The sequence below is a fragment of the Solanum dulcamara genome, chromosome 10 (genome assembly GCF_947179165.1).
Source record: "Solanum dulcamara chromosome 10, daSolDulc1.2, whole genome shotgun sequence".
Classification (NCBI taxonomy): Eukaryota; Viridiplantae; Streptophyta; class Magnoliopsida; order Solanales; family Solanaceae; genus Solanum; species Solanum dulcamara.
This window is the reverse complement of record NC_077246.1, coordinates 34,528,919-34,601,007: the sequence shown is the minus strand read 5'-3', so window position 1 is coordinate 34,601,007 and position 72,089 is coordinate 34,528,919. Positions and strand designations below refer to the sequence as shown.

Here is a 72,089-nt window from a genome sequence, read left to right as displayed (position 1 = left end):
CTATCGCACACCTCTAAGGAAGGGGGAACATGTTACCCCATGGTAGGAAAGGTTGGAAATAGGTCATAAGAATTCGAGGGGAGTTGGAGGCTAAGAAATAAGTCATAGGACTCGACTAACATACGAAAGCTACCAACTTAAAAATCTTACATTCTTAAGCTACTTGAGCTCATACCAAGCTTACGTAGTAAGGAGTACACGGGGTCTTAAAGTAAGACGAGATTATAAACCCACGAGGAAGAGGAGAAAATGCCACATGGAAGCAAGAGGAGGCACCACATGGCAACCTAGAGAAGTGACAAGTGGAATAAGGTGGCCCATCTACTTGGGTTCAAGTAGGTTACCAACCTGCATGGGGGGTGGAACCCCAATGCCACATGGCAGCCCCAAATTGGCTGAATGAATGTGTTGGCCTAATGGGAGATGGACACGTGTCACCCTTAGGAGATGATACGTGTCAACTCTTGGGGAGACATATATATACATGTGTTATGACTCTTAAGTCATTAATTATCACATTCTTAGGCTGAAACGTAGAGAAAACAAAGGAAAGGAAGCTTAGAGCCTAAGAGAGAGTACCTACAGTAACAAGGAAACAAAAGGGTAAGTCTTCAATTTTTCTCCATGAATTAATTATATAAGGTTTTTATCAATCACGTGAGATGTATATATGTATATTATGATGAATAAGGAGTCATTTATTCATCCCTACACTTAGAAACTTGAAGAGAAAAACCTAGAGAGCCAAAGAGAGAGGGTTGCGGGTTTGTCCTTGGAAGGTGAGTCCTCTGATTTTGTTCTGTGAATTAATTATTTAGGGTATATAAATATTATATGAAGGTATTTATAGTATAAATTTATGGTTTGGAGAAGCACCAAAGGGATACAAACAGTTTGCTAAAGTTTCAGCACGCCAAAGAACTTCTGAGGTGAGTTTTTGCAAGCTTTGGCCAATTTTGGGTAAGGTAAGGGTTTTCCTTTCAAATTTGAGCTTATGGTGTTATTATGAAGTGTATTACATGTCTTTTGTTTGTCTTTAATTATGAAAATCTCATAAATATGCTTGATGTTGGAAACAATCTAAATTAGAGTCGTTATAGTTAGATTGTAGCCGAGTAAGGTGTTGCGCATGTGGTGTATGGCTGCAGGTGGTATGGTAATGTATTGCATGGATGGAACATGGTCTAAATAGGGAGTGGGTGCTTCTGGTTTCATCCATACGACCCCCCGTTTCGTATAGTTAAAGGTTTTATGAAATAAAGATTAAAGACCCTATTTTGGTATCATAATTTTAAACAAGTTATTTGGAGCTTATGTTGTGTAATGTTGCCATGTTTTATGTGTATATGAGCTACAGGTTGTTGTTGTTGGTTGGATTTTGTGATTAGGGATATAATTGGAAATTTGGATAGGGCATTTTATAGGGGAGGTGATTCCCGATTTTCGGTAATGCCTTCACTAACTAAAAAACTAGCCGAGAAGACGAGCAAAAAAATGAGTTCTATGAATACTTGGGGGAAACCTAAGATGCTGAAAAGTCAAGGTTTTTTGATATTCGTATTGCTTCTGTGTTGAATAAGTTCAAAGGATGACGAGGCGAACGTGACAAAGAGTAACCCGTAAGAGGTATGTAAAGCTTTCTCTTGGCATGTTTTTGGCATAAGTGTGTAAAGCTATCTTTCTTTCCTTTTGGTATGTCTTAGCCTTAAGTGAGTTATATATGAAATATGGGGATAATTCCATTCCCAGGACTCCAAGTACGCCTCATAATCACTATCCATTGCTTGATATTGGAACCCCTGCAAGAACTGAGTATTGCCTTTCAAAGCTGCTCGGTGCTAAAAAATGGTGTATGGAAAGCTACCTTTCCTTTACCCTATGATGTATTTAGCATAAAAATGAGGTTATGATGTCATAGTTGTTCACCGATCCCCAAGATGGGCCGGGTACGAAGTATGTATATGATAACCACATGAAGGGAAGTACAGACTATATAGAGCTTATTCTCTTTCTTCTTTTGGCATATCCTAGTTGTAAGGTAAATATGACATGAGCTCCAAGGTAATTACCTTCTTAAGTATCTCCTATTTACTTCTGAATATCAATCTCCCATAGTAGTTGAACTATTTCCCTGGAAACTTCGATATGTTAAAGAGGTAACAAATGTATAGGATCTAGGTCGTAAAGACTATATGACCATAAGAGTTTCTGGTCCCATAAGAGATTCTTCCTTACTTTAGTACATGTATAGGTTCCCCGAGATTACAATTGGCATAGCCCCTAATGGAATTTACAAGGAACTCGAGATGACCACACTACTACTCGGGTCCTTCGGCGAAAGTTTAATCTTCTTATACGGTCAAGTCTCTGATAATGTTTTAAATTGCATATAGTTACTCACTACTCTACTCGTGCATACTGTAACCTTTCTATCACTGAGTCTAGGTCCAGGTACGTAGACGAGTGTAGTTCACTGCATTATCCATCGAGTCCTACAATAAAGGGTCAGGTACGCTACACGAGGAAATGATAATGCAATGACATGAAAAACTCACCAAGTCCCTCACTAGAGGATCGGGTTCATATGTATATATATGATGATGTATTGTAATAATGTGGTGATGGCGCCAGGCCTATGATGGTCCTACAGAAATATTCATCGGATCCCTAATAGCGCGGCTATATTATATAATTTGAGCATGCATACTTTTATGATTCACAGGGTACAGGTACAGGTTTCTGATTTGATATTTTATCCCTTGCTTTTCTATTTCAGATATGCTTTTAGTTGTATTATGTTATGTTTTACATACTCAATACATATGTCGTACTGACCCCCTTTCTTCGGGAGGCTGCGTTTCATGCCCGCAGGTACAGATACAGGTTTTAGGAGTCCATCATCTTAGGATTCTGCTCAGCTCAACTGGAAGAGGCTCCCTTGTATCAAATCCTAGTTTGAGTACTGACCACGGATGCATATGACTGTTTTTTGTTATTCAGGGGTATAGCGGGGGGCCTATCCCACCATATATTATCATTAACATTTTTAGAGGTCTGCAGACATGTATATGTGGGTTGTATATGTCAGTTTGGTTCAGTTGGGTCTATATGATATGTGGTATATGTTATTATACTATGGCAGCCTTGTCGTCTTACGTGCCCTTCCATAATGTAATACAAATGAAAGAGGCAACAGATTTATGAAAATATTATCACCTAATAGGGTTCTAATTCATAGTATTATGTCGTTTATAGTTCGACTTGACTATAGCTAATAGATATATATATATGGGAGTCCAGGTCGGACCCCAGTTGTGGCCTACGGGGTTGGATCATGATAGAAGTGGTATTAGAGCAGTTCGTCCTTGGAGTGTCTACAGACTGTGTCTAGTAGAGTCTTGATTATCAATGTGTTATGCGCCACATCTATAAACAGGAAGCTACAGGACATTTAGGATGTTACCTTTCTTTTATATCTAAGATCGTGTTGTAGATCCGAGTCATAGGGCAATTCCTTACATTAACCTTAAATCTTAATAGAAGGACGACATCAATGGAAGGAAGTGATTGATAATATAGGAAGTCACAAAGTATGCAGGTAAGCGAAGGCACGAAAGATATCTGTTGGGTAAGGTATTGAAGTAAAAAATTAAAATGTAAAGTCGAAAATTAAAGGAAAGAGTAGATAGGGAAGTGCAACAGATGCAGTTCGAAGTTGGACATATAAGGTAAGTCCAATATTTTGATATTATTATTGATATTGAAAGCCCTGTGTGGCTGCGATATGAGATGATATTGAAAGCCCTATATGGCCGTGAGATGATATGAATATATATATATATATATATATATTGGACTTGTGAGGCATTGTTGGTATTCTTTGCGTGCAGGTTTTGGGATTGTAAGGAGTATAGAGGAAATTCTGTCAAAATTTTCTCAGAACAAGAAAAAAGGAATGAAACATAGCTTCATAATATGTCCTAGAAGTTGATACCGAGTACCCATATGATGTTAAACTAAAGATGTAAGAGGTAATCTCCATGTCGTCGATAAGGGGCACCCTTTTTACTCGGGGAATTTTTATTTCGGAGATACAAAATCCTATCTGAGCAGAAAGGTTCAGACCACGGTATCTCCAGCCGTACTTGTGTCGTAGGAAAAAAGAAGCTCAAGTTGAAGGGTAAGATGTCTAGGAATTGAGCTTTGATTTTCTTGAAAAGTACCAAGACCCCAACTCCTAGTTGTAAATTAGATAAGTTGTTCATGATTCGAGGATAAACTCGGGGGGGCATGTTGGTCAAGTGTTAAGAAGTACTGTAAGGTTTAAGGGACTCTAGTTTTCTTCTGACAATGGTTGGGAAGTGCTCTATGATAACAGTTTATTAATTCTCCACCCTCTAAGTGGAGAAAGAAATTCTAACCAAACCACCCCTGAGAAAGGTCTTGAACTGACAATAAGTATGAACTAAAAGGAGGATATCCAAGTATGAATTTAAAGGTGTGGTACAACAATACGGGGATAAAGTAAGACTGCTAGTACGGCATACTTGGTATGTGTTTACTACGTTAAAGGCCTGTGTTGGGTACACAATACGGGAAGGGGGCATAAGGTATAAAGGAATGATGCGTGTACACAACATCGCCCCGAAAATAATGGAACCCTTAAGAGATAAAGATGACAAACTTAAGGAATAAATAGTGCAACTTTCACTCACCCCAAGAAACAAAGGATATAGGTTAGGGTAAAGCTACTACTCCGAAAGAACCTTGGATAATCATCGTCGGAATACAAGTGTTTTCTAGTTAAAATTGGAATGGCTACAGGTGTGTATTAACTTTTCATAAAGATAAGTAGAATGTGGCCCTGGATGATTTATTTCCTGGGTCACATTAGTCAAGTACAGATTAGTAGATGAGATATCACATTAGGTATGGAAAGGTTCTTATCGCTTCATAATTTAGCCAAGGTTCTGTACGTGGATAATCAGGTTATAAAATATAGAGAGAGACGGAGACATGATACAGTACCAAGTAGATTAGGGAAGGAGATTGGATGAAATTGAGACTAGACATAGAGACATAGAACAAGATATAAGCAGATAAAAGTATAAGTACCCTAAAGGGGGAAGCTAATAAGAAAATTGCAAGGGTAGGGTGGAGGCAATTGATATGACAACATATTTAAGATGGATGTTTAAACTTCAAGAAGATCACATGCTGAAGCAAGTTAGTAGGGCTGAAATCAACAATAATTGGGTAGAAGGCAAAATAGTAGTTAAGGCGGTGTTAAGAAGTTTTGGCAAGGCCCTGCACAACATAACGTTAGAAGATGGGTATACAAAAAGGAAACGGTACGACTAGGGAATGGTATCAAATGACTTAAGAGATCGTGTGAAGGATAATGATACCATGCTAAGTTAAAAGCCAAGATGTTGGCTATGGAGTTAGTTGCAAATGATGTTGCGATAGATAAACAACAAAGGAAAAGAAATAGAAAACCTCTTATGGTAGGAGAGAAAAAAGCAAAGAGGGAATAAGGGAAAAGAAAAAAGTATAACAAGATGGGACAAACAAGTTTCAATATGAGTGTGATGTGTACAGTAGAATGAACCAGGAGATGGACAGACTATGTCTACCTCCTACGAATTGTATCAGAATGGTGGTGCAACCTACGGGTATGTATATATAAGCATCAGGCTAAGGGAGTATGTACATGATAAAAGGAATAGGGGTTCAATAAAGGCAATGCAGTTATGATATTTTGAATATCCTACCAAGAGATGTGAATATAGGTTAAGCCAAACTACCGAGATAGAATTAGCACTACGATCAAAGTAAAACATGGCCACAGTTGGACAAAAGATCTACTCTGACATCGAATGTAGGATAAGGGAGGAAATAGCAAGGTAACACATGAGACCTAGTGAGATGATGCTAAGATATTTCTCAGGTTAAGTTGACCACCTTCTCATATTCTCGTAAATGTAAAGGACGACACGAGATAACGTATCTAAAGTGTTACAAGCTGGGATAAGCTGGGATAAGGAGATTGTGAAATAGTTTAACCAAGAGGAGCAGAACTAATGGGTTACTGAAAGATGACGGATTTATATGCCAAATTCCTTCAGAATTATATCGGGTAATGATAGACGGAGCACAGAATGACTATGAAAGCCAACTCTAAGGATTGAAAAACAAAACCCAAAAGGTAGAGGGCCAGATAAAGTGTTGAAAGGAGTCGAGAAGGACTATACGAGGCTAAGGATAACCAAATTATCAATGTCATTATGAACCTATTTTATACTCTGCGAGAGTAGGGCGCTATATGGGTTATTGTGAGTAGGATAATGAATCATCCCATTTGCTTTCAATCAAGACCACCTATGCAGCTGAAACTAGGTGAATTTATAGGTCAAGGGGGTAGTAAGACTCCATGAGGTTCCCCGAGCTATTATCTCAGATAAATGGACTTTAATTATAATTAACATCTAGAGATCTGTCCAAGAAGAGATCAGGAACACAAGTAGCTCTTAGTACCGCATTTTTTCCTCGAGCTGCTGGATAGACTGAGCATACTACCAAAATGCTACAAGATATACTGCAACCCTGTGTCATTGGCTTCAAGAGTAAGTGGGATGATCGTCTACCACTTATTGAGTTTGCCTACAAGAATAGCTACCATTCCATTATCTAGATGGCCCCGTACAAGATGTTGTATGGTAGAGTGTGTAAGTCCCCTTGTTGGGGCAAAGTCTAAAAGACCCCGACATGATTGAGCAAGTTGTTGACTAGCAGCCTAGAGTCGGCAGAAGTCATATGCAAATAATCGACATAGATAGTCAGAGTTAAAATTGATGATTAGGTATTCATAACAAGGTCACCTAGGAAGGGAGTAATAAGACTCGGCAAGAAAAGAAAACTTAGCCCAAAATACATTAAACCTTATCAAGTTTCTTGTAATATGGACAAAGTTGCCTGTAAATTGAACTTACCACCTGATTATGAAACTATACACCCAGTACATCTGATACGGATACTTCACAAATATGCTAGTGATCCACCTATAGTATGTCCCATAGATAATGTCCAAAAAATGGAATCCTATGAGGAACAACCTATCTCTATCTTGGATTGGCACATTACGACGTTGCAAACTAAGGACATGACTTTCATCAAGATATTATGGCAAAACCAAAACCAGAAAAGGGATGACCTGGGAAGTCAAAAAGGAGATAGAGGGAAGATATCTGCACATGTTTCCTATATAAAAAGGTAACATAAACCCCTAAATGGATTGGGAGACGACGTATATACAGAACCCCCAATATCCTTGTGAAACCCTACGAGGCAAGTTAACATTCGAGGATGAATGTTCTAAAGGGGGAAAGGATGTTACACCCCACTCTTGAGCATAGAATTTCTCTTAAGCTTCTTAAAAGTTATCAAGTGAGTCGTATAATCTACTATACTATCGCACAACTCTAAGTAAGGGGGAATATGTTACCCCATAGTAGGGAAGGTTGGAAATAGGTTATAAGAATTCAAGGGGAGTTGGAGGCTAAGAAATGAGTCGTAGGACTCGACTTACATACAAAAGCTACCAACTTGAAAATCTTATATTCTTAAGCTACTTGAGTTCACACCAAGCTTACGTAGCAAGGATTACATGGGTTCTTAAAGTAAGACGAGATTATGAACCCACGAGAAAGAGGAGAGAATGCGACATAGCAGCAAGAGGAGGCGCCATGAGGCAGCAGAGGGAAGTGACACGTGGAATAAAGTGACCCACCTTCTTAGGGTCAAGTATGTGACCCACCTTCTTGGAGGGGTAGACCCCACTGCCACATGGTATCCCCTAATTGGCTACATAAATGTGTTGGCCCAATAGGGGCTAGACACGTGTCACCCTTAGGGGACGACATGTGTCACCTCTTGGGGAGACATATATATACATATGTGATGACTCTTAATTTATTACTTATCATATTCTTAGGCTGAAACTTAGATAAAACAAAGGAAAGAAAGCTTAGAGCCTAAGAGAGTACATACGGCAACAAGGAAAAAAAAAGGGTAAGTCTCTAATTTTTCTCCGTGAATATTAATTATCTAAGATGTTTATCAATAATGTGGAGATGTATATATGTATATTATGATGAATAAGGAGTCATTTATTCATTCCTACACTTAAAAACCTTATGAGAAAAACCTACAGATCCAAAGAGAGAGGGCTACGGGTTTCGCCTTAGAAGGTGAGTCTTTCGATTTTGTTCCTTGAATTAATTATCTAGCGTATATCAAGATGATATGAAGCTATTTATAGTATAAATTTATGGTTTGGATAATCACCAAAGGGAGACAAACAGTCAGCTAAAGTTTCAGCACGCCAAAGAACTTCCGAGGCGAGTTTTGGAAAGTTTTGGCACATTTCGGGTAAGGTAAGGGTTTTCCTTTCAAATTGGAGGTTATGGTATTATTATGAAGTGTATTAAATGTCTTTTTTATTTCTGGAATTATGAAAATCTCATAAAGATGCTTGACGTCGGAAATAATCTAAATTGGAGTCGTTATAGTTAGATTGTAGTCGTGTAAGGTGTTGCGCTTGTGGTGTGCGGCTGTAGGTGGTGTGGTAGTGTGTTGTAGGGATGTAACATGGTCTAAATATGGATTGGGTTCTACTTGTTTCAGCCACACGACCCCCCGTTTCGTATAGTTAATGGTTTTATAAAATAAAGATTAAAGACGTTATTTTGGTATCATAATTTTAAGCAAGTTATTTGGAGCTTGTGTTGTATAATGTTGCCATGTTTTATGTGTATATGAGCTGCAGTTTGTTGTTATTGGTTGGATGTAGTTATTAGGGATATAATTGGAAATTCGGATAGGGCATTTTATAGGGGAGGTGCTGCCTGATTTTTGGTAACGCCTTAACTAACTAAAGAACTAGCCGAGAAGACGAGCGACAAAAAGAGTTTTATGAATACTTGGGTGCAACTTAAGATTCTTAAAAGTAAAGTGTTGTTGATATTCTTATTTCTTCCATTTTGAATACTTTCAAAGGAAGACGAGGCAAACATGACAAAGAGTAACCCATAAGAGGTACGTGAAGCTTTGTCTTGGAATGTTTTTGGTATAAGTATGTAAAGATATCTTTCTTTACTTTTGGCATGTCTTAGACTTAAGTGAGTTGTATATGAAATATGGGGATAATTCCATTCCAGTACTCTAGGTACGCCTCATAATCCCTATCCATTGCTTGATATTGGAACCCTTGCAAGAACTGAGTATTGCCTTGCAAAGCTGCTCGGTGCTAAAAAGTAGTGTATAGAAAGCTACCTTTCCTTTTCCCTGAGATGTATTTAGCATAAAAATGAGGTTATGATGTCATGTCTATTCACTGAGTCCCATGATAGTCCAGGTACGAAGTATGTATATGATGACCACATGAAGAGAAGTACAAACTATATAGGGCTTATTCTCTTTCTTGTTTTTGGCATGTCCTAGTTGTAAGGTAAATATGACACGATCTCCGAGGTAATTCCATTCTTAAGAATCTCCTGTTTACTTCTGAATAATGATCTCCCATAGTAGTTGAACTATTTCCCTAGAAACTTCGATATGTTAAAGAGGTAACAAATGTATAGGATCCAAGTCGTAAAGACTATATGACCATAAGAGTTTATGGTCCCATAAGTGATTTGGACTTACTTTAGTACATATATAGGGTCCCTGAGATTACAATTGGTATAGCCCCTAATGACATTTACAGGGCACTCGAGATGACTACACTACTACTCGAGTCCTCTGACAAAAGTTTAATCTTATTATACGGTTAAGTCTCTAATAATATTTTAAATTACATATTGTTACTCACTACTCTACTCGTGCATACTGTAACCCTTCTATCACCGAGTCTCGGTCTTGGTACGTAGACATGCGTAGTTTACTGCATTATCCACTGAGTCCCTCACTAAAGGGACGGGTACGCTATATAAGGACATGATAATGCAATAACATGAAAAGCTCACCGAGTCCCTCACTATAGGGCCAGGTACGTATGTATATATGTGATGATGTGTTGTAATAAGGTGGTGATGGAGACGGACCTATGATGGTCCTATAGATATATTCACCGGATCCCTAATAGGGCCAGCTATATTGTATAATTTGAGCATGCATACTTTTATGATTCATAGGGTATAAGTACAGGTTTCTGATTTGATATTTTATCCCTTGCTTCTCTATTTCAGATATTCTTCGAGTTGTATTATGTTATGTTTTACATACTCAGTACATATGTCGTACTGACCCTCTTTCTTCGAGGGGCTGTGCTTCATGCCCGCAGGTACAGATACAGGTTTCGGGAGTCCGTTAGCTTAGCATTCCACTCAGCTCAGCTAGAAGAGGCTCTTTTGTATCAGATCTTAGTTTTAGTATAGACCACGGATGTATATGACTACTTTTGGTTATTCAGGGGTACGGCAGGGCCCCTGTTCCGCCATATATTATCGTTAATATTTTTAGAAGTCTGCAGACCTTTATATGTAGGTTGTATATATCAGTTTGGCTCAGTTGGGTCTGTATAATATGTGGTACATGTTATTGTGTTATGGCAGCCTTGTCGTCTTGCGTGCCCTTCCATGATGTAATACAAATTAAAGAGGCTATAGATTTATGAAAACATTATCACCCAATAGGATTCTAATGCATAGTATTATGTTATTTATAGTTCAACTTGACCACAGCTGATAGATATATATACAGGAGTCAGGTCGAACCCCAATCACGGCCTACGGGGTTGGGTCGTGACATCCCTAGCTCTAGTTCTAAGAACCTTCAGTTGGTACAGGGATAAGAAACTTTTTGAGGATGAATCCACCCATCTTTACATGGTCTAAAATTTAAGAGGATCCCAAGAAATTCATCAATGAAATATGGAAGATCCTAATGTTTATGGATGTGATTGAGATTGATGGAGTTGGGATTATTTCATTTAAGCGCAAAGATTTGATGATTTTTTGGTAAAACTAGTGGGAGGAGAATCGTGGTAAGGATATTGAGCCTTCTATTTTTTTTAGAGGTTGAAAATGCTTTGCTAGACAACTTCTATCATTGAGAGTTGAAAGAAACAAAAGTTTACGAGTTTGTGAATCTAAATTAAGAGGGGTTAATGGTTAAATATTAAAACCTTAAGTTTATCTAGTTGTACAAGTATGGATGGAGATGGTTGCTTATAAGAGATCCAAAAAGATAAAGATTTTCTCTAGCCTGGGCAAACATTTGAAGATGGAGTGCAAGGTTGTGTTATTGATCTCCAAAAAGGATACGTCAAGACTTATGGTGTATGCACAATGGGTTGTAAAGGACAAAAGGAGAGATAGGGAGGAGCACCAACATAAGACAGAAGGGTGTGAAGGTAGTAAGTCTAACCAAAAGAAGAGTGGTAATGGCAACCAAATTTTCTTTTAGAGCAGGTTTTCTGGCTATGCACTATCATTAGCAAATGCATCAACCTTGAACAACATGAATGTCCAGAGATCTCAAAGTAACCATAACTTACGAGCTTAAGGTTCCTAATCTCAAGGAAGTTTGGCTTATGGTTCTTCACATAAGGTTCCTTATCGTATGTGTGGTAGACTATATTTTAGAGAGTGTTGTGATAGCACTAGTGGCTGTTATAGTTGTTTTTAGATAGGTCACTACCTGAGAGACTGCCCATTAGAGAGATAAGTCAATGGGGGCAAGGAGACCCAATCTTAAGTAGCAACATCATATGGTAGAGTTGGACAAAAGGGCACTATATGCTATGGCTAGTTGCCAAGATCAGGATCCAAGTATAACTCTATCCTTTGTGACTCCTTACATAGCTATAAAATTTTTGATCTGGCACAAATATATTTTAAAGCCTTTAAGTGTTTCTAATCCTATTGGCGAGTCTATTTCAACTAAAAGAGTCTATCAAGATTATACAGTTTCCATATATCATAAATATACTTCAGCTGACTTAGTTGAGTTAGACATGGTAGATTTTGATATAATTCTTGTCATGAACTAGCTTTAAACTTGTTATTCCTCATTCTATTGTACAACTCAAGTTGTCAAATTTAAATTTCCAAATGAGCTACTTATTGAGTGGAAGGGTATTCCAGCTTTATCTAATGGTCGATTCATTTCATAGCTTAAGGCCAGAAAGTTTGTTTCGAAAGTGTGTATCTACCACATTATTTGACTTAGAGATCATAGTGGTGAGACACCGTCCCTTAACCAGTACTAGTCATAAATGAGTAACTTGAAATCTTTGTATGTGATTTACCTTGAGTTCCTCTTAATACAGAGATAAACTTTAGAATAGATATTCCTCTCGATATTTAGCTTATCTCTATTCCACCAAATAGAATGGCTCCGGCTAAGTTAAAAATTTAAAAGAGTAGTTAAAAGATCTTTTTCATAAGGGATTTATTAGGCCGAGCATCTCAGCATGGGGAACTCCATTTTTATTTCTGTGAAACAAAGGTGGTTCCCTCAGAATGTGCATTGACTACCATTAGTTGAACAAGGTCAACATAAAAAATAAGTACCCTCTCCTAAGAATTGATGACATGTTAGACCAACTTCAAGGTTCTACTTGTTTCTCTAAGATAGACCTCAAATTAAGCTATTATCAGCTGAAAGTGAGAGAATGTGACATTCCAAAGACACTTTTCAGAACCCATTATGATCATTATGAGTTCTTTGTTATGACTGTTAGTTTGATAACATTCCTATATCATTCAAGGACCTCATGAACAAAGTGTTTATACAGTACCAAGATATGTTTGTTATCATGTTCATCGACAATATTTTGATCTATTTGAGAAAGGATAAGGAGCATGCTAGCCATATACAAATTGTTCACCAAAATCTCAAGGATAGAGAGTTGTATGCTAAATTTTCTAAGTATGAGTTTTGACTTGTATCTATAGAGTTCTAGCCACATTATATTTGGTAAAGGTACCCGAGTTGATTCGAAAAAGATAGAGGCTGCAATGAATTGGCCTAGACTGACATCTTTGACTAAAATAAGGAGTTCCTTGGGTTTGGCCGGTTAATATAGATGGTTTGTAGAGGGTCATCCATATCATCTCCATTGACTAAGTTGACTCAAAAGAAGACTACGCTCTAATGGTTTGATGCTTGTGAGCAAAGTTTTCAATACTTAATATCACGCCAAAATTGTCCCTACATATGAAGCATATGTTTTTGTTATTTATTGTGGTGCATCCACAGTTGGAATGGGTTTTGTATTGATGTAGGGATGTAAATTCATAGTTTATACATCCAGACAACTTAAGATCCACGAGAGGAGCTTATGTTACAAGAAAACTTATGATCCAAGAGAGGAACTCTCATTCATATGATCTCGAGTTAGTAGATGTAGTATTTACTTTGAGGATATGGTGTCATTATCTATGTTGTGTATATGTGAATGTGTTTACTGATCACAAGAGCCTTCAATATATTTTTAGTTAGAAAGAGCTTAACCTAAGGAATGGAAGATGTTTTGAGTTTCTTAAGGAATATGACATGAGCATTCGATACCACCCAAGTAAAGCTAATGTTGTTGCAGATCCTCTTAGGATTTATCCATCGAGAGCAATGCTCATGTAAAGGAAGAAAGGAAGGATTTTTCTAAAGAAGTGCATAGACTTGTACATTCAGGAGTTTGCCTTGTGAATTCAGATAAGGGTGGTGTCATTGTTCAGAATTGGGCTAAATTATCACTAGTGGTAGAAATAAAGGAAAAACAAAACAAAGACTCCATCATACTTCAATTAAAGAAAGATGTTCACAAATAGAAATTGATGGTTTTTTCTATAAGGGGAGATGGTGTGTATCAATGTCAACATAGATTGTTTATTTCGAGTATTGGTGATCACCGAGGTAAAATCCTAGAAAAGGCCCATAGCTTTAGATATTCGATTTATCAAGGCTCCATAAAGATATACCATGACTTTGAGAGAAATCTATTTATAGAATGGCATGAAAGGCCTTGTGGTGTGGCTCTAAATATAGAGCTTCTAGATTGGAAATAGGAGATGATCAATACATACTTCATTATAGGTTTGCCACGATCTCGTAGGCAGTATGATTCTAAAATATTTGGGTTATTATTCATAGGATGACCGAATTAACCCACTTCTTGCCGATTAAGACTACAAATTAAGCTGAAGATTATGCGAGATTGTACATTCATGATATACTTTGACTTCATATAGTTCTGTTGTCTATCATCTCAGACATAGGTGCTCAATTCAATGTTTAACTCTCTAATTCATTTTCAAAAGTTTTAGGTTCATAGGTAAATCTTAGTAGTGCTTTCCATCCTATCAAGAATAGAGTATGATTCAGACTCTAGAGGACATGTTGAGAGCTCAATGACTTTAAAGGTAGTTCGGATGATTAATTTCCTCTTATAGATTTTGCATACAATGACAGTTTTCACACAAGTATTCAGATGGATCCTTATGAAGCTCTATTTGGGAGGATATGTAGATCACAATTTAGTTGGTTTGAAGTTTGTAAACCTGAGTTGATAGGACCAGACTTGGTTTATCAGGATACAAAAAAGGTCAAAATCATTCAAAAGAAGTTGAAAATCATGCAAAGTCATCAAAAGTCCTACACTGATGCTAGGAGGAGAGATTTGCAGCTTAAGAGGAAGGATTAGGTATATCTAAAAGTTTCACCTATGAAGGGTGTAATGAGATTTGGGTAGAAAGGGAATCTTAGTCTTTGTTACATCAAACACTACTAGATTATTAAGAAAATTTGTAATGTGTTTTTCTTGTTAGATCTACCATTTGTTCCTATATAAAGCATTGGTGTGAAGGAGAGTATGTCTTTTTATGAGATTGTGGTTCAAATTCTTGATTGTCAAGTTCACAAGTTAAGGACCAAAGAGGTTGCTTTAGTCAAATCTTTATGGAGGAATCAATTTGTTGAAGAGACTACCTCGGAAGTCAAATAATATAAGAAATCTAGATACTAGCACCCATTTGTTCCTCATAGTGATGATGTTGAAGTTAATATTCTTTTTCCTGTCTCAAATTTAGTTCCTTTTTGAGTGTTTTGCGTATTTCAATCTTACCATTGCATTCGTACCTTGTGTAAATTCTTGCCTTTGACATCATTAGAAGATGAATAATCCCAATGTGGAAATATTGTAACACCCAAAAATATTCTAACTTAGAATCAATGCAAAGACCCGCGAGAAAGAATAGAGTTTTGCGTCATATGGCTTGTAATAGTTTAATCTATGGCCGGTAGAAGTTTCTATGGACCGTAGGAGGGCATCGTAGAACCCTATCATACTTTGTTAAACTTTTAAGTTACTAAGACTCTTATACGAATGACTTCTACGGCATATAGAAATTTGTAGGATAGTAGGAAGTACCCGTAGAAGGGATCATAAGGCCATGTCCCAGACCCATTCCATGAACTCATCCCTACAACCCTTACAAGGGTCTACGACCTATACAAGATACTCATAGACCCAAACTTTCTATTCAAGTAGCTACTAGAATATGCACCAAGTTCCACGATCAGGTTCTACGACCCATGTGAGTGTCTATGATTTGTAGAAGGGTTTGTAGACCCAAACCCAAAGTTTCTCAATTCGATCCTATGAGTGACTTTCATGACTCATTGAAGGGTATATGAACCGTAGGAGGGGTCCGTAGACCCAACTTCACAAATTCAAGTAATTAAAAAATTCTAACAAATATTTTTATGAGGGGTATTTTATGACCCGTAGAATGCTCTAGGATCCGTAGGACATCTCGTAGAATGTTCTATAGTCCATAGAACATCTCATAGAAAGTTCTACGGTCTGTAGGACGACCCGTAGATGACCTTGAGATAATTTTAATAAAGTGTACTATTATCTTTTACCTACCCTTTCTAAATCAAAACCTTGATATTATTGGACTAATTTAGGTCCCTTATAAGTAGCTTATGTATTTTTTCCCTCATTGAAATTTAGAATAGTCAGAGCAAGGATTAGAGAGGAGAGAAAGCTAGGGTTTGAGCATTTTAATCATGTTCTTCAATGTTTTGCCAACACAAACATTCCTTTTGATATGTAAGGCTAATTGTAGTGTTAAACTAAGTTCTTCCTCTTGACCTACGTCTAAATTTTATCCTTATGAGTCCATATTTGATTTTTCAACCATTACATAGAGGTTACAAGTGATTTATGATGTCTTTCATTGAGTTCTCTGTATAATTATTCTATTTTGATTATCCCCATAGATTCAAATTGTTGATATTTGATGTCCATGCTTACACTAATATTAACCCTAGTTGATAATCTACAATTGATTTTACTATACATTGTTTTGAGTAAAGAACATGTATTTTCATGTCTTAATTGCGAAAGGAGTTTGAGCACATTTTATATCATTTGAGAATGAAACTATACATTAGAGTTTACGCATTAGTCTTATCAACTCTAAATGAGTTTGAGTAATTATGCCTTTATTTATCTTAAGAATGAGGTGAGAAAGAAAAATTATATTTTAGGCATATACTGAGATTGAGAATTATAACTATTTTAACCGGAGGGTAGTGAGTTTCAGAAAAGTTAAGTTAAATAGAGTAAATTCCAATAAGACTAAATGAGATATTATTTTAAATATTTTTACTCACCTGAGTATATAATAATTATTGCATAATTTTTAGATTAGTATTAAGCACCAATTTAGCTAAGAGTTTAGATAACTCAAATCACATAAACTACGAAGCCAGTGTATGATAGTATCACGGTGTTGGTTTGGGCGACTCCATAATTCAGTCCCTGATAAGAACCTTTATAGGGATACATGAGATGAGTTATGTCCCTTACCCTGACAAGTTATTTTACGGCTCTGCCAATGAGGGAAGTTCATTGTATCATCACGAGGCTCATGGTGAGGGTTATTAGTTAGAAAATCTCCCTAAAGAGCTAACATTACTTTTATATCCAGATGTATCCACTTACGTATATTTTGTAAGGCATTGAGTTATTTCATAATTGCATGCTTTATTTGAGTTGAGTCACTTTAGTATTCATTCTAGTTGGATATTTTTTAGTATGTTTCCTTTCAGCTAGTTTATATATCGTGCATTCCATGTACTGACGTATTTCAATGATAAATCATTTCAAGATGCATATACAAGTAGTAAAGATCCTCAACAGACGCATCATTAAGGATCATATCCATCCATCATGTTTGTGAGACCTTCTTGCTTTCGAAGGAACTCTTCTTAGTTTAGTTATTCTTTATCTTAGTAGTTCTTTTGGGGTATCTGTGGGTCTATCACGGTACCTATCTTATGAGTTGTAGAGTCTTCATAGATAGAGATAGAGTTAAGTTTGTTAAATCTTTCTAGAGTTTGAAATTCACTGAAGCTTCAGTTTTGTCCCTACCCGAGGGAATAAATGGGCGTCACAACCCAATTTCTTAGGTCATGATGTCACCTACTACAATCCACCAATAGTTAAGTCAACTCATTAACTCGGAACTTCAAGTAATGGGTTTGAGGGTAGAAACTAAATAAGAGTGGCGAATTATAAAGATAGGCAGAAAGAATAAGCGAAAGTAAACCAAAACATGATATAAACAACTAAAGATCCTTCCCAAAAACTGAAAGTCACAAGTACAGATCTGCTACAAAATAAAAAATGATACAAGTCCCGAAAGTGGACGAAAAATATATACAGTAACTGGCTAGTCTCAAAAGGCAAAAGATGGGCCATCCATACTAAAGGAGACAGGAATGATCCAAAAATGCCAAATGCTCACCCTAGTCTCTAAAGCTGACTGCAACAGGATCGATCTATCCATGGTGGTAGTTGGTGCTCAGTCCTTCATCACGAAAGTAGATGCAACATGTAGTATGAGTACCAAGACAACAGGTACCCAGTAGGCATCATAGGCCGAATGAGCAGAAAAGGAAACAACAATATGAAAAAGAGGAATAGCTTAAATAAGAGTCAACATAAGGGGAAAAAAGTATAACTTATCAGAACTACAGCTAATTATACCCAACTGGGGCCCCATAAGCCCAGCCGGGACACTCATGCGCAAGTTACATAAAACCCGAATGAACCCCCATAAGCCCGCCAAGTACACAGAATCTGTGAGGTCAGGAGCCGAAGTACTGCATCATTTCCAAACACAGACTATCCAAAAGTCAATCGATCTAGGGGTGACTTAGGGGTCGAGGCTGGGACTGGGACCCAAATGCTCACCCGAATGTTTAAAGTGGCCAAGGCTGGGACTAGGTATCAGGATACTTTCCACAATACATAAGTGTGGTTGAGGCCGGGACTAGGTACCCAAATGCTCATTATAATACATCAATATGATCAAGGCCAAGACTAGGTACTCGGATGCTCGTCATCCTAACAAGCCGGTAGAGCTGGGGCTGAGTACTCGGATGCTCATAGATAATTTATCCCATGATGCCAAACATTCTACTTCCCAACTAGAATACAACAGTACCAAAAATCTTTTCCCAAATGAGTCAATCGATATGCTGCCAAAATTAGAACCGGAGCCAAAGTCAATAATCACAAAATCTAATGTTTCTGACGCATCGAGAAAGTCACTATTATACTAATTTATGGATGAGGATATTTTTAAGAACAAGGATAACGCCTAACTAAGGCCAAACTACCAGTCACTAGCCCATTATACCATTCTACAAGGATCTAAGTCCACCAGAGTGACGTTAGGGCATCTAACGTAAGTTTACACCCCATACTAAGGCCAACATACTCCACAGTATCAACAACATGCTCATTAAACTCTCCTTATAATACTAACAAATAACAACAAGATACATATGCTTCTAAATATTCAAAAAACCCGATAACAAGCCTAAAGCATGATTTATAACACCTAAAATATACAATCAACTACCCAACCCAAATTTTAGCTATTTCAACAAGCTTTCACACATTTCATCTCAATCTAAAGAAAGGTAAACCATAGCCTACCTGTAGGCTAAATATGCGAGCTTCCAATCACTGTGGTGGAGCTTTTCCCTTTCGAACGGCCTCAAAGTGCTACCACGCTATAAAAAAATAGAACCAAGATGTAGATACGGTCGTTTAGACACTAATTTCATAAGTTTTAGAGACGGACGAGTTTTGGGGTCTAAAACGAGAATTGTGGGACCCGCATACAGAATTTCAGATTTGACTCCCCAAATCAGGTTCCAAACATCACTTCGAGCTCACAAATCAAATTTATAACATAATTTGGAGTGGAAAAATAACGCAAGATGATCAAACAATCAATTCCCACATTTTCAAACTAAAAGACCAAAAATGGCAGCATCAAAATTAGCTAATTTTGAAAAAACAAGACCCTTTTAACCCAAAAAACTTATACTATGACGATCTTTATAAAAAAAACCACAATCTAGCCTCAAGAATCACTCAAAATGGAGTTATATTGACCAAGATACACTCTTCCAAAATTCAATAAAATTTCATTCCGAAAAAGACTAAATCAGTACGTAAAAATGTATTTTTACCTCAAACAAAGCTTCCCGTCGTGTTTCTGAATCACCACAAGATTCCTCACGAAATTATCTTGAATTTAGACCCTTGAATCACCAAAATTGGATTTATATAGGTCAAGATATAACCTCTCAAAGTTCTTCAAAAAATTATTCCGAAAATGAACACTGCTGCAAATAAGATCATGATTTTTACCTGAATCAAATGCTCCAAATCAGTTTTGAAGCTCTCCAATGCGTTTTCCATAAAAAATCTCACAAGTTTGCCATTTGAATCACACAATTAGGAGCTATATAGCCAAAGATAAAGGGTTATAAAATTGAGATAAAACCCAAGAAAAGGAGCATTCAGAATTCTCATATAAGATCATTTTAATAAAAAGTGGGTCCCACATACAAGTGTCATTTTAAGACACATTCCACAACGAACCTCAAGATTAGACCGGAAGCCTCAAAAAGCGAATGAAGGGTCATTCTAGACTAAATCGACATTTTGTAACTAACCGTACTGTTAGAATTTTTATCCGAGTGGGTTTTAGAAGAATGTTGACCAAAGTCAACCATAAGCTAACTTTCAAAGTCAAAAGCACCAAATGGCCCCAAACTTGTATTGATTGCCTCGATAGTCATTCCAACAATACTACTAGAATAATTTATCCATTTTGAAGCTGATAGAACCATCAAAATTCAAATTTGAAGTCTCCTTGACCCGAAATTTGAAAAGTCGCAACTAAACCAACTTAGGCCTTAAGAATACCAAAATGGGCTCGGGACCTCTAAAAATTCAACCAATATTTCTTCTAGACCAAAAATCATCTCCCGAACCCAACAAAGTCGTCAGAATTCTATTCCGAGTAACGGAACTCCAAAAGTTGACCAAAGTCAAACCTTGGCTTAAAATTCCTCAAATCCTCAACTCAAGGCCTCAAATCTTCGTTACAAGTCCAAAATTGATTCTTTAAAGTCTCTTAAGCCAATTTTGACATTTTGGAGCTGTTGGAATCAACAGAATTCCGTTTCGAGACCTGTAGCTCTGAATGACCCCAAATACCACTTTTTAATACTAAAAACTTATGAAAACTCAAAATTTCCAAAGACTTAACTTTTCATAGGATTTTCTAAAAATCAACACCCAGTATCAATCAAAAATGATTCAAGATAACTAAAGGGAGGGGTAAGATGGTCATTTTATAAAAATTCCAAAAAAATGACCTTTAGGGTCATTATAATGGGTTTGTGATTTATTTGATGCATCTAGTGTTGGATTGGATTGTGTTTTAATGCTGAAAGGCAATGTTATAACTTACGCTTCCAGATAGATTAAGATCCACGGGAGGAATTATCCGACTCATGATCTAGAGTTGGCAACAGTAGTATTTGCACTCAAGATTTGGTGTCATTACCTTGATGGCGTGTATGTAGTTCTATTCATTGATCACAAGAGCTTGCAATACGTGTTTAGTCAGAAAGAGATGAACTTAAGGCAGAAGAGGTGGCTAGAGTTGCTTAAGGACTATGACATGAGTATTCTCTACCATCCAGGTAAAGCTAATATGGTTGTTGATGCTCTTAGCAGGTTGCCTATGGGAAGTACCACTCGAGTTGAGGAGGAGGAGAAAGGCATAGACAAATAAATTCATAGACTTGCACGATTAGGAGTTCATCTTGTGGACTCTGAGGAGGGAGGAGTTATTGTTTAGAATGGGGGAATTTTCATTTGGTTGTTGAAGTAAAGGAAAACAAAGATCAAGATCCTACTCTCCTTCAATTGAAAGAAGATGTTCATAAGAATAAAGTGGTGGATTTTTTCAAAGGGGTGTCACGGCCCTACCTAGGACCTAGTCATAACACGGCGATCAGAGATAAAGTCATGCATCCCTTCAAGATAGGTTTAGAGCCACCTCAATTTGAGATGTAAGAAAACCCTAATATCACTGTCTTCAGAGAAAGGAGATGCGAGGGACCCCAACCATAAGGCATCTTAGCATACATCGCATACATAAGGTAAAGAACAATATAAATATGAGCGGAAGTAATCATTAAATAAGGAATGGGACTAAGGAAAATCAAATCTATAACTACCCAATCCGGACTACACCAATGAATATCGTCTAAACATGCCTCTAGTCTAATATTTGACGGGGGCTTAGGACAAACTCCTACCTCACCCTAACAAAATAAGAAAGTGAAAACAATAGTAACATAAATAAAAGTCTTATCCTCGGTAGAATGAGGACTCAACAACTTTTTTGAAATCTAAAGAAATTTCTAGCCATGAGTAAGATGATTGTGAGTGTTGTCCATTCTTACATTATGAGACAATATAGGCAAAATATGTGTTAGTACTTTGAATGTAATAATTTGTGAGATGAATGAATAATGAAATAAGGTACAAACAATATGAATATTGGATGCATGAGGAGTGTAATGAAAAGAATGAATAAGGCTTGAAAAGCATTTGAAATCATATTTAAAACTTGTGGTCAATGCATCATAAACATCATAGTAAAACTTACTTCATGTCATAACTTGTGAGATATGAAATTTAACCTAATGAGAGATCATGGACATGAGAAATATATTAGTAGTCATAGTAAGAAATACCTTAAACATTGAGAGAAGGACCTTGTAACTTATTGAGAGCGATCGTTAACCTACATAAACCATGTGAGCTATAATATGGAGTCCTAATATTTACCCATATATCGAAGGAAAGGGGGAGACTACTTGCCAAGGTAGACTCATATATGCCTAAGTGGATCTACTAAGCTACACTAAGGATTGAGCCTCAATTATGGGTGACCCTCAAAGGAATCAAGCCTCTTCTATGGGTAATCCTTTATCCTACGATGGCACATAGTTATGGACAATAGTATCTTTCTACGGGTCTCTTACCTTTGCTATAGGAGATAATGCCTATCCCATGGTCCACTCAGTGCAAGGTAAACTCTCAACGGAATCTCATTAACATGTCCATAAAAGAATAAGGAAGGATAGTAACTGCCTATCAATCCATCTTTAAAACATATTAGGAATAGCTCATCTACTTAGTGATTCATAAGAATCTATAAGTTTGGTAAGAATTATCCTTATCACCATCTTTAAAACATCTTTTTATCTTAACTCTGATCATCATCTCAATCTTTAACTTTAAAATCATAATCTTAGCTATAACTCATTGAAAACTATCTTTATAAATCTTTTACTCATGATTAACTCATAAATTCATCTTTACTTCATTCTCATAGCTTTAAAATATAGCTTTATGCATGGGCATCTATAATTCAACTTGAAATTATGCAATTCATATAAGAGTATTCATATAAAGATCATTGATAAACCATGGGAATATTATTCCTATGAGCCACTCCTACGACCAGTAGAAGTCCCTACAACTCGTAGGCCAAGTTGTAAACTCTGGGATAGTCCCTTTTCTTGGAATGTTCTTTCATTTCAACTTTTCTACTTTTGAGGTCTTACAATATCTCCTTCTTGGGAATATTCATCCTCGAATTAGATTCGACTAGCATAAAAAGGAAGCAGAAAGAGGACTAGTAACCCAACATGAAATACACTAACACATCAAAATGCATAAACCTTCGGAATTTCAAACTCGTCATAAAACATGAACTTTAAAATCAGCTTCATGTACATGGATACATATGAAATCATGAGATTAACTAGAAGTCGGGAATTCGTAAGAATAGACATGAGAATCTAACATGTCAACTAGCATGGAAACTCAAACACTTGGGTTATGAAATCAATCGTGGCACAGTGAATATGAAACCAATCCATAGCCACCACTATCGTTACCAAACGAGACATGTAAAATGCCAAATGAACCGAGTATAATTCCAATGGTAATTAAAGTTCATAGGACACCTCGCCAATATGCCTTAAGGTTCTATACCACTCCTCACCACCACATTCAATCAACCTCGAGCACCCAATGCACCACACATTCACCCACATTCCATCAAAACCATATTTAAGTCTAGTTCCATAACCATTCTAATACACTCATTTGAAACCCTTAACAAGATTTCATCAATAGACTACTACAATTACTAATATATCAACAACCACGCATTCAAGCCCACCATTCTAACCACTTTATGGCTCCCTTGAAGTCAACATCTCTTGAGAATTTTCAAGTCTACCTTAGCATCTCTACATCCATACTTCCATTAACTCCTACTAAAGACACACCAATATACTCTCACTTATCTATTGCATACAACATGATCCATCTAGCTCTTTCTCCATTTCCATAACCTTAAATAGAGTAAGCATGCCATAATTTAACATAATATGGAACAACCGCTCCCTCTATCTATCTATCATGACTCATCCACTATAATTAACATTAGAACACATAACTGACCTTGATAACTAAGTACTCTATCTCTCTCTTGCGGTAATAATCAAATATTATAGCAAGGTAAGGAATAACAAAACATAATGTAGAAATTGGATCAAACAATGCATAAATATCAAAGTAGAATACTTTCAACATACCAGTCACAACATCGGGCGAATCCTCTAACTCCTGACGAGTCTGAAGGGCATAATATCTGTCTTGGTGCTGACTGCCACCCGATGTAATAGCCCTTTGATATGGAAGAACTGTAGTATGGGTCTGAGCCTAGGGTCTAGTACCTCTCCTATACTCTCTTTCATGATAACTTGGCTTTCCACACCTATAGCAAACATCCAATTCTGCTAAGCACTTTCCTCTATGGTTTTTCCCATACTAAGAACAGTTGGGAATAGTAGATCCACTAAAACCACCATGAGTTTGGATTGAGAAGTCCCTCCTTCACATCGATCCCTCTTGGAATCCCTCCCTTTCCTAGAAGCTACCAAAAAGTTCCTCTCCTTATGTCCACGTTTGCCACAACTATAACAACTTCTTGTACTGGCCAAGCATTTCCTTAGATGATTATTATTACCCCAATAGCATAAGGAGTAAGATTTTTCCTTTTTATCACTCTTCCTCTTATTTGAGATGGATATTTCCCCTTTTGACATCTTCTGACGATAAAAGTCATTTCCTCTCTTAACATCTCTTTTGCTCAACTTTTTCCTTCTTTTGACATTCATACTCATAGGAGTTACCTTTTTGTTGATTTAATTGAGTGGTCCTAGCTTAATCTAATAATATGAGGACATCTTGAAGCTCCACATTAGAGATATCAGCACTTGAGGAAGGGTCAATCGAAATGGAAAGGCTACCATCATGACCAACCTTCTAGTTGCTTTCTTCTTGATGAGACATACTCTAAAACATGTAGGACACAAGTTAGAAGGAATTCCTATAGAGTTCAACTCTATTACATAAAAAGACCATGAAAGAAGTGAAAATTTCCTAAAATTCCTCATAGCCTTCTATTCATAGATATGGCGTACTTCACACCGATGAACAAAACTCTACTCGATGAAGCATGTTAGACACCCTATGACACTTGAATCTTATACTCTGATACCAAGTTTGTCACAATCCGACCAAGGGCCTAGTAGTAACACAGCAATCGGGATGTGAGGGACCCTAACAATGAGTCATCTTACCATACATTTCATATATAAGATAAAGAAAAATATAAAGATGAGAAGAAGTAATAATTAAATAGGGAATGGGACTAAGGGAAATCAACTCTATACCTACCCAATACAGACTACACCAATGAATATCGTCTAAAAATGCCTCTAATCTAATATTTGATGGGGGCTTAGGACAATCTCTAAGCTCATCATAACAATAGAAAAAAGTAAAAACAATAGTAACATGAATAAAAGTCTTATCCTTGGTAGAATGAGGATTCCCCAACTTTTTTGAAATTTAAAGAAATCTCTAGCCACGAGTAGGATGATCGTGAGTGTTATCGTCCCTACATTATGAGATAATGTAGGCAAAATATGCATTAGTACTTTGAATGTACTAAGTATGTGAGATATGCATGAATAATGAAATAAGGAATAAACAATAATAACATTGGATGCATGAGGAGTGTAGTGAAAACATGAATAAGGCTTGAAAAGTATTTGAAATCATATTAAAAACTTGTGGTCAATGCATCATAATCATCATTGTAAAACTTATTTCATGTCATATAACTTGTGAGATAGGACCTTTAACCTTATGAGAGATCATGGATATGTGAAAGATATTAGTAGTCATAGTAAGAAATACCTTAAACATTAAGAGAAGGACCTTGTAACTTATTGAGCGCGATCGTTAACCGATATAAATCATGTGAGCTATAACATAGAGTCCCAATATTTACCCATACATCATAAGAAGAGACTACTTAACAAGGTAGACTCTTATATGCCTAAGTAGATCTACCAAGCTACACTAAGGATCAAGCCTCAATTACAGGTGACCGTGAAAGGAATCAAGCCTCTTCTATGGGTGATCCTCTAAGGAATCAAGCCTCTTCTGTAGGTGATCCTTTATCCTATGGTGGCATGTAGTTATGGTACAATGGGATCTTTCTATGGGTCTTTTGCCTTTGCTATGGTAGAGAATACTTATCCCAAGGTCCACTAGGTTATAGGTAAACTCTCAATGGAATCTCATAAATATGATCATAATATAATAAGGAAGGATAGTAACTGCCTATCAATCCAACTTTAAAACATATTAGGAATAGCTCATCTACTTAGTGATTCATAAGAATCTATAACTTCAGTGAGAATTGTCCTTATCACCATATTTCAAACATCTTTTGATCTTAACTCTGATCATCATCTCAATCTTTAACTTTAAAATCATAATCTCAACTATAACTCATTAAAAACTATCTTTATAAATCATGTACTCGTGATTAACTCATAAAATCATATTTACTTCATAATCATAACAAGAAAATATAGCTTTATGCATGGGCATCTATAATTCAACTTGACATCATGTAATTCATATAAGAACATGCATATAAAGATCATTGATAACATTTAAAAATGAAAATCAAATCAGTCCAATGCAATTAATCAAAACTAGGGTTTATAATCAATTGTAAATTGAATAAAAAACTTGAGAAATATTTAGGACTTCATGGGTGAAAAGGGACCATGAATCAATCTCCACATACCTTGCTTGAATTTACTAAGAATTAAAGAAGAACCTTGAAGAAATCTGGAAACCCTAGCTTGAATTTGAAGAGAATCCTTGAGACACTTTGAGTTCCTTGCCTTAGAAAAATTTAGGAGAATGAATTGAATTGGAGGAGAATTTGAAGAATTAGATATTTATAGACTTTGAATGTGGCCATAAAAGTGTCTAGGTTCATTGAACTAAAATTGAGAAAAGACATAATTACCCTTCATTAAAATCTGAAAGTTGATCCTATGGATCACTCCGTATGGGTTGTCAAAATGTCTACGAGTCGTAGACCCAATTAGTCCTGTCAAATCTTGGAAAAAGATGAAAAAATAAGCCTCTGATCTTTGTTTACGACTAATTTTTATGACCTATAAACATTTCTACAGTTCATAACTTATTCGTACAAGTCGTAACTCCAAGTTGTAATATTTCCTATGAATCATAACTTGACAGTCTTTAGTAAAATGGCATAACCTTTTATTCAAACTCCAAATGAGAAAAACTTTGTGGAATTTGAAAGGGGACTCAAAGAACTTTAATTTGATAGGTAATGGGCTACCTAATCGATTTCAAAGGTAGTTGGGATGATCACTTGCCTCTTATTGAGTTTGCTTACAATAACATCTTTCATTCGAGCATTCAAATGTCTCCATATGACACTCTTTATGGGAGGAGGTTTAGATCACCAATTGGATAGTTTGAGGTTGGTGAAGCTGAGTTGATAGTTCCAAACTTAGTTCACCAAGTTATGGAGAAGATAAAGATCATTCAAGAAAGGTTAAAGATTGCATAAAGTCGTTAGAAATCCTATACTGATGTTATGAGAAAAGACTTGGAGTTTGAGGTCTATGATTGGGTGTAACTGAAAGTTTCACCCATGAAAGGTGTTATGAGATTTAAAAAGAAAGGGATGTTGAGTCCGCGCATCATTCTCCCATACCAGATTATCAAGAGAGTTGGCAATGTTATTTTTGAGCTAGATCTTCCACCAGAATTAGATGTCGTTCATCCAGTGTTCCACATATCCATGCTTAAGAAATGCTTGGGAGATCCTTCACCCATTGTTCTTTCAGGAAACATTGGAGTGAAAGATAGTTTGTCCTATGAAGCGGTTCATGTCAAAATTCTAGTTGAGAACCAAAGATGTCACTTTAGTTAAAGTCTAATGAGAAAATCAATTCATTGAGGAGGCTACATGGGAAGCCTAAGAGGATATAAATTACCCATCTATATTCGTTCCTCCTAGTGCCGATTTTGAAGGTACTATTCCTACCCCTATCTTTGAGTTAGTCCCTTCTTGAGTTTGAGTATTTGAGTGAATTATTCTTGATGATGATGTTTTGATTTCTTGCATTGTATTTGTGCCTTGAGTAAATTCTTAGTATTTTCATCATTCGAGGATGACTGATCCCAAGGGGGAGATATTGTAAGCCCCATACTATTCTAGCCAAGACCAAGTCAGAGAACCAAGAGAAAAACCAAGAAAAGATAATTGAAGTGGACTGCCCAGTGCCCATGAGTGGCAGCTACGATTTGTAGAACTTCCTACGGGTTGTAGGTGGCCATCCACAGATAGCCTTTACACTTAGATAAAATCTTAGTTCTTCAAACCATCCCACGAGTAGCTTCTACACTCGTAAGAGTTCCTATGGACCATAGGTAAGGCTCATAAATAGGGGATCAGAGACCCTAAAATCCTGGTGTACATGAATTTTCCTATGAGTTAGCAGGATGGTCCGTAGATAGTCCTATGACCCATAAGAAGTGGTCTGTAGGTCAATCTTTATAAACTAAGCTAAGTGCCTAGGTTCATACCAATAGATTTTCTATGACCCGTCTAAGGATCTACGACCCGTAGGAAGATGGTCGTATACCTAAGAGTGCAATTTCCAGTAAGGTCCTGTAACACTCCCTAAAAACGTTGAATATGGTGTTCCAATTCTCGAAGAAAATGATACAGCTTCTGTATTTTGGGCATAACTTTTCATAGGGTAGTCCAAATTAGATGATTCAAATTTCGGAATAACTCCAACATCATTAAATACAACTTTTGTGAGACCATATTTTAAGTTTCGAAAGTTACGTAGGTCAAATAAATTAATTTTGCAAGACATGATATTGTGATGAAATGGAATATTTGTAGAAGAAAAATCATATATCACTGTAGGATGTTCCAAATCAGTTGATTCTTAAACTACATGAAAGAAGACTTCTAGAGAAATAATTTATATGAGACACCAATTCTTAATAACTAAGTAATTTTGTTCAAACGCAGTTCTAAAAAAGGATATTCCATTAAAAGAAGGTTCATCTCACCAATCATGGAAAGATCTAGATCCATTTGACATCACCCATGACATCAATAGTTCTCCATTTGACATCACCCATGACATCACAATCTTTGATTAAATTTTTGAGATTTTTCTTTATAATTATTTTAATTATTGTTAGGTCCCTCTTTCACACCTATAAATACCCACCTTAATTTATTATTTTGTTTATCAAGCTTTCTCAAGCAATTCTTCTCTCTATACACTTCTTTACTCATTCTCAAAATATAGTTTAGTTCTTAGTATGTATAAATACTATTCCGGTGATTCATATACTCCGGGTAGTACATAAAATGCTCCGGCGAGGAAAAAAGGCTAGGATTCAAGAGTGTTCATTAAATCCTTCAATTCTGAGTAACGCTTTGGATTTCAGGTATGTAAGGCTTCAATGAGAGTATTCCTTCCACTCTCATGCCTAAAGTATTTTGATTATATGATAAATTATGTTTATTTTCTTTAAGTTTTACTCTACGGTATGTGGATGTTCATCCATGGGTTCTTCCACCCATGTATTAATTGAAAACTCTTTCAACTAAATCTCTTGATTTCAAGTAAGATTTTCTTATGGGTAATTCTTATTTCTACTTAATAGTATGAATCATGGTTAAACTAATGATTATTGGTCTATTTTGATATAAAATAATTTCATATATATGAATTGATGGTTTGCAAGTATTTTCTCTATTTAGCTCTTTAAAGGTTCTTAGAATTCATGGTGGGCAGTTTAAAGCATGATTTTTAATTGATGGATTTCAAAGTATTTATGCATAATTTCATTTACATTCATGTTTGAAAGTTGAAGTGATTTAAACCCACCTAGTTTTACTATGTTTTCAATAAAGTTTGACTTGAAGGCTTTTACTCCAAATGAATGTTTATGAAAGCAATGTTTATGATCAAAAGAGAGTTTTATGAAATAAAAGAATGATGAAATGATATGAATAATAGATTCTTTATGCAATAAGGACAATTCTTGCATAGTTTAATTACCAAAGGTTTTAATAAGCTATTCTACCGAATATGATGATTTGAATTCTCAAGTTATATGCTATGACTATTTTGAAGTATTAAACTATTCTGTGGGATTGACTTAGCACTGAATGGGTCATTGAGGTGGGATTCAGTAAGAGAATCCTAATAGCAACCCCTTGTCTCATTAACTATATGCCAACATAGGAACCCTTGTAGGCTTAGGCTAATGGATCCATAAAAGCCTTTAAAGTTAAAGTTAAAGAATGAATGTAAAGTTGATGGAGTTATACCCTAGGCAAGTAGACTCCCTGGACAACGTAGGGGGTTATATTGGATTCCAATTTGATTATGGTGGGCAGGTTGTTGTATTCACAAGTGGATGGTAATAGCTCACATGGTCTTAATGTCGGTTATAGTCAACTTCCCACAAATGAACGTTTCAAATATTATTTACATGATTACTCATGCATGTATATATCCACATATGTATGATTTAAATGATATCTACTTGATTACTCATGCATGCACTCATTTATGTACTTTACCTTATAAATGTCCTAAATGTTTTACTTTTTCATGCATTCCTACATACTTAGTACATTCAAAGTACTAAAGCATACTCTTTTGCCTACATGATATAACCATGTAGGGACCGGTTCTCCTCCACGTTCTCCTCCACGTGGATAGTTGAGATTTCATTTGAAGGCTACTTTTGATGAGTTCCCATGTTTCGGGAACAATACTCCTTTATCTTTCTAACTTATGATATATTGAGATCTTTAGACACTTACTATGGCATTTCTTTCTATTATGATTGAGGGTGAGCTAGGGACTTGTCTTAGCCCCGTTAAATCTAAAAGTTAGAGGTATTGTTGGACATATGTAAGTTGATGATTTACTATTATGATTTCCGCTTGTTTATTTATTGTCATTACCTATGAAAGGCTAAAAGAATGTTAAGAGGATTGTTTGAGGTACTTTCGGGTTCCTCATTCTCTATGTCACGTCTAGGCCCTAGGCTTGGTTCATGATATGTCCAATATTGGATCATGGCTTCTACGACAAGCTTTCTACGATCCTTAGAAGTGCGCATAGATGGCCCGGAGTCAATAAATGAGGGTTAGTTTGGTATTTTTGCACCTTTCCCAAACTAAACCCAACCTATTTTGGGAGTAAAATTTGTCCCTTATCAGTACCCAAAGGAGTTTTTCTCTCATTAATACTTAAACTTTTGAGAGCAAGAATTGGAGAAAAGAAAAAGACCTAGGGTTTAAAGTTTTGTTGCGAGGTCTTTAATTTTCAATTAGATAATCGTCATTCCAGGTATGTAGGGCTATCAGGACATTGGACTGGGTTCGTCCTCTTGCCCTACGTGTTCATAAGGTTAAATAAGTTATGATCTTGATTTTCCAATCCATAAAAGTGAATTCTTGATATATTTACTTTCTTCTTTATTGAGTTCTAGTATGAATATTATACTATACTTGATAAATCGAAGTTTGAGTTTTTGGATTCATACTTGCATTTCATGAACCCAAATTGAGATTTGCATTAAATTTCTTATGCATTATTGATGTTAAAAAAAGGATTATTGTCATTGATTAAATGAGTATGATGTTGAGTTTGAAAGAGTTTGTTGATGTTTATTTTTCTAACATGAGTTTATACATATTGTAAATATCATATTTTGAGAAGTTGAAGTATGCTTTAAAATGCATGATAGAGATGAGATGTACATATATTTAAGAGAAGAGATGGTAAGTTAACAAGATTGATGTAAATTGATGAAGAGTTCAATGAGACTAGATGAGATGTATTTGAGTGTTTCACTCACTTGATATATATGTATATGAGCATAATAATATTTTGGGAGTAGTATTGATAACTGACTAGGGCAAGAATATAAATAACTCAGTCTCCATAAACTACATAGCCAGCATACGATAGGATCATTCCGTTCATTCGGGCGACTCCTCATTTTCCCAAAAGATTACCCTAGAAAAGTATTGAATGGATGTGGCAATGACATCGCTTTATTTTATCATCACTAGTTTATAAGTGATGGTTGTAATTAGAAAAACTCCCCCAATAAAGTAAAAACACATTATTTTTCCATATTGAGTTGTATCTATTATTGCACATCTTATAAAATACTATTTCATTACATTGCATGATCTATTAAGTTAAGTTATTTTCAAAGATGATTTCCTTGAGTTGAATATCTTGATGTAAGTTTCCTTTTTTCCATTTTACATACTCATACATTCGATGTACTGATGTCATTCGACTTGCATCATTTTATGATGGAGATACAGGTATTAGAGATTATCAACAAGTGCACCATTGTGGATCTATCTTTTCGAGCTTTTGGTGAGAACTCTTTGAATTCAGAGGAACTCATTCACATTCTCAGTTTGTTTCATTATGTTAGTTCTTTGAGATAGCCATATAGAAGGTAAAAGAGCTAGAGACGTGATTTAAAGCACGCATGGTCGGCCTAAAGGTAATTTATGGCTTCCTAAACTTTATATTGAGCTTGAATATGTAAATTTATGTTGATTTGTGTGAATTTGGGCTAGGGACCTAGTTGATCATGCGTAGCTTCTTAGAATCCACGATTTAGGCCAATTTTGGGTAGTTCAGGATCGTTGGTATGTTGTCTTCTTTATTGTTGATCATCTATACCTTGTGGTGAGTTTGTGACTTTTTTATTAGTTGATGTAGAGTATTTTTTACCTTAGTCTAGGCTTAGACTAATGCTTTCCATAGAGTTTCATGATTTGGAGCCAGTAGGCCTTAAAATATCTTCAATGTCAGTTCGAATGGCTTAGTAGACTTGAGTCTATTAGTTTGAGCCTTAGTTAGGGAGTAACCAACGTTTGAGACCTTATATCCATAATTCCCTCCTTCCATCGACTCCTTTGTACTTGGTTCTTGTTCAAAGGCTGCTTATCAATTCAGGTAGGATTTGGTTCATATTTTGAGTGATTTATTAATGTCAATCGGTTTAGGATTCTCCCCTTGACACTCGTCTGGCCGTTGATCCTAAATCTAGCCAACTCATTTCTAATCTCAATTAAATTCCCTGCCTCATCTCTCAGCCATAGTTAGAGTCCTTGACTTATCTTCAGACTTAGTTAGAGTCCTTGGTATATTTTTCATGTTGGTTAGAGTCCATGGAATATCCTTCACGTTGGTTAAAGTCCTTGGTATATATTTTGCCTCAGTTAGAGGATCTGGTGTGTCTCTTGCCTTGGTTATTGTCCTTGTCTTATCTTTCACCTCGGTTAGAGTCTCTAGGATATCTTTCATCGTAGTTATAATCCTTGATTCATTCTTTGCTTTGGTTAAAGTGCTTAGCTCATACTCTACCGTGATTGAATTCCCTATCACTTAGTTGATTTTGTTCAAGTTTGTGGAAGATCATATTAATATCAAAAGTACCTTCAGATTGTCATTGTGGCTCTTAAATCTTTTGTGCACTTATTGGGCTTATGGGGGGGTTCAGGTTCTACTTAAACTTCTGCACGAGTATATCCTTTGAGCTTCTGGGGCCCAGTTGGGTTTAGCTAGTTTCACCTTCTTTCTTCCTATTAATATTACACTCTTGTGCATTCCTATTAGCTTCACTCCCTTACTTTCTGTTATGTTCAAATTCTAACATTTCATATTACTTTTACTTTTCCTGCTCAGTCGGCCTATGATACCTACTGAGTACCTATTGTTTTGGTACTCATACTATATTCTACATCTGTTTTTATGTACAGATCTGAGCACCAACTACCAGCGTTGAGATCAAGCATGCAGTAGTCTCAGTCGAAGGCGAGGGTGAGCACATGGCATTCCGGTCTTACTTTTCTACTTCTATATATAGTGAGTAGTCTTTTACTTTTTGAGATAAATCTTTGTTTCTATGGTCCACTTTTGGGACTTGTATTTGTTTTATAGTAGCTCTATACATGTGACTTCTAGGTTCTAAAAGGGATCTTTTATTTGTGTATATATATTTTGGCTTGTTTTCTCTTATTCTCTTGTGATTTCTTAAAATTGATTATTCTACTTTAGTTTCTACCCTTAATCTCATTACTTGTAGTTTTGAAATACGGGTCATCTTACCTACTGGTGGATTATAGTAGGTGCCATCATGAATCGAGAAATGGAGGCGTGACATTGAGTTGAAGATCTGGTTGGTGACAAAATTGATGTAGTTCTTATTAATTCTCCATCCCAACCTTCAGTTTTGATTGAAAGAAAAGTTTTGGAATGAAAAGAAAATCTCTTTGTCTCAATTGGAAATTATTCCAATTGATGATAAGATGAGTAATTCGTTAGAGTTATTGATTAAAAAATAGTGCATGTAGCTTTGAAGAATGAAAGGAAAAATAAGATGTCCTTGGATGAGAAGAACTATTATATAGTAAAATTAGATTGCCTTGGATAGGCAGAACCATTATACAATTAGTATATTTTGTGAAAGCGACAACTACAAAAAATCATGGATGACGCTACTTTGTAAAAGTGTCAACTACAAAAAAGCATTGATGACACTAGAGGTTCACAAGTTACAGAATTGTATTTAGGTAAATGGAAAAAAATAGGAATTCTTTAATTTTTTTAATTAGCTAGAATATATGTTAGACGTTGATAATGTAAAACTTATTTACTATTTGATTAGTTGGATAATTCTTTTTATGAAAAGATGTTTAGATTGAATTTTTAAGAAAATCATGTTATAATAATTTTTATACTGAAATATAATGTTTGTTTTCAAATCATATCATATAATTTGTAATGATCTTCAAGGTCATTTTTATCTTAATGTCTTCTTATTACCATTTAGATCATTCCTATAGCGACCCCAAGTAATTTATGAATTATTGGTACTGACTATTCGGTTGCCTGGTTGTTTATTTGGGTTTTATGCCCATTTTTCTATTTTGGAGCTTTTGAAACTTGAAATGCTGATTTTTGTCATAACATTAGGTAAAAGAACTCAAAATGGAATTCATATGGTTCCATCAACTCCAGAATGGCCAAATTAGGCTAGTAGCATGGTCGGCATGAGTATCGAGACATTCGATGCGAATTTGGGACCATTTAGCATTTTAGTCTTTGAAATTTGGCATAAGGTTGACTTTGGTCAACATTCTTGGAAAACATGCTCGGATGAAAATTCTGTGAGCAGGGTTAGATCTGAAATGTCAAGTTTTTTTAGAATGATCTTTCGTGCGCTTCTCAAGGCTTTCGGTCTAATATCGAGGCCTGTTATGAAATTTGGCTAAATATGACATTTGGGTATGGAACCCACTTTTCAATAAAATGACCTCATATGGAAATTTCAAATGTGTCATTGAGTCTAGAATGTCAAATTTGTGGGGTGCATATCTCATTTGCGTGCACTGGATTTTGAAAGAATTTCAAGCTCCCCGTCGGAGACTTGGACAATGGAAAATTCATTGTTGCTGCAGCTGCTGGTGCAAGGGTACTTTACTCTTCGCGTACTTGTAGGCCATGCCACATTCGCATAGGCCTGACTTCCTCTTCTTTGTGTTCGCGTGCTATGTGCTGCGATCGCGGAATTCTGGCCCCCTCTTCTTTGCATTCGCGGGCTAGGCTCCACGTTCGCAGAAATCTGTCTTCCTCTTCACTGCGATCGTGGGAAACTTTTGCCGCATTCATGAAGGTCAAATTGGTATGCTCTTTTAATTAAAAGAAAGACACGACTCAACTTAACTTCATTATTTGAAATTGCTTTTGTGGGAGCTATAGAGGTCCAAATAGGGTCATTTCAAGTCCTTTGGGTTCGTAATTATTGTGGATACATGGGTTATGATCAAAAAATTCTAGGGAGGCTTCATCGGAGGTAAATTTCATGTTTTAGCTGTTGTCCCATAAGCTTTAATGGTGATAATTATTGAATTTATTGCATGTCTTCATTTGGGCTATTTCGAGCCTCAAATTGTGTTTCATTTTGGAACACAAGTTTAGAGAGGTATTTAGGACCTTCTTACAAAGTCAATTCCAGAATTACTAGATCAGGTCCCACATTCTTATTTTTGACTACGAAATTGGTCTGTCTTCATTTTAGTAATATCAATATCGAAACGACCGTATTAATGTTGTGTACCTATTTTTGATAGTGTGGGAGCATTCAGAGGCTGCTTGAAAAGGGAAAGCTTTGGTATTTTAAAATTGGAGCACACCTGATCGGCCTACAAGTAGGCTACGACTTTTTTCTTCTTAGATTGAGCTTGAGAACGTGAATGCTTGTTTATTTGTCGGATTTTTTGTTGGATAGCTATTGAATCATGCTTAGACGTTTAGAAATCACATTTTAGGCCTATTTTGAGAATTTATCAGGTACTTGTGAGGATGTTTCTTGCCTTTATTGATCATCCATGCCTTGCAATATATTTGAATACTTGGTTTCTAGTTTATTTGGAGCATGTTTGGCCTTAGTCTAGGTTTGACTAGTGCTTTCCTTAGAAATGCATGATTTGGACCCAATAGGCCTTAGCTTTGCTCCGAAGCCGCTTCGGCCGGTTTAGATCCTTGTAGATTGGTGTAGCAGACTTGAGTCTAATACTTTGAACCTTGCTAGGCAGTACACTTGCTCCGACGATATTCTACCAATGGCGACGCCGAGTTTCATTCTATAATTCAAGAGTGCTTTTGGGTTTAGCTCAGATGGGATAATTGATTGGCTAGGTGTGGACAGCGTTCCATGGAGATTTGTGACTATCGACCATTGGGAGCACTTGCAACAGCTATATTGGCACTTTTGGCGAGCGTCCATGGAAATTTGATGTCCCAACAAACTTGCGGTCTGTTATATTTTTTTTATTAGTGTTTAGATATTGTATAAAATTTGATATCCATCAGTAAGTATAAGCATTTTACTGTTTATGAAATAGGAATGAAGTTTGATTCTCCAACAAATTTGTAAATTATCATACTTTTAATAAGTGTTTAGAAAGTGTATAAAAGTTGATATACATTAGTAAGTTTATATAAAGTTAATTTGCTCCTTCCACCTACTTTATTTACGCATTTCAAATATTTTAATGATCTGTCATCTAAATTGAAGTCAATTTTGTTATAAAAAATTTGTTATTTAATGTTGATATATAAATTAGATTCAATAGTATTAATTAAAGTTAATTCAAAAAAATAGTACATTACATACAGTACATGACACCTCTGAATCAATATTTAACAAGATATACTCATTTTATTCAGTATAAAAATTATATACAAACTAGCAAATTTGATTTATTCTAATGATTTTTTAAAAAATAATAATTTATAAAATTTGTATATATAAGATGCTAATTGTAAATTATATAGTATTTTCAAATAGAAATTCATTGTCAATTTATGCATATTCATACAAAAATTTCATTCGTCTAAAAAAAATATTATAAGAAAATACATATTTCAAAAACAAAACAGATTTCAGAAATAAAAATACTTATTTTTTTAAAAAAAATGATTTTCAAATTTTAAAAAAAAAGGCTATCAGTTTTAAGGTATAAAAAATTTTCCGTAGAATTCCAACTACCTAATGATTTTTAAAAACAAAAAAAGAATTAACAAATAAAATGATAAAGAAAGAACCAAAATAGGAGATTGATAACAACTAATTAATTAAGAGAAAATTATGGGATTTACATATTTTTAGGAAAAGATAATGTCAATTAATTGATTAAGAATTATTTTAATTCATTTTTCATTTTTTATTTTTAATTAATTTATTATTAGTTAGATATTGCTAGAAATTTAATGTTATATATTGAAAACTAGAAAGTCTTGTTAGAACTAGTAATATTTACTCTTAAATATGTCATTTATTAAATTTTTCTGATTAACTTAATTAATTTTGACACGCTGTTTGCAAGCAAACTCTCTCCATGAAAGAACGTAGAAGTGTAGTATATTGAAGAATAATAAAGATAGCAATTGAGAGCTAAACTAGATTAGGAAGGGATTTAGATCTCACAAACAGATCAAACCACAAATTATTAAGCTAATTGAGAGCTAAACTAGATTTGGAAGGGATTTAGATCTCTCAAACAGATCAAACCACAAATTATTAAGCTAACAAAGAAAATTATCCATGGGAAGTTGATATTATCCGGTGTAACCACGCAATGGTTGGACATCTTTAACACACAAACCAACTCTTGTTCAAGACTCTTATTCTGTCCTTAGCCATTCGCATCTCAAGGAATCAAATGTTGACTCATGTCAATCTTTCAAACATCTACTTATGACTTGTTTGCTGCTCTCACTCAAAATCATTTCAGTTCCACAAGGACTACGACACAAAGATGCTGTTTACCAACATCATGGACTTAACTGGAACAATTAATGAATTTGACCAAACATGGAATCTGCATCTTTAAAAACAAAAATGAACAGAATTTAGTTCACTTTGGCCAGAAATTACAGGTCTAAAATAGACAAGCAAGTTACTATATAATGCAAACATCATCTTTGTAATTTTCGTGATCAAGGCTACAAACTGAGGGTTCATTTGCCATATCAGATGAAAATCATAATTAGTGTGTTTTGTCCTCCTGCCCATTTCCTCTAGCCCGATTAACATTCTTTTCCTTTGCTGGTGCAACCTTGGCAGCTGTAGAGCATTCTGACTTTGAGAAATTAATCAAAAATTGCATAAGAACTGTAACAACAGCCATGAGAGCAGCTGATATTGCAACACCCTTCCATGACGACAACAACGCAGTTGCTTGTAAAAATTTTATGGTTCCTAAGATAAGAATGCATGCCCAAGATGCGGCTACCTGTTATTTAGGAGAGACACAGTTTGATATTAAAAAGGAATCGAAATATCCCCCAGCATAATCAGAAAATATCTTACCACAAGGGATTTCATTGGGCGGCCAATGTCTTGCAGCTTTTCTTCTCCAAAAGTGTCTTCAGCAATATGTTTGTCCAATAACTCATCCTGGTGGAAAGCAGGTCACAAAGACCACAACAAAAATATGAGACTCATTCCAAGGAGATCGAATGCTTCTCAGACATCAAAATAAGCACAAGAAAGGGTCGTCCCACAATAAATATTTTGGTAAGCATATTTTTTTATTGATAGAATTTTGGTAAGGATATTTAACAAGGACAGACCTTGGCTACAAAGATATATCTACACCATTGGGCAATGGCATCATCATTTTCAGGCAGATCCTTCATCTCATGCCGCTTGAGGTGCACATGCACCTACACAAAACCAAAATAAACAACTAAAACACTAGAAGAAAATAAACCACTTGATATTTTGATCCCAAAACATTTTCAAGTACTATAAGGCACCACAAAGATTCAAGGCTTAATGTTGTGGGCTTCATTAACATCTATAAATAGGATATGCTTCCATTGGCATCCATAGGAACTCCCATATCACACACCAGTTGTGGCAATCATAAGCAAGAAGTTCTTTCAAAATGCACTGGTCATTAACCTGAATTTCCACTCTCATCCACAAGACATCCACTGAAGCCCCTCTTAAAGTCCCAAACAAGCTTAAGAATCCTATTAGGTTCGGCTCTGGACTTGGATCTTACAAAAACAGCTGTTGAGCCACATTGACAGGATGCATTTATGTGATTACTCATTAAGGGTCAAACTAGAGTCATCACTAAAATAATAATCAAATCTACTCCCACCTTCCCAACTTGTTTGGGACTACTACTTCCTCATTAGTCCCAATCCAAAATGATAACCAAATTTCTATGCCCAGAAACAATTAAATTTGAACTCCCATTTTACCCTTAACGAGAAGTTTTTACAACCACACAAATGTTATGGCATGTTTAAAACCACAAGCGTCAAAAAGTCTTATAGCCACACCGTTATGGCATGTTTAGGACCACAAATCTTAAGTCTTCATTTCTTTCTTAACCTTTCTGCCAAGTGAAATATACCAAACTAATTGGAACAGAAGGAGTTTTTCTTTGTCAATATCCATCGGCAAAGAAGGAAAACAAGAAACAGAGTTCCAACTTGATGGATAGTTTTATTTACCACAGAAGGCTGCCCCTTGAAGAGTCTCAGCATTGTAGGTGCAGGTGAACTTTTGGGGATGCATATTGTTGCATCATAAATAGCTGGAACAAATGAGCGCATATGACTTACTGCTGTAACAAAACCCTGAAATCAACAAAATACAAAGACACCACTTCAGGATAAACACTAAAGAGATAGAAACACAACAAAATAATCGAATTAACGTGGAATAGAATCCATTATGAACTTGGGAAAAATCTGTTTGGCATGTCTTAATCAGTGTATTGCATCAGAGGCAACCTTGACAAATACAATAGTGTGATTTATGAATCTGAAATAATCAGACTACTTATTTATATAGCTATGACTTCCTCTTTCTTTCTTTTTTTGAGAGCACATTATTAACATAGAAACAAGGAAGAATTGTCAAAAACATCTACAACGTATTTAGATTGCTACAATTTTGAAGTTGGAAAATCTGATTTCCTAGTTCTTCATTGCTCGATTATTTAAAAGTAAAACAATTAATCCACCATCTCTTGTAGTTGTCTGCAAATTATGAGATCCAGGCAATTGGCAGGATTACCTGATTTCCTAAGCAAGTATGGCGACCCTTTCTATGTTTTATTTTGTTCCTACCTTTTTCAAGACACACAACTTTTCGAATTTCAAACTACGATTTTGATATATAGAAGGTTTCTATATGTTTAGAACACTGCAGAAGAAACTACACCCTCCAGCTAATTCTTAGGCTAAGTTCCTCATGGCGCACTTAGCTTCTTCCAACGGGGGAATGGGTTGTTTGACAGTATTCCTCTTCAATAAAGAATTTCAAAAGATAATGATTAGGGAAGCAAAAAACCACCAAGTGATTTCTTCCCTTCTATTGAAGCATTGGTTGATAGAGCTACCCGGTACCTATGCTAGTGGAAGGTAGCAGGCACTTTTGTAGATTGATCAAGGTTCACACAGATCAACTCAAATAACATCATAATAAAAGAGTAAGCAAAAAAAAAAAGAATATTGATCACCCAAATTAAACTACCCAGCAAAGCAGCGACTTGATTGTCCGTACACACTACACTAATAACAGTACACTGTCATTGAATTCCAACCTCAGCTACATTATATCATTCAAAGAGATGTGAAGAAGTAGGACATTTGATGAAAAATCAAAATAACCAATTCAAAAAAAAAGGCACTACAGAAAGACAGCCCTATCAATCTAATGACAATTTAAGAGAAACAATCTGACAACTCTACTTCTAGAAATATGACATACGAGGAGAAAGAAGCAAATAAGAAGCCCACCTTAGTACGGGGAATCAATACATTCCTTGGAACAGGTAACCCTGCTGAAGAAGCATATTCTTGAGCAGCCAAAAGTTTTGCTTGTGTAAAGCGGGTGCCTTCAACAAAAAGCGCCAGCCAGAACGGCAAAGGGTAATTGCTTAGCCTTTGAAGACCTGACTGCAGATTGGGTCCCCCGTGTATAAAATCACTATTAGTTGGGGTAATTTGGAATATAAAACCAGATATGAAACAGACATCAATGAGCCAAAAGAAACACAAAGTATATCCAAATATGAATTACACATCAAATAAAAGCAGTTAGAGAACAATATCTTCGATTTGTTTGATTATAGCCACGTCTTCTTTTAAGATTTCAGACACCCAAAGATATTTAAATGCGCAATGAACAAGCCTTGGGATGATTTGGCTTAACTATACCTTCAATGTTCTTTCATCCTTGGACCAGCTTCTTTCAAGGAAAAGATACTCAGAGAACCACATGGACCAACCAATTACCTGCAAAACACAAATATTAGTGACCATACTGCAGAAACAACAAGGACATAAACCAAGAGCAGTGGGGGTGTAAACAGTAAGCATATACTCCCCTTCATTTTATAATAGTGTTTGATCATGATTTTCTTCCTGTCAAGGTTCATCTAGCACTGTTTTCTTTAATAAAATGAAGATAACAGCCTCTTTCTCTAGAGGTCAAACTAATACTACTGTGGAGGATAAACATCTAATTTATCATTCATTTGCCCATCTTTAGCATTCAGATACCCAAGTAACTAGGACATCATCCTGGAATTGAGAGCTTCTCATATGCTAAAAGCAATGAGCAACCAAGGATAAAAATAAGCTGCAGTCTGAAAAAGATGCAACATCTTCATACATTTACTTTAAATACTTACTGGAAGGAGTTTTGATGATTTCTTCATTACAGCTAATGAGCTACCAAGGCAACCAGATCTCTGTGTTTTAAAGATACAAGAATCAATAAGCAGAAATCAATAGGAAACAGCTATGAGTTATGATGTGAAAAGACCAAATAATCATCATGCATCATTGCAGGACTTAATTCCATAGAACTTTGTGTAAAATTGCTTGTTTACCGACGATTCAAAATTACATGCATAAATGCAAATAGGTTTACATCACATCACTTAGCTTAAGGGTGTATCTGAGCTCATACATCCCGACTCTTGAGGAACATGGTGCAGACTGTGAAAATAAAGGACAAAACACAAAGAAACTTGAATTGGTTGCAGATAGGGCTGGCAATTTCAGCTCATATCAAAGAAATCAATCCATTTAACCCATATATAATGAATTGGATCACTTATATTTTAAGTGGGTAAATGAGCTTAGCCTATTTTTAAGAACCCAAAAATATATGGAGAAAATGGGTAAAATATGGATACCCATACAGACCCAATAACAGTATAACACATCCTCTGCCCTTAGCCTTTACTCAAAATCCCCAACAGATCCCTTCTTCCCATAAGATTCTGAAGCTATGTTTTTCAATAGCATGAAATCTGAGGCAGTGACTATTTAGTCATCTTTGTCATGAGTGAGTATTTGATCTTTGTATCTCAAAGTCAATTTTGTCAGGCGTTTTCTTCCTTGCCCTTTCCCTTTTTTATATTTTGAACGTTAATCTCAATTCTTAAGCAATTGTTGCTTGCATTAGTAAAGGATTAAATTCAAAATTTTGAATCATGTTAAGACTTGTTTTGAAAAGTTGGCATTTTTGGATTTAATTCAAGTCTGTTACATTTGGATAAACTGATGGTAAATAGTTAGGTAGAATCACTCCTTTATTATATAGGAGTACTAAATAGTTTGGCTTTAATATCAAATTGATATGCATTTTTATTTTTGAAGAAAAAAAAGAGATTTAACTGAACTGCAAGTATGCAACAATAATGACAACGCGACAGTTGCATCCTCTAATTTGATAGCTAACAATTAGCTAAATTTAAAGTTTGGTGATAATTAACATATAGAAGGCTTAAAGTTTTTTTGGCTTTAGGAGAGTAAAGTGGGTTAGAAATATTTTACCCAATCCATATTTTACAAATATTGCCATGGGTGAAATGCAATCCAATCCATTTTAGCTCAATCCATTTTCAATCCGAATCCACCCACCACTTGCCACCACTAGTTGTAGAAGATATGTAAGATAGTTCCTTATATAGGAGTTTAGACTACTTGAAATGGAGAGAGCTTATACATATGAAATAAGAAAAGTTATTAAACAACGATAATAACCTAAATATCGAGAATCCTAATCTATATAATCATATTACAAGCACGAAGCTCCTTAGAAATGTTGATTAAACTTTTTGCCCTTCAGAGACAAAATTGTCATTACTATTTTTTCTTAAATTAATATTTAATTATCTTTATAAAATTATTATTTTTGGCAATGAAGTTTTAGTTTTACATAAACACTAATATATTACAACATTAATAATATTATATTCCAAAACAACTGCCTTATAGCTTATTTTTGCAAATATTGAGGAGTGGATTTTGCACAGGTTTATTACTCCTTCCGTTTCAAAAAGAATGACCTAGTTTGACTTGGAACGGAGTTTAAGAAAATAAGGAAAATATTTCAATCTTGTGGTCCTAAATTAAAGTTATGTCAAATGCATCAAAACATCCTTTAATATTGTAGCCTTAAACATGCCATGTGGAAAGCTGAAATTAAAGTATTGCAAAAAAAAAGGGATCATTCTTTTTTAAACAAACTAAAAAGGAAAATAGGTCATTCTTTTTTAACCGGAGGGAGTACTTCATATGTTCCCAATCATAAAGGTTAGCTTGGATGGGGCATGGTCAATAGGACTACAGTCTTATTAAAAAAAAGGGACAACAGTCTTGATTAAATCTCCTTTGTACTGTATATTGCATTGTTCATGTAAGTTTCAATTTTTTCTTTAAAAGAAGAAAAAGTAATTATGGTTATTCAACTCTGTCTAAGAATCTATTCTAGATTTTTGAAAGGTATTTTTGTGATCTATTGATTCTAGTTGGCTTCTTTCTAGTTTTAAGGTTCTGCAAAAATAATTGTATAAGATTTGTTTTTTATTGTGTGTTCATGACTGCATTAATTGAGTCAATGCTTATTAATTCGGCCCGTAACATGCGTTTACTGAAATATGGTTAGTCTTTTACCTCTTTAAAAAAGAGTTCACATTAGATAGCGAGGAAGGAGGTGAAGTCGGCGGTTTCGACGGCGAAAATAGCAGCTTTTGAACGCCTTTATGCTGAACTAGAAGAGAAAGGCGGGGATAGAAAATTATTCAGGCTAGCAAGGGCGCGGAAGAGAAGGGCACGCGATGTGGATCAAGTGAGGTGCATTATGAACGAGCATGGAAAAGTATTGGTAGAGGAGACTCTCATTAAACAAAGATGGCAGTCATACTACCATAAACTCTTGAATGAAGAAGGGGACAGAGACTTTGTGTTGGGAGATTTGGAACATACAGGAAAGCATCACGATTTTGGGTCTTGTAGGAGTATTGAGGTCGAGGAGGTTAAGGGTGTTGTTCGTAGGATGTGGTAGGGAAGAGCGATCGGACCTGACGAGATTCCTGGAGAATTTTGGAAGAGCGCGAGCTCGGTAGGTCTGGAGTGGCTGACTAGGTTATTTAATGTCATCTTTACGACGGCAACGATGCCCGGCAAATGGAGGTCGAGCGTAATGATCCATCTATATAAAAACAAGGGGATATCCAGAGTTGCAACAACTATAGAGGTATCAAGCTAATAAGCCATACTATGAAAGTGTGGGAAAGATTGGTGGAGATGAGGGTGAGGAGAGGCGTGTCTATTTCAGAGAACTAGTTCGGATTTATGCCGGGACACTCAACTACAGAAGCCATCCACCTTATGAGGGTCTCTGGTGGAGCAGTATAGGAAGAGGAAGAAGGACTTGCATATGGTATTCATCGACCTAGAAAAGGCTTACGATAAAGTCACACGAGAGATACTATGGAGATGTTTGGAGGCTAAAGGTGTACCTGTGGCGTACATTAAGGTGATCAAGGGCATGCATGAGGGAGCCAAAACCAGGGTAAGGATAGTAGGAGGGGACTCAGAGCACTTCCCAGTTGTGATGGGGTTGCATCAAGGATCAACTCTTAGTCCGTTTTTATTTGTCTTGGTGATGGATGGATTGATGCAACAAATTCAAGGTGAGGTGCCATGGTGTATGCTTTTCGCGGAAGACATAGTCCTGATCGATGGGACTCGTAGCGCAGTTAACGATAAGCTGGAGGATTGGAGACATACCTTGGAGTCTAAAGGATTTAAGATGAGTAGGACCAAGACAAAGCACGTAGAGTGCAAGTTCAGTGAGACACCTCAGGAGGTTGGCGTGGAAGTTAGACTCGGTGCCCAGGCCATCCAAAAGAAAAGTAGTTTCAAGTATCTTGGGTCTATCATGCAAGGCAGTGGGGAGATTGACGATGATGTCACACATCGTATTGGGGCAGGGTGGATGAATGGAGGCTCGCTTTTGGAGTGCTATGTGACAAAAAGGTGCCACCACAACATAAAGGCAAGTTCTACAAAGTGGTGGTTAGACCGACTATGTTGTATGGTGCGGAGTGTTGGCCAGTTAAAATCTCTCACGTTCAAAAGATGAGGGTTGCCGAGATGAGAATGTTGAGATGGATGTGTGGGCACACCAGGAGCGATAGGATTAGAAATGATGCTATTCGGGACAAAATAGGAATGGCCTCGGTGGAAGACAAGATGCGGGACATGCGATTGATATGGTTTGGACATGTGAAGAGGAGAGACATATGCCCCAGTGCGGAGGTGTGAGAGGTTGGCCATGGATGGTTTCAGAAAAGGTAGGGGTAGACCGAAAAAATATTGGGGAGAGGTGATTAGACAGTACATGGCGTAGTTACAGCTTACCGAGGAAATGACCTTAGATAGGAGAGTGTGGAGGACCCACATTAGGGTAGAAGGCTAGTACATAGTTTCGTTATTCTTCCTTATTAGTAGACGCATTAGCACATTATGATTTCTTGTGCTCTGATTTCTATTATTATCTATTACTTTCTGTATTTTAATTACTCTATTTTATCTGTAAAGCTTTCGTTATTTGCTTTCCAAATCGCTTTGAATTTCTTAGCCTTATCTGACCTCTTTTTATGCTTTTTTTAGCCGAGGGTCTTTCGGAAACAACCGTCCTACCTTAGTAAGAGTAAGATCTGCGTACACTTTACCCTCCCCAGACCCCACGTTGTGGGATCACTGGGTGGTTGTTGTTGTTGTTGTATTAGACAAAATAATCATTTAATTATTTTTTAATATTTAGAAATAATCATTTAATTATTTTCATATTATTTAGATATAATCATTTATTTATTTTCCTAGTATTTAGGACTTTGATTTTTAGATTCCTTTCGTAACTAGAATTCAGGCACTTTCCAAATCATATAGGAAAATCTCGTTCACTCTTTTGGGTTATTTTTATCAATAAAATTCACTTTTAACTCCATTAGGAATAATAAATTTCAGTCACTTCCAATTCACGCTAGCAAAATGTCTCGACCATTTTGTACTCCTTTTAGGTATATATGGGTTTTTCGTTGATAAAATTTTAGCAGATTAATTTGTCATAAAAGCATAAAATACTTTAAATAGAATTGTTTAGCATCTTTACTTTTTTTGGTGTAAACAATTGTGTATAGTAGATACAGAGCATATTTTAGATCTGATAGGAAGCTTGTAATTGCCATTTTTTGGTGGTGGCCAGCATATCCTTAATGTTGAAGAATGGAATCCTTACCAGTTTCAAAAAAAAGAAAAAAAAAGTATAAAATACATTTTTTGCTTATTGACGCGATACGCACATACAAAGTATGTAGACTAAACTAGTTATATCGAAATTAGGAAGAATACTTTATGGTATTAACTTGAACACATCAATGAATCTAGAACATTCTAACATATCCTAAATAACACTATCAACTTTCAACACAAACCTGAGCCAAGATCCAACCAACAAGCCAATCTATGTCACTTCTGTGATTTGCGATGACAAGAGCATGTTCTTTACCTGAAAAGATCAATTTTTACCAATCATAACAATCGCGTGAAACTGAGCTACAAAATATTACTATAAGATCTGCAGCATAAAAATGGAAACAGCATTTAACTTACCCATTAGATTAAACATTTCTGGGTCTGCGTACACTTTAATCTGCAACCACAAAACCTCATCAATGTAAAAAGAAATTTCATATGACATGCATAAAAAGAAAAAACATTGGAAAAGCATGTCAAAAATAATATCTCAATCATGTCTCTCTTAGCACAAATGAAGTTGAAGAATTCTATTTTCCAAGACACCAACTCAACATTTTTAAAGAAATAAAAGGATAAAAATGCAATCAGTATACAGGACAATCGAAAAAATTAGAAACACAAATGAGAACAAGCAAGAAGAAAGGAAACCTCGTTGCAATTGCAAAAGTGAGACATGAATATTTCAATAAAGTGCGACGGTTTTCAACAAAAAGATGAAAACATTAAGATCACATAGAGAACCATTCAAGCTAGCTTCCAATCCCAAAAACTCCAGACTTTGTCTATTGATCTCTCTACACTTTCATTTGGATAACAAAACTAAAGTGAAATCACTATAGGTCGTGTGGCTAATAGAACTACAAAGAAAATCAATGAGATGAGGCACACCAACCCATACATTACTTGGTCAGAAAATAAGCTTAAAAGAGAGCATGCAACAGATAAAATTACAAGCATAACCATCAAAATATATAAAAGGACCCGTTTCTACGTAATTGCTAGCAGTGATTTTTAGGATCATGAGAATTCTCTTTTGAAGCTATAAGGAAATCAGTCTGAGTCCGAATATCCCAAGACCAAGTACCAGTAAATAATGTCATGAAATTTATACTCGAGCATGAATCAAACATTTAAACTAACCATCACCCCCTAATTAGTGAATTTTAGGATCACAAGAGGTCTCATCAATTCATGCATATTAACAAAATAACATCCCAAGTGCATTACTTACCTTTACACCTGCCCACCAATCAAGTATCCACACAAGTTCCAGCCATAAGAGCTCTGCAACGATTCTATTAATCCTCCTGTATGTGCTCTTCGAAATTGGTCGTACAAGGACAAAGCAAGTGGCCTGTGTGTGATTCAACCATTAAAGCACAATCCATTAGCATCATCAATTTCGTATAAGAATAAATCATAAAAGGCAGCTAACAAACCAAGATCCCAGAAAAATAAAAAAGAGAAAACCCAGATGGCGATTCCAAATAGTAAAATAAATAGGTTCCAGCATACTCAAAAATTGTGATTCATTAACACGGTTGAAAACTGATAGTTGCTGTACACTGAAAAATCAAATTGAAAAAGAAAAAAATAAAACCAAATCTTGGGAATCAAGAATTACCTGAATAAGATTGATAACAAGACCAGAAATGAAGAAGAGAACGCCCAACGGAACGATAACAGCTGCAGCTGCAATCGCCATAGACTAACACTCCCAAAAAAGCAAACCCACAAAAGTAATCTGTAGATGTAGAAAAAAGATCGGGGAATTAATAGAAGAAAACTGGAAGAGAGAGTGCTGATGAAGAATTAAATTGGGCTCAATAAATAGTTGCACATCAAAATTTTGACATCTTCACACATACCCAGAAATCAAATTAAAGATTGTTTTAGAGATGGGATTGATGTATTTATTTATGTGTAGGTTATGGGAGAATGTCAGCAGGCGCTGAATCTGCTTCTGCTATTGTTTCAACTTCTACCTATATGTGCCCCTGCTTCAAATGTCGTTTCACATTTCAAGGTGTTTTCGTGTACAACATACACACAGGCGATAATAACTATGCACTTTTTTCCCTTTTTCTTTTTTCTCTTCTTTTTCTAGATTATAATTTTATTTTTGAAAATGGGAAGTTGATCTAGGCCGGATAACATCTCCCATGACATAAATTTCATAATTGGGCTAGCCATTCACTTGGCTTTTAAAAACAACTTTCCATCATGGATTTATTTCACATCACCGACTAGAGTTTCCTCGACTTGAGTTGCTAGTTCGACATAAGGGCATCTCCAATCCAATCCTCTATTTTACTCTCCAAATCCAAATATAGAGATTACATAGAGATTCTCTATATTTGGAATCTACCAACTCCAACCCAATTCTCTATTTTACACTCCAAAAAAAGAATTTTCTTCTCTCTCCTCAATATTATATAATTATTTTTATTTCATTTAGTCTTATTTCATAAAATAAATCTTCTCTTCTTTTTCCAAATAATCACCCTATATAATTCTTATTCTTTTCAAAATCTTCATGTAATATAAAATTATATTTTACCCTAAATTTTTAAATAACATAAATTGCAAGCAAATATTATATATTATACATATTAATGAACAATTCAAATAAAAGTTAAATAATTGATGAAATACAATTACATAAATATTATACCATCGTACAATTTATTCCAAATTTTACATAAATATTCAACTTTCAAGATTGGTGGAGATGAGGGTGAGGAGACGCGTGTCTATTTCAGAGAACCAGTTCGGATTTATGCCGGGACGCTCAACTATAGAAGCCATCCACATTATGAGGGTCTCTGGTGGAGTAGTATAGGAAGAGGAAGAAGGACTAGCATATGGTATTCATCGACCTAGAAAGGCTTACGATAAAGTTCCACGAGAGATACTATGGAGATGTTTGGAGGCTAAAGGTGTACCTGTGGCGTACATTAGGGTGATCAAGGACATGTATGAGGGAGCCAAAACCAGGGTAAGGACAGTAGGAGGGGACTTAAAGCACTTCCCAGTTGTGATGGAGTTGCATCAAGGATCAGCTCTTGGTCTGTTTTTATTTGCCTTGGTGATGGATGGATTGACGCGACAAATTCAAGGTGAGGTGCCATGGGGTATGCTTTTCGAGGACGACATAGTCCTGATCGATGAGACTCGTAGTGCAGTTAACGATAAGCTGGAGGATTGGAGACATATCTTGGAGTCTAAAGGGTTTAAGCTGAATAAGACCAAGACAGAGCACTTAGAGGACAAGTTCAGTAGGACACCTTAGGAGGTTGGAGTGGAAGTTAGGTATGGTGACTAGGCCATCCAAAAGAAAAATAGTTTCAAGTATCTTGGGTCTATCATGCAAAACAATGGGAAGATTGACGATGATGTCACACATCGTATTGGGGCAGGGTGGATGAAACGAAGGCTAGCTTTCGGAGTGCTATGTAACAAGAAGGTGCCACCACAACTTAAGGGCAAGTTCTACAAAGTGGTGATTAGACCGGCTATTTTATATGGGGCAGAGTATTGGCCAGTTAAGGTCTCTCACGTTCAAAAGATGAAAGTTGCCGAAATGAGAATGTTGAGATGGATGTGTGGGCATACCAGGAGCGACAGGACTAGAAATAAGGCTATTCGGGACAAGGTAGGAATGGCCTCAGTAGAAGACAAGATGCGGAAAATGCGACTGAGATGGTTTGGGCATGTAAAGAGGAGAGACACAGATGCCCCAGTGCGGTGGTGTAAGAGGTTGGTCATGGATGGTTTCAGAAGAGGTAAGGGTAGGCCGAAAAAATATTGGGGAGAGGTGATTAGACAGGACATGGCGCAATTACAGCTTACCGAGGACATGATCTTAGATAGGAGGGTGTGGAGGACCTACATTAGGGTAGAAAGCTAGTACATAGTCTCATTATTTTTCCTTTTTAGTAGGTGCATTAGCGTACTGATTTCTGTTATTATCTATTACTTTCTGTACTTTGATTACTCTATTTTATCTGTGTCGCTTTCGTTATTTACTTTCTCATATCGCTTTGAACTTCTTAGCCGTATCTGACCTCTTTTTATGTTTTTATTAAGCCAAGAGTCTTTCGAAAACAGCCGTCCTACCTTGGTAGGAATAAGATCTGCGTACACTTTACCCTCCCCAGATTCCACGTTGTGGATTTCACTGGGCTGTTGTTGTTGTTGTATTCAACTTTCAAGAATATTATGTTGCTCTCATAAATTCTCTATTAATGCATTACAGAATTCAAAATGAGCATTTTTGTCCTTAATGCATTACGGAGCTCATTGATGATCCAACTATTCGTGAATATATGCGACAAGAACAAATACGAATAGTGGATAAAAGAAATCAACAATTGCCACAACCACAACAATTCTTTGGCGCATACACTGATTTTTTTATGGATATTGGTGGATCTGGAAAGGACCTACCAGATTACTAAATTATTGTTATAATTTTTAAAATTATTATGTTACGTATTGTATTTTTATCTTGTATTTAAATTATTATGTTATGTATTATATTTTTAAAATTAACAATTTCATCTTGTATTCAAGTGTTTTGTGTGCTAATTTTAAATTTAGATTGTCTAACTTGTTTTAAATTTTGTGCATCCTTCATAGTGAAAACAATTATAATTTTAAGTTACATATTTAAAGTGACGAATACTTAAAAAAATAGAAAGATTGTTAATTCGGGATGGAAGTAATATACTTTTCAATAATAGATTTAGATGTATTTTTATTTAATTACTCATTTTACACATGCACTTTTCATTTTTGTGATGGTTATTTTTTTGATACAATTATAAATTATAATAAAACTAAATTATACCTTGAATTAAAAAAATTGGAAATTAATTAATATAAATTATAAATTAATATAATACATTAGAAAATAATTGTGAATATTAGAGACTTAATTAATGGCCTTATATGATTTATAATATGTTAATTACAAATGTTATATAATATAACAATATTAAAATATTCAAAAAGTGAAATAGAGAGTATGCATAGTAGTTCTCCAAATTTGGATATTCACCCCTCTATAAATAGAGTTGAGAGAGTTTATCAGAGTGTGATTGGAGTACCAAATCTCTATATTTTCCTTCATTTATGGAGTTTAGAGAGTAAAATATAGTGTATCTGGAAATGGTCTAAGCATATGAGAAAATATTATGAATCTTGCAATACCTAATAAAATCAAATATCCTCTTATATCAATGTGTTATACGTATGAATGAGGGTAATTGAGTTATTTTATTCATAGTTGAGGTGTGAAGCATTGGATGTAATAAAAACGTCGAATAAACTACTCACTTGACTTAAGCGGTGTAAAAGGATGTCCCGATCCTTTTAATACATAATAAGTTTTAGTAGAATAATCCAAGTGCTTATGATGACTATAATGTACTTAACTTCGTTTTGATATAGTTGGCTTTTGTAGTTTTTAAGGCCTGGAAGAGGCTCTTTATACTAATGTGTTCGTCACAGGAATGAGACTAAGAGCCCGTTTGGATGGGCTTTAAGTTGGTCAAAACCAACTTAAAGTCCTTTTTTAGCTTTTGGACGTGTTTGCCTAATGCTAACTTTAAGCCATAAAGTTCTTAAAGTCAGTCAAAAATGAAAAGTTAGGATTCCTAACTTTTTTTCTAAGTGCTTAAAGTCATTTTCTTTGACCATATAAATTACTTTTATATCCCTTATATTTTAACTAAATTCTCAAACTACCCTTTTTATTCTTTTAACCCTACAATTCACATCATTTTCCTCATTTAAGCACTTTTATCGAAACACTCAACTGCTTATTTATAAAAATAACTTTCAGCACTTCAAAGTTCTAAAAGCACTTCATACATAAAAGTTACTTTTTTTAAGCCCATCTAAATGGGCTCTAGTTGAGTTATTTCATTCATGTCAATGAGTGAAGCAATTGATGTTCATGTGCATACATCTAGTTAAATTGGCGTAGTAGTACAACATAAATTTGTCCCGAGCTATTACAAACTAACATCTTAACTTAATTAGCTTATTTAAGAACTACAAGGCAATAAAAAATGGACATCACAATTTCTTTGATCGTCAAAGAATGAGGAAAACACTGAAGAACTACATTTAAGTTTGTCAGGGTTTTGATGCTAATAATGACCAATTTAATTGAGCAGGAAAATAAATATGGAAGTGTCAAAGGAAGATGCAACAATCTTATAAAGACTCTAGCAGGAAATGAAAGAAGAAATGGATTGGTGTGACTATTTATATGCTTGTCTTCAAGAATCAATCAATCAAGGAAAGCACTCAAAAATGACCGTTAGATTAAAAAAAAGTGCTAGTAAGAACTAGCATTAGCCTTCTTCCGCCCTTTCTTTTCTACTTTTACATGAAGTTTAACATTAAAGAGTGTTGCTTTTAAGCTAGGAATTTATGCACAGATAGCTTTATTTGACAATTAGCTAAAAGTCGGGTATGCCTATTCAACATAAACTAATGCAAGAGGAGCGTCAAGCTGAATCAGTTAATCATTTTTATGAAACTAACTTGGTCAGTTGTTGCTCCAACACTTGGGTATTAGCGGTCATTTTCATCTGTTGTTCCCCTCCCAAAGTCGGATTCAGTTTACAGAGTTGTCTGTGTTTTATTTGAAAAAAGTAGAGAGTTCGAAAATAAAATGAAGTAGTTTCAGAAAACTTAACTTAAAGTCTCAATACTTCTTTTAACTTTCGGCAAAAATGCTGAAAAAATACGAAGTCACCACTTAATTTTTAAAGGAAAAATCAAGAAAAGCCTTTTTTAATTACAAAACGACTTAAAACAGAAAAATCCTTTTGAAATTCCAAAGAAACAGGTATGTGGTTCTCATTTCCACTTTAAGAAGGTATTAGCACTTAAGGTATCTCTTATAGATCATTATATAGAAAAAGAGGCTGTAAAATAATCATTCCGTTTATCAAGCCCACTTCAACGAAAATAAAGCCATGCAGATATGCTTTAAGATATATGAAAAGAGCTGGTCATGCAGTGGATATACATGTGAAGAGTTCTTTAGCAGTCTAGGAAAGGGAGGAAATAAACATAGTTTTAGCACAATTAAACTCAGTTAGACAGTGAAACTCTTAATAATAAGAAAAGGTACAACATCACACGGACAAAATTACGAGTGAAAATGAGTTAATGTCAAGAAATGGCCAGCCATATAGATTAAATCTTTCACATAGAGGTAAAAAAAGAGAGAGTACTGATGAACTTAAAATGAAGGCTACTGCAACATTGACATAACTTCAAGCAACTATTTAAATCTCTTAACCCCAATGTGAAAAAATAATATCTAAAAGACACATGGCTTATAATCTGGAAAGCAGTAAACTTATATACATTTAACCATGAGAAAGCTGACTTTAATTCAACTTGAACACAAGCAAGAAGCAGACCCCTTAACAACCAGAAATGATTCTCACCTAAACTACAACAAAGAGGAATGGAAACATTTGAAATGAGAGACGCAATCCAACTATACAATCAGTGGAAATTTTAAACAGAAACTTAGGCAAAAAGATTATCGAATCTCATTTAATTATATCAAATCGGGCCTAGTTATGAACATGGCAGCATTTAACTAGACAAATCAGAATGTCAGTATTGGCACCTAATTACTAAAACATGCATTTGATCCTTGTAGGAAAACAAGAAATTTGAGGTGAAACACATTGATAACAAAATGGATCAACAAACTGGAATCTCAAACTTTTAGCAAGGTAATAAAGGAAAATCCAAGCTAGGCTCACAACACATAGAAACGACTCTAACGAAATTAAGGCAGCCACATTATTCAATCAAGTGTGGTGAACAATTAAGCTTAGATGCACAGATTATACTCATACTAATCCATAGAAGATGATACCACATGAGCAACACTGCCTAAAACGACAAAATCAGAACTGGATAGCAAGTAGCAACCATAGCATAAAGTCTTCAAATCAAACAAGAATGGAAAAGTTTGAGCTTAAAGAGACGGGAATCCAATCAGTTCTATGAGGCTAGATTTAGACTAAAACAGGTTCATACTTGTATAATTTAATAATGCCATGTAGAGCAGAGAAATATTCGAGGAAAGAAAATTTTAAACACTGAGGAATAAATAGACATGACAAAAGCTAAAGCTAAACAAAGATCATAGACACATGGTGCAATTATTTTTTTTAAAAAAAAAGTAAATGAACCAAACTTAAAAAGTATAGAGAGAGAATTAAATAGCTATGAACTTGAAATGAAGCTATGATCTGAACTCTTAGCCTTATACTGAAGCAGGATCACATTATGCTATATAAAATTTCCAACAAATTTTTAAACAAAACGGAGGCAGCCAGAAATATGGTATTTTACCAAGCTTAATGTAACTCAGCTAGCTAGACATTTGTTCTAGTGCAAAATATTAAACCAATCAGCATACATAATATTTCCTAAAGAGGCAGAAAAGGAAAAAATTCTCGAAGGAACAACATAAGCAAAACTAGAGGGGATTTACCTCAGCCAACTGGGATTCCGATCACCGAGCAGCACTCCGACAAACAAAACTTAACAGAAAACTTTGCCTTTGGATTTTCGCCTTTTTCAGATGGAAATTCCCGATCCCAATCAATGAAAACGGAAGGGTTTATATAGGGGGAAATATGGATCGGTTTTAGGGGGATTTTCGGTGAGGCAGAATGCAAAAATTCAAAAATGTGAGTCGGAATTCTTTGTACAAGAATCGAACGGATTTTGAGAGGGATATTGATAGATTAGACGTGGCTCGTTCTAAGATCTCCTGCGAACAGCTATCTCCTTCTCATCACGTGACGAACGAAGACGAAGAAGTAACTGAGCGTGGTTTTGGTTTTTGGGTCGTTTTGGCCATCTGCGTGAAGAAGACGAAGTGGGAAAGGGAAAGAGCTGGAAAGCGGCGCGTAGAAGCTGATGTATGCGTTCTTTAGGGGAGAGTGAGATTGCGGGAAAAGAAAGAACTAGGCGCGTGAGGGTTAAAGGGGATTAGGATATTATTATTTTTTGGGAAAAGAACATTTATGCCATATTTACCCTTAAATCCTCATTATTTTCATACCTCATTTTTATTTTAAATTCCCACACTCACATTATTTTTATTTTAAATTCACGCCCTGATTCATGCTAACATCAGTGCCAATTATTTTTTTTCCTTTGTAATTACATCACAAGTATTTTACAGTTTATGAATATATTCGGATGGTATCAAAGAGTAACTAAGCAGTGTTTTCAATAAGGTTTACTTCAGTCATTCGATGTGATTACTCAATCATCCATGATACCATAATGGTATATCTACATACTGTCATGATATCATTGATATATGCTTCAATTCTTCAATATTTTATTTAAAAACCGTTAAAAATGAGTCATAATTTAAAATAGAATTTTTTAAAAATTTGCAAAAATAGAAAAAAATTAAATTATAAAAATAGATTTCTACTAATTTGGATTTTAATAAATAAGATTGTAATTTTCATAACTTTCTCTTAATTATTTCTTATTTATTTCTTAAAAAAAAGTCTAATCATATATGATATTGATAGGGTATCAATATACCAACGGAGTATCACAGAAGATTAAACTAAGTCTTATATGATATCGATATGGGATCAATATATCGATGGAGTATCACAGATGATTAATTCATAGTTGTGATGTTGACATCATATGCAAAATAAGAAATGAGAAATGTAACGACCCAAAAACAGGGTCATGAATAAAAGGCAATACAATCTCAAACCCAACAATACAATGAAAACTTCAAAGATGGATCAACAAAATACAAGACCATCCCAAAACTTGATGTCAATAGTATAAAAAGCATCTAATATATCTTTGGAATAACACATACAACTCAGTCTTTGATAGAAAATTGAAGACTACAAATAAAGATAGAACTGGTAATGGTCTGAATGCATTGAATCTCACTACCAAATCTGATGTAGGATCTTCGCTAGAGTCACCAAATGTTGCAAAGATAATCCTGTCTAGTATCTGCATTCAAAAAACAATGCAAAAGTAGGGTTGAGTACAATAAATATAGGTTAGACCGACTGGGTGATAAGAATTGATTAAACTATGAAATAAACCAAGAACGCTTCAACCTACAATAGGAAAACCAATCCGGCATCGATGCCGCCAATTTATATATAATAGTGCAAATAAAGTAAGCACATGAGTAAACACAGATAGGTCACACACTCATATCATAACACAACATGCAATACAGTGAGATGGAAAAAATGCAATGCATGGGTGGTACTGGTAACTGAGATGGCTTCACACTGTACACACTACCCCCGCCATCTTAGGGACTCAAGATACAGGTGGAATTCTCAAAGTACCCACTACCCTGCCACCCCAAGGACTCAAGGTATATATTTAATCTCAATGTATTCACTATCCTGCCATCTACCTGCCACGGTCATAGACTCAAGATACAAAGGTTTTAAAAATATCTGACTTTTCTCATAAGAAAGATTCTTTCACAAGCTCTACTCCCATGATTTTCATGACACGATGTATGAGGGCAAATGCATGTCAGATACAAGTAAATAGATATCATCATTTCAACACAAATCTCAAAAATATCAAGTTATCAAGACTCATAGTAAATCATGCTGACACCCTAGTTTTAAGGACAATTGGAATAAGAAAAATCTTTTAAAACAAGTAACCATCATTCGAAAAATCTCTTTAATTCTCAAAATGTGTCACAAAACATAATTTCCACAAGTATATCTTTCCTCAAATCAATTCATGCCTCAACGCATTGCATTTCACAAATATCACATTTCTCAATTCACTTTATGCTTTTGCACATCTTATTTCTCAAGTCATTTCACAAATATCTTATTTCTCAAATCATTTCATTTTCACAGTATGATACAATCATGACTCATCCTAAGACACTTCATTTCACAAGCATGACATGTTCATAACTCAATTCAAGTATTTCATTTCACAAGTATGATATACCATTACATGTACACAACACAATCAATTCCAGGAATCTCATGTTCACAAAATAATCATAATAACAAATACAACCGCCACACAAGAAACATAATATAATTCACAAACCTCAAATCATGATATGATCCCATCCCATAATCTATAACATAAGAATAATCAATTACCCAACTCAGTCTCAAAGAAGTTTAGCCAAACCTACCTCAAGGCCAGAACCGTACTCGAATTGTTAAATCAAAATTTTACCCTTCTGAATGGCCTCTGAACGCTGCCACAACAAAAATAGAATTGCAACATCGTTATGATTATTTTGACACTAAAATCATAATTTTTAAAGACAGACTAAATTTTGGGGGTCAAAAATGGGAATGTGGGGCCCACATAATTATTTTTGGAACTAATCCAGAAATAGGTCCTAATCATCCTCCAAACTCATATCCCAAATTGGAACACAATTCGGGATTTAAAAACACCACAAAATTAATAATCAACAACAATCTCAAAACTAAGCTAAAAAAGACAACAATGGCAGCAGTGAATTTTTTGGGAAATTACCAGAAATGAGGTTCTAATAGCTAAAACCAGCCACACCACGACGATCCTCATGAGAAACCCCATAATTTTGACTCTTGAATCACTGAATTCGAATCTAAAATAGCCAAGAAATCATTTTCCAAAGTTTAACAAAATTTGAATTCGAAAATGGTCGAGGCAGCAGCTAAAACATCAATCTTACCTCCAACAAAGCTTCCAAATCAGTTTCTAAACTCACCAACGCATTCTCCTAAAAAAACACATGATAGCCTCTTGAATCGCTAAATTCGAACCTAGAACACCCATAAATCAAATCCTAAATTTCTTCAAAAACACACCCAAAACATACACCCATTGCAGCAACTAAAAGTGGAATTTTACCTCAATCGGAGTCTTAATCGCAAATTCCAATGACACCACGACATTTTTCTTGGGAAAACTCACAGAATAGACCCTTGGATTGCTGCATTTGGACCAGAAACGAGCAAGAACTCAAGTCTCAAACTTTGATAAATAGGTTGTTTGGGTTACTATTAACAGCATAGGCTAAAATTTAATTTTGATGCTCCAAACTCATCCGGACTACCATGAACGCAAACTATATATGAAATTTGATTTGAAACAACATTTCAGATTCAATGGAGTAGTCAAAATTTCTATCGGAGGTCATTTTGTCGAAATGTTGATTAAAGTCAACAATTTCAAAGGTTTAATTCTTAAAACACATAATCGGCCAAAAACTCATTTCGAACATCTCAGAAACCGAAACAAGGGTCGTTCTTGATTAAAACCGACATTGTATTAGAAAAATTTTCATCCGAGCACATTTTCTCAAATTGTTGACTGAAGTCAAACTGGGCCAACTTTAACCTTAAAACGACTTTCTGCACAAACTCAAAACGAAAGCGCCGAAAAATATAACGAAGATGCTTCTAATCCTAAAATCACCTAGTGAAACTAATGGAACCATCAGAAATCTAATTTGAGTCTCTAAACTCGAATTATTGATCAAAGTCAAACTCATTTAAAACCAAATTTTCCAACTTAGGATTCAAATTCTCCGATATGACCCCGAATTCAATAACGAAGGTACTTCTAGACTAATTTCTACATTTTGGAGCTGATAGAATTGACGAAAATCCATTCTGAGGCTCGAAACTCCAAATGGTACCAAAACTTACTTTTGGACAACTTAAACCTCTAAAACTCAAAAACTCACATATTTTCCAACTTTTGACTATTTTTCCTAAAACCAACTGTGTAAACTGATCAAATAACACCAGAGGAAGCTTATAGTTGGGATAAAATGGTAATTTTTCAAAAAAAATTCCAAAAATAATCGTTAAGGTCATTACATCATCCATCACTAAAAATCATGTTCGTCCTCGACATAAAGCAAAGAGATAATCTTATCAACGTCACAAAGAATCTGAGGTTAGTAATTGCTCTCCCAAGGGGACCTACTTCAGCAAACCTTACTATCAAAATACATTACCAAGAATAGAACTCTTGAACCAAGATGAAGAAACATTTGCAGTCCAAAGATGATTTCCAAGTCATAACTAACCCATGAACCAACCTAATCCGAAACCCTGCTCATCATGACAAATCCTTTTCTCACATAGATACGAAATGATTCTGAACTATTACCTGTTAATGCCAGGAGAAAATCTGAACCCGCCACCAAATACTCAAAATATACAAAGCACCATAAACCTTAGCCACATTCCACTCTTTTAACATAGTTCTACCATGAGCTTCAGCTGCACTGATTGATTCTTTAGACCACTCATACTCGTTAAGAAGGATCCAATTCATCTGACCTAGAAAAAGGGCAGTCGAGCTACCACTAAGCAAACGATACAACCATGCCCATAGAATCCTCGAATAACACCGTCGAAATGCTAGATCAACAACTGCAAAAATATTTGATGCCCGAAAATAGTAAAGTTAAGCCCAACATTCCTCAAAGTCGACCACCTAAGGCTGGACTATGTCCTTATCCATAAAATAACTACCACAATCTCCAAGAATCGACAATTTCCCATCATAAGTCCATTACCCTCACTCCTAGTAAGACTCACGCTTGCGATGCGCTATTATATTCGGATTGCTAGAAAATTTTATTTTGCCATTCCCACAACTAAAATTGACAAATCTAATTCCCACAAAATATCATAACCTTACTAATCCTTTACTCTTGCTCCCAAAACCTTTATTAGTACCAAATTTCTTGGAAATTACATTATCGCCATCTGAAATTCTTACTTATCCCCTTTCTCTTCCCCAAGCAAAATACTACTATTCATTTCAAGACAATCTTGCGCATTCCATATGGGAAAACTTGCCCTATCAAAAGCCGATAATGCTAACCCCAAATTTGATAGCGTTTACAACTATTAGATCACGAGCTAGATGAGACCTTGTTATGTACAATAGATATATAAGAGTATATTGGTGTGACCTTTGGTAGGAATGAATGCCAGTGAGGATATAGAGATGCTAGGGTAGACACGAAAATTATTTAGTGATGTTGAGTTCAAGAGAGCCATAAAGTGGTTAGAATAGTAGGCTTGAATGTGTGGTTGTAGATATGTGAATGACTATTGTAGTCTATTGATGACTTTTTGTTAAGGGTTTCAAGTAAGTGTATTAGAGTTGTTATAGAACTAGGCTTGAATGTAGTGTTGATGGCATATGGGTGAATGTAAGATGCACTGTGTGTTTCTTTATTAGGTTTCGAGGTTTGTTGAATACGGATAGTAAGGAGTAGTACTCTTGGGATAAATTTTCCTATAGAGGTGTAGTAGCCTAAGGTATATGTGTCAATGTTGAGAAATTTATGGGTGATCCAAATTCTATTGTGCCAATAAAGAATGTGAGTATTGAAGAGAGCTTGACTTATGAAGAGATTCCGATTGAGATTTTAGACCGGCAAGTGAAGAGGTTAAGAAATAAAGACGTATCCTTCAAAGTGTTATGGAGGAATCACCAAGTAGAGAGTGCTACATGGGAAGCGGAATCAGACATGATGAAGCATTATCCGTATCTCTTTCCTTTCACTCGATCCTAAATTTACTAAGTTGTTTATGATCAAATCGATTAAACTCCTATGTTTCAGTTCCATATGTCATTCATATGCATGCCTGATTAATGAAATGATTTTTCTCAAAGACTATGTTTTATGTTAAGTATGAAGTTTACATGTTCTATGCATTTTTCAAAGTGTCCTCATGTCCATGTTGGGTTTCTAAATCCTTTTTTCCATGTCTTTCCTATATTAGTTGAATCTCATTCGAGGACGAATGTTTCCAAGGAGGAGATATTGTAACGTTCCTCAAAATGCACAAGTGCCTTAAGAAATACCTTGGGAATAGGCCGCTCATATAATGCGTTATCTTTAATCTTTTTGGAAAATTCGAGTTCGGAATATCGATCAGGGGGTCAAAATCTATAGAAAAAAGGTCTCGGTGGATTTTTAGGACTCGTATATCAGAAGATAGATTTTTGAAGAAACTACACAAAACAGAAAGGTCCGCGACAGGTCCATGTCGCGGACTTGACAAGGATTTTCTGGCCGAGTTGGATTTTTATTAAGGGCATTTTAGAATTTTCCCTCATTGTTAGCTAATGAACCTAGACGTTTTTAGGACCTAATGCAACTCTATAAATTGACCTAAACCTCTAATTCTATTCATTCTTCTACAATTCATCTACTCAAATATTTTTCTCTCCACAAAAGACTCTCAAGGACTCCATTGAAGACTTCAAGTAAATTCACTCAAGCTCTCCATCAAAACTCTCAAGTTCTTCCAAATTAATTGGTGTTCTCACTTAAGGTTTGTGGGTATTGATTCATGGATCCTTTCATCCATAAAGCCCAATCAATTTCTCAAGGTTTTCTATCAAATTAAAGTATGGTATTTTATGGATTTTATGATCTCTATTCCTATTGCACGAATGATTTAAAGTATGATCATTAGTCTATTTTGATATAAATTGAAGGTTATTGCATTAAATTGAAGAGTTTTTCGATGAATTCTCCTATTTTGATTTCTAAGGTTCATAATGTAAAATATGAGTATTTTCAATTATACTTACTAATGATATTATCTATATGAATTATGTATGAGCTGATACAAAGTTTATGATCATGCATGTTTTTAAGTCAATTTCATAATTTTTAAATCAATTGATTATGCATTCATGTCTTACCCTAATTTCAAGTGTAAGCTATGATTATGAATTTCCAAGTATAAATTATGATAATGTATTTCAATTATGATCATGGACTATAAGTATGTTTCGAATGACGATTTTTATGCAAATTATGGAAAGGTGACTTAGGGCCCAATGTAATGACCCGTTAGGTAATTTTGAGAACGAATCATCCTCCTTTCATAGAAGACCCTTTTCGTAAATTTAAGTTAATTTTTTTGATCTTTCGGTAACTTTGGTTAATTAGTTAAGAGATAATTTTAGAGAATTAATTTAATTCATGGGCTAAAGTGTTAATTTATTTAATATTATATACCACTTTTCTTATATTTATTAAAATAGGTTAGTAGGGTTTGTAAATTTTAATACATAATTAGTTTGGAAAAGGAAAAAAAATAATAAAAGAAAAGAAAATATATATATATATATATATAATCTGATGGATTAATGCCATCAGATGTAACGAGAGAAAAAAAAGAGAATAGCGACGCAGACAATCACAAAAAACCTGGAGAAAAAAAATACGGGGAAAGAAAGAAAAGAAAGGAGAAAACAAAAATAAAGGAGAAGAGAAAATATGGATTTTCATTCCAAAGTATCAAGGTAATTATTTTCATCCTTTCCATTAAATTTTTATGTGATTATGAATATATTTTTAGGGTATATTAATGGAGAAATAACGCTGAAATAAGAAAATATGATTCTAGAGTTCTTCACATAAAATCTTGATTTGGAGGTCGAATAACGATCCGTTTTAGCTGAAATTTGACATGTGAGTTTATTTTATCATGAGTAAATATAATTGGAAAGAAAATTTCAAATTTTACTTTAATGATTCGAGATGACTTTTTGATCCAATTTTTTTATCCGAAAATAAATATAGCAATATGGGTGTCATTGGATTCGTATTCTTATGAAGATTATGTATTTGAACAGATTTTATTCATTAGGAAGCATTACGAAAGGCTCAAGTTTTAAAGTGATTATTCAATTTAATCGAGGTTTAACCCTAGTTTTAAAATTCAGAAAATATGAGATTTGACATGTTAAGTGGCATCAAGATTAGGAACGTGTTTATAGATTTGCTTAAATTTTTGGGTCTAGGCTAGACATATGGTAATAAGGGTGCTATTAGTTTTGAAAATATTGTGATTATTTATTTGACTAGAATATATTGATTTGGAGGCCCAACGAAAAAGGAAGGCTCAAGTCCCAGAGTGATTGCTTGATTAATTGAGGCAAGTAAATTTTTAAACCTCAATTTAAGCTTGTAGATGCTTGTATTTCTGTGTTATGTATACTGGAGAGTACTGAGAATTGGACTGGATTATTGACTGTATGATTAGCCTTAAAAATAGAGATGAGGGGTATAAAATGGTGATCTAATGACAAGTATTGGTGGAATTAATATGTTGTGATTATGAGTTTATTTTGGACATGAGAAATGACTAGGTTGATATGAGATAGGAAAAATTATTGTTGTTGTCATGTTATTATCGTGAATTTATATGAACATGAATTGATTGCATTGGTTCTGACATATTATGTTGACACTGAAAATAATATGAAATAAAAGGGGTCGGGCCACACGCTCCATGGCAGGTATTATGAAACAAAGGGGTCGGGCCACACGCTCCATGGCAAGATATATATATATTGAGGGGATGAGCCACACGCTCCGTGGCAAATTACATGGACAGAAATGTCCCTCATGGGTTTCGAACTGTAATTCAGCGGATGTGTACTGATAGGACATACATACATCATCTCATTGCATTGCATCACATTTTGTTGATATTTGTGAATTTGTGTTTACCCCTTTATTGCTTTGTATATGCTAAACTTGATTTGATATAATTCATTGATGAGACTATTGATGAATATTCGTGGACTGTATTACTGTTATTATTGTACAAGTGTAGAGTTGAGCTATTTTTATGCAGGTTGTAGTTAAGAAGGTTCGGTTGGGAGGACAGGAGTACTTGTATCTATTGAGCTTTGCTTAGTTTTAGTTGTCCACTTGCTGAGTACCGTGTTGTTTGGTACTCACCCCTTGCTTCTACACTTGTGTAGGTTGTGAGCCTGGGCCTGCTTGATCTCCTACTATTTTCTACTATATCCGAGGCTATCATTCCGAGTGTTGAGGTAGCTATTACATCCATCTAGTGGACATCTCTTACTCTTTTATTATGTTTTAGTCCTATTATAGAGACAAAGACATTATGACTGTATTTTCTTTCGTACTTCGGTAATGTATTAATGGCTTGTATACGTGACAACCAGTCTTGAAGAATTTGAGATTATTTATTTGTCTTTGAATAAGTTAAACCTCACTTTATCTCAATTACTTCCGCATTTACTTTCCGTTAAGTTTTAGACTGACTTATCTCAGTGGGTTGAGATGAGTTCCATCACACCCGTATATGGGTCATGACAAAATGGTATCAGAGCCCTAGGTTCATAGGTCTCATGTGTATACAAGCCGAGTCTAAATAGAGTCTTGAGGATCGGTACGGAGATGTCTGTACTTATCTTCAAGAGGCTATGAGGAATTTTAGGAAATTTTCTCTTTGTTCTTTCACTTTGTATCGTGCATGTTGTGTTGGTACTAAATTTTTGCATGTCTTTTCTGACAGATAGCTAGGACCAGAACTACGGCCAAAGATAGAGGAAGGGAGACACTTCCTGAGGTTGATGTTGAGACCCCAATTAGGGGTAGAGATAGAGGCCGAACTAGAGTCTGCAGACGGGGTATGGCGGCAGACAGAGGTCGTGCTTGAGGAGCGGCACTAGCTAGAGGTCATGCTAGAAAGGCTTCTCTTGATCCATAGATTGGTGCTAGAGAAGAACAGGTCCCTCTAGAGCCTGCTACTGCACCATTGCTTCAGGCCACTTTAATGCGAGTATTGGATGTGCTCGAAGGATTTAATTAGAGTGTAAGGGCGAATGATACACCTGAGGGTTCTCAAACTAAAGCAGGAGCTCAAACCCTAGGGCAGCATCAGATTCCAGTTGTGCAGGATCCAATGGGCCAGCCACCTACGGGCCTTAGAGCTAATGAGGGTGGAGTATAGGTAGGGGGAACATAGGGTTCACCTGTAGTTATGTTGACTAACGATGAGCAACGTCGATATAAGAGGTTCCAAAAAATAGACCCCCCCATAGTTTCAGGGTGGGAAGACTGAGGATGCACATGAGTTCCTGACCATGTGCCGAGAGTTGTTGAAGGCAATAGGGTTAGCTGAGATTCACGGAGTTTGTTATACTATACTTCAGTTATGTAGACCATCTAGAGAGTGGTAGAGAGTGTATACGAGTTCCAGTCCAGTTGGGTCACCTCGGATGACTTGGGATAAGTTTGCTAGTGCCTTTTATGACTGTTTCATCCCCTAGAGTGTGAAGGAAGAGAGCCGATTACAGTTCGAGAATTTAAGGCAGAAGGGTCTTATAGTTGCTGAGTATGAGACTCGTTTCTACCAGTTATCCAGATATGCCATCGTTGTCCTTCCTGATGAGATAGAGCAGATTCGTAGATTTGTGTGAGGACTAAACTATACCATTTGTACAGCAATTTTAAGACCCACTCGTGAGGGCAGTTCTTTCCAATCCATTGTGGGTGCTTCCAAGGAGGCAGAGTTGATGGAGAGAGAGGAGTTTGGGGACCCTAAGAGGGCCCGTACTTCTGGCCAGTTTTCAGGTACCTCATCTAGAGGTAGGGAGTCCTATAGAGGAGGTGGTTCCTTCCAGCATAGATGAATAATTCATGCATCTATGCCAGCTTCTGAGGATGGTCAGACACCTCGTGGGTCCTAAAGTATAGGTTAGAGTTACTAGAGGTCACAATAGAGGCCAGTGAGCCAGGGTGGTTATACAAGTTCTTGAGGTTCATCATAGAGGTTTTTGCATGGGAGAGCATGTTATACTTGTGGTGATACGGATCATCTTTCATGATAGTATACATCTCAAGGTCGAGGAGGAACCCAACCTAGTTCTTCAATTGCAGTTAGAGGACCAACACCGCCGGTCAGAGGTCGAGGTAGAGCCCAAACTAATAAAGGTGGTCGCACTCCTGGTAGGGGTGCTAGTGGTGCTATAGTCCCTCAAGGGGGAGGTAGAGGTGTTAGTCATGTCAGAGGTGGTAGGGGAGCCTAGTGTTATGCTTTTCTAAGGAGACCCGAGGCTGAGGCTTCCAACGCAGTTATCACAGGTATTGTCCCAATCTGCCATTGACCTGTATTTGTATTATTTGATCCAGGGTCTACATTTTCCTATGTGTTTGCCTATTTTGCATATGATTTGACATGTGATAGTATGTCCGTGCCTGTTCATGTTTCTATACCCGTGGTGAACCCTTAGTAGTGGATCGAGTATATCGATCCTGTCTTGTATCTTTAGCCGGGTATGATACTTGGGTAGATATGATTATTCTGGGGATGGTATATTTTGATGTGTGGCATGAATTAGCTTTCTCCCCATCGTGCTATTCTTGATTGTTATGCTAAAACTGTTACCTTAGCAATACTTGGTGCCCCGAGGATTGAGTGGAAGGGTACTAGTAGCTCCTATCCCAGTAAGGTTATCTCATATATTCGTGCTCAGAGGTTGATTGATAGAGGGTTTATGTCTTATTTGGCCTTTATTCGGGATACCAGTATTGAGTCACCTCCTATAGAAATGGTTCCAGTAGTTAAGGAGTTTTCTGATGTATTTCCTACTGATCTTCCTAGTGTTCCTCCGGATAGGGACATTGATTTTTCTATTGACTTAGAGCCTGGCACTAAACCCATTTCTATTCCTCCATATCACATGACTCTAGTTGAGTTGAAGGAGTTGAAGGATCAGTTGCAAGACTTGCTGAGTAAAGGGTTTATTCGCCTTAGTGTGTCGCCTTGGGGTGCACCGATTCTGTTTGTAAAGAAGAAAGATGGGACTATGAGGATCTGTATCGATTACAGACAATTGAACAAGGTAACTATTAAAAATAAGTATCCTTTTCCCCGTATTGATGATTTATTTGATCAGTTACAGGGAGCGACATTATTTTCCAAAATAGACTTGAGGTCCGGTTATCATCAGTTGAAGATTAGGGCATCAGATATCCCTAAGACAGCTTTTTGGACTCATTATGGTCACTATGAGTTCTTGGTGATGTCATTTGGTTAGACCAACGCCCCCGCAATATTTATGGAATTGATGAATGGAGTGTTTTTCCTGTACTTAGATTCTTTTGTGATATTATTCATTAATGACATCTTGGTATATTCCAAGACTGAGGCAGATGTCCACCATTTGAGATTGGTACTTTAGAAGTTGAGAGAAGAAAGGTTATATGCAAAGTTCTCGACGTGTGAATTTTGCTTGATTCTGTGACATTCTTAGGACACGTGGTGTCCAAAGAGGGGATTAGAGTAGACCCAACTAAGATTGAGGAAGTTAAAGGTTGGACAAATCCTACTTCTCCTACTAAGATTCGTAGTTTTGTGGGGTTAGCCTGGTATTATAGACGGTTCGTACAGGGCTTCTCCACTATTGTATCTCCATTGACTAGATTGACTTAGAAGGTTGTGGATTTTCATTAGTTCGACGAGTGTGAAGAGAGCTTCTAAAAGCTCAAGACTTTATTGACTTCGGCTCCTTTTTTGACGCTACCCAAGGAAGGTGTGGGATTTACTGTATACTTTGATGCTTCTAGTGTTGGTTTAGGCGGTGTGTTGATGCAGAAGGGGAAAGTGGTTGCCTATGCCTCGAGATAGTTGAAGGCCCATGAGAAAAACTATCCTACTTATGATTTGGAGTTAGCGGCTGTGGTTTTTGTGCTTAAGTTATGGTGTCATTACCTATATGGTGTGCATTGCGAGGTCTTCACCAATCATAGGAGTCTTTAGTATATATTCAGTGAGAGGGATTTGAACTTGAGGCAATATAGATGACTTGAGTTGCTGAAGGACTACGATATAACTATCTTGTATCACCCAAGAAAAGCCAATGTGATGGCGGATGCCTTAAGTAGAAAATCCTCTAGTATGGGAAGTCTTGTCGCGATCCGAGTTGAGAAGCAACCATTGGATAGAGATGTTCAGAGGCTTGCTAATAGCCTTGTCCAATTATAGATTTCAGAGGATAGTGGTGTTCTTGCCTTTGTAGAGGCACGTTCTTCCTTGGTTGAGCAGATTCAGGAGAGGCATTTTGAGGATGAGAAGTTATGTATCATTCGAGATAAGGTATTAAGAGGTAAAGCTAAGGAGGCGGTACTTGATTCGGAAGGCATATTGAGGATTGGCGGCAGAATTTATGTGCCTAAGGTGGGTGACCTGACTAGACTTATTTTGGAAGAGGCTCATTGTTCAAGGTATTCCATCCATCCGGGAGAAACCAAGATGTATCATGATCTGGGCCAGCACTATTGGTGGTGTGGGATGAAGAAGGATATCGCAGAGTTCATGTCCAAGTGTTTGACTTGCCAGCAGGTAAAGTGTGAGCACCAGCGGCCTGGGGTGTGAGTCAGAGGATGCCTATTCCCACTTGAAAGTGGGAAATGATCACCATGGACTTCGTTATGGGTTTTCCTCCTACCGTGGGTGGCTATGACTCTATATGGGTGGTGGTTGATAGACTGACCAAGTTCGCCCATTTTATTCCAGTTAAGGTGAGATACACATCGGATAAGCTAGCCCAATTGTATATTAGTCAGATCGTTCGGCTTTATGGTGTCCTAGTATCCATCGTTTCAGATCGAGGTTCAGTATTTACTTTACACTTTTGGCAGGCATTACAGCACGGTTTGGGCACTAGACTTGATATGAGTATAACTTTTCACCGACAGACCGATGGTCAGTCCGAGCGGAAGATTCAAGTGTTGGAGGACATGCTCCGAGCTTGTGTTATTGATTTTGGTGCTAGTTGGGATCAACACTTGCCCCTATCGGAGTTTGCCTACAACAACAGTTATCACTCTAGTAGCTAGATGGCTCCATTTGAGGCTTTGTATGGTAGGCGGTGGTTGATCACCTATTGGTTGGTTTGACTTAGCTGAGATGGAATCCTTAGACACAGACTTTCTTAGAGATGCTATAGAGCAGGTTCGTAGGATTCAGGATAGATTCTTGACAATCCAGAGTAGGAAGAAGAGTTATGCAGACTAGAAAGTTCGACCATTGGAGTTCATGGTAGGTGATCACGTTTGGCTTCGAGTGTCGCCTATGAAGGGCATGACACAGTTCGGGAGGAAGGGTAAGCTCAGCCCTCAATTCATTAGGCTATTTGAGATTTTGGCGCGAGTTGGAGAGGTAGCTTATAAATTGGCCTTACCACCTAGCTTATCGGCTGTGCATAACGTGTTTCATGTTTCTATGCTCCGGAAGTATGTTCCGGATGAGTTCCATGTGTTTTCACTCGATTCAGTGGAGTTGGGTACAGACCTGACATTTGAGGAGGAGCCTATATCCATTCTAGATAGACAAATTCGTAAGCTTAGAACCAAGGAGATAGCTTCAGTGAAGGTACAATGGAAGCACCGTTTAATTAGAGAGACGACTTAGGAGACTGAGGCTGATATGCGTGCTAGATATCCCCAGTATTTTGAACCTTCAGGTACTTGTTTTACTTTATATTCTAGGACGAACATGGTTTTTAGTGGTGGATGATGTAATGACCCGTTAGGTAATTTTGAGAACGAGTCCTCCTCCTTTCATAGAAGACTTTTTTCATAAATTTAAGTTGAAAATTTTGGACCTTTCGGTAACTTTGGTTAATTAGTTGAGAGATAATTTTAGAGAATTAATTTAATTGATGGGCTATAGTGTTAATTTATTTAATACCCTATACGTCTTTTCTTATATTTATTAAAATATTTAGTAGGGTTTGTAAATTTTAATACATAATTAGTTTGGAAAAGGAAAAAAAATAATAAAAGAAAAGAAAATATATATATATATATATATATAAAAAAAATTTGATGGCTTAATGCCATCAAATGTAACGAGAGAAAAAAAGAGAACAACGATGCAGACGAACAAAAAAAAATAGAGAAAAAAAATACGGAGGAAGAAAGAAAAATAAAGGAGAAGAGAAAAATAGGGATTTTTATTCCAAAGTATCAAGGTAATTATTCTCATACTTTTTATTAAATTTTCATGTGATTATGAACATATTTTTAGGGTATATTGGCGGAGAAATAACACTGAAATAAGAAAATATGACTTTAGGGTTCTTCACATAAAATCTTAATTTGAGGGTCGAATAACGATCCATTTTAGCTGAAATTTGACATGTGAGTTTATTTTATCATGAGTGAACATAATTGGAAAGAAATTTTCATATTTGACTTTAATGACTCGGGCTGACTTTTTGATCCAATTTTTTATCCAAAAATAAATATAGCAATATGAGTGTCATTGGATTCGTATTTTTATGAAGATTATGTATTTGAACAGATTTTAATCATTAGGAAGCGTTACGAAAGGCTCAAGTTTTAAAGTGATTATTCAATTTAATCGAGGTTTAACCCTAGTTTTAAAATTTAGAAAATATGAGATTTGACATGTTAAGTGGCATCAAGATTAGGAATGTGTTTATAAATTTGCTTAAAATTTGGGTATAGGCTAGACATATGGTAATAAGGGTGTTGTTAGTTTCAAAAATCTTATTGTGATTATTTATTTGACTAGATTACGTTGATTTGAAGGCCCAACGAAAAGGGAAGGCTCAAGTGCCGGATTGATTGCTTGATTAATTGAGGCAAGTGAATTTCTAAACCTCAGTTTAAGCTTGTAGATGCTTGTATTTCTGTGTTATGTGTATTAGGGAGTTCTGAGAATTGGACTGGGTTATTGACTGTATGATTAGCCTTAAAAATAAAGATGAGGGGTATAAAATTGTGATCTAATGATAGATATTGGTGGAATTGATATGTTGTGATTATGGGTTTATTTTGGACATGTGAAATGACTATGTTGATGTGAGATAGGAAAAATTATTATTGTTGTTGTCATGTTATTATCGTGAATTTATATGAACATGAATTGATTGCATTGGTTCTAACATATTGTGTTGCGACTGAAAATGATATGAAACAAAAGGGGTCGGGCCACATGCTCCGTGGCAGGTATTATGAAACAAAGGGGTCGGGCCACATGCTCTATGGCAGGTATTATGAAACAAAGGAGTTGGGCCACACGCTCCGTGGCAGG

At 35.8% G+C, this 72,089-nt stretch overlaps 1 protein-coding gene across 1 annotated transcript; it reads right to left on the bottom strand.

Annotated features, from left to right (window-relative positions):
- Positions 1-38,309: 38,309 nt before the first annotated feature.
- LOC129870492 (1-acyl-sn-glycerol-3-phosphate acyltransferase 2) lies at positions 38,310-56,142 on the bottom strand. The gene is made up of 12 exons (XM_055945297.1): positions 55,658-56,142; positions 48,740-48,859; positions 48,347-48,469; positions 47,470-47,509; positions 47,292-47,365; positions 42,189-42,248; positions 41,713-41,790; positions 41,293-41,451; positions 40,000-40,125; positions 39,103-39,195; positions 38,840-38,926; positions 38,310-38,762 (listed from the first exon to the last, which is right to left on the bottom strand). Exons 2-12 carry the CDS (start codon positions 48,818-48,820, stop codon positions 38,517-38,519), a joined length of 1,167 nt encoding a protein of 388 aa, XP_055801272.1. The 5' UTR covers positions 48,821-48,859; positions 55,658-56,142; the 3' UTR covers positions 38,310-38,516.
- Between the last annotated feature and the right edge of the window lie 15,947 nt (positions 56,143-72,089).

Excerpts from the sequence above, each read along its gene's own strand:
- LOC129870492 (XM_055945297.1), bottom strand. The coding sequence starts at position 48,820 with ATGGCGATTGCAGCTGCAGCTGTTATCGTTCCGTTGGGCGTTCTCTTC. Across the intron at positions 47,366-47,469 it reads AGAAATGTTTAATCTAATGG|GTAAAGAACATGCTCTTGTC; the intron begins GTAAGTTAAATG and ends TGATCTTTTCAG. Across the intron at positions 41,791-42,188 it reads AATCATCAAAACTCCTTCCA|GTAATTGGTTGGTCCATGTG; the intron begins GTAAGTATTTAA and ends TGTGTTTTGCAG.